At 40.5% G+C, this 72089-nt stretch overlaps 2 protein-coding genes and 2 long non-coding RNA genes across 5 annotated transcripts in view; 2 read left to right on the top strand and 2 right to left on the bottom strand.

Annotated features, from left to right (window-relative positions):
- Positions 1-9286: 9286 nt before the first annotated feature.
- Positions 9287-10058, top strand: LOC311303394. The gene is made up of 2 exons (XR_014629748.1): positions 9287-9528; positions 9725-10058. It is a non-coding gene; the product is annotated as an uncharacterized lncRNA (long non-coding RNA).
- Positions 10059-15163: 5105 nt separating this feature from the next.
- LOC311304328 lies at positions 15164-15936 on the top strand. Its single transcript, XR_014629908.1, has 2 exons — positions 15164-15406; positions 15603-15936. It is a non-coding gene; the product is annotated as an uncharacterized lncRNA (long non-coding RNA).
- Positions 15937-18772: 2836 nt separating this feature from the next.
- Positions 18773-63883, bottom strand: LOC311304264 (natterin-3-like). 2 transcript variants are annotated; one of them, XM_084431193.1, is made up of 3 exons: positions 63665-63883; positions 20000-20110; positions 18773-19846 (listed from the first exon to the last, which is right to left on the bottom strand). In XM_084431193.1, exons 2-3 carry the CDS (start codon positions 20091-20093, stop codon positions 18831-18833), a joined length of 1110 nt encoding a protein of 369 aa, XP_084287319.1. In that variant the 5' UTR covers positions 20094-20110; positions 63665-63883; the 3' UTR covers positions 18773-18830. The 2 variants fall into 2 exon arrangements, with proteins under 2 accessions (XP_084287319.1, XP_084287318.1); XM_084431192.1 differs by lacking the exon at positions 63665-63883 and adding an exon at positions 21565-21721.
- Positions 63884-71891: 8008 nt separating this feature from the next.
- LOC311304131 (zinc finger BED domain-containing protein 4-like) overlaps positions 71892-72089 on the bottom strand; it is a gene marked incomplete at both ends in the record, with an annotated part of 1832 nt that continues 1634 nt past the window's right edge. The window contains one exon of the mRNA XM_084430992.1: positions 71892-72089. This exon is cut by the window's right edge and continues 60 nt beyond it. Within this exon, the coding sequence (XP_084287118.1) occupies positions 71892-72089 (198 nt within the window).

Raw genomic sequence — 72089 nt, 5'->3', positions numbered from 1 at the left:
AATACGGGGACTGAGGTATCAACCCTTGTCAATACAGATAAACTAAGGAAAAACTGGTATTATGTGTCTTCACTAATAGATGTGGTTGGGTTCTTGATTGAAAACCAGTTGCCACTACGGGGGAAGATTGACGCTTTTGATGACATGTCGGAGGGGGGTTCTGGACTTTTCCTTTCCATGCTTTATTACACCATCCAAAAGGATCCTGAATTGGCTAATGTGGTGAAGACAATCCCTCGCAATGCCACTTACACCTGTCATGATATGCAAAATGACCTTATAAGAACACTCAGTAATGTGGCGACAGAGGCTATAGTCGAGGAAGTTGGTGACTCCTATTACACTTTGAAAGTCGATGGGAAGCGTGACCCCACAGGATGTGAAAATATATCGATTGTGCTTCGATTTGTGAATGAGTCTTACGAAGTGACAGAGCGTCTACTGTGCATCACTGCAGCTCAGAAAGGTGACGCACAGACACTAACTGACACCGTTCTGACTGAGCTTAACAAGGTTGGCCTGGATAGCTCAAAGATTCTGAGTCAGGTATATGACGGAGCTGCGCTTATGTCGGGGAAATGTGGTGGTGTTCAGAAAATTCTACAGGACAGACTTGGACGTGAGATACCATATGTGCACTGCCGCAACCATCAGCTGCATTTGGTTGTGGTTCATGCCATGTCTGCAGAGACCGCACTTTTGTAGTTTTTTGAGGTGTGCGATTCCCTCTACAAGTTCTGTAGAAAGCCAACGGTTGCTATGCATTATAAAGGTGCGCATCTTAAGCGTCTTCTGGAGCAGAGATGGACAGGGCATCTTGCCACTGTCTCAGTCATTCTTAAGTCATTTAATGACATAAAATCGATTCTGAACAAAGCTGACACTGTGCTGAACTATGGCGCAGAGACGAGAATGGAAGCTACAGGCCTGCTGCGCGAGAGCCAAGTTTCATGTTCCTTGCCGACAGCGCCGCCGCTCCCACCACGCGCATCACGCGCATCACGAAAATGTGCTGCAGCTAATTGTAATGCGCCTCGAACTTGCTGACGTTAATGTTAGCAAACTATGTTATTATAACTTATAACTTCGGTGCAAGCTAAATTGAGATTTTACTGTTAAAATGTCATTATGAATGATATAAAGCAAACAATACTGTTGAATTGTGTGCATTATTGCACCTCATTCTATTATGCTTTTATATTATATTAGATTAGATTTATCAAATAGTTGATACATAAGGAATAAAGGGGGAGAACTCCTTGGCTGCCATGCTTTCAGTTTTAAATGTTTATAATTTTTTCCGGTATGAGATTCTTTGTTTGAATATTTTGTCTAATAAATGTAATTTATTCAAAGTGGCATTGAATTTGGGAAAAAAATGTCTGGATTATTTGGATAATTTTTTTATTTTGCTATTCTGTTTACTGAAGAAAAACTTGCACTTTCAAATGTGTAGTGTGTGTTGGCTATTCTACATATGTTTACAAAGTCAGCAAAGCTGTGAAGATTTTACTTTCTCTTTTTAGTGTTCTTAAGTTTTATACTGTGATGCTGCTATTGTGTTATAAGTTTGGTAATAAAAAGTTAAACTGGCAAAAACAAACGTTTTTTTTCTCGGGGTCGGGGTCGGGGGCATCATAAAGGAATTATGCTTAGGGCACCAAAATGGCTAGCAGCGGCATTGCTTGCCAACTCAACCCACAGAGTCCTTTCTCTATTGGACCCACCGAACACCAGAGAGAGGACACTGGCTTGTTGACAGGTTTAAGTGTTGTGTTGTGTTGTGTTGTGTTGTGTTGTGTTGTGTTGTGTTGTGTTGTTGACAGCATGTGTTAAAAAACGCCGTTGTGATGAAGAGTTTAAGCAGATGCTGGATACTGCCACGCCCACCAGCGCGTCACTGAGACCGGGCCCAAACGGAGACGCATAGAGAGCACACGGATGGATGGTTTCATCGTTACAGGGCCTACAGGAGGACACAGATGTGATGATGAATTGGAAACTGAACTTCGGAGAGTGTACTACAGCACGATTGATTCGGTGGTTGGGGAACTGGAGCGTAGATTCAGCGAGCGCTATTCACAACTGGCAAGTGCACTTGCAGCACTAAATCCAGAGGCCGATAACTTCCTTGATGTGAAAGCTGTGAAGCATATTCTCGACCTGTCACAATCGATTATGACTGACGCTGAGATTGAAGTTGCTAAAGAGTTTTTAATGTCACAAAAGCAAGCAATGCAGGGAGACTGGACCATACAGCACATCATCTCAGCGTACCACAGCCATCTGATTGCCATGCCCAGTGTGCTGACTGCTTTCAAACATGCATTAACATTTGGCGCATCCACAGCAATGTGTGAGAATTCATTCTCCACTCTGAATTTTTTTTTTCCGGAACACAGACACACAATACCACACAAGAGAAAGGCCAGGTTGGTGCAGCTTGCATTCGAGAAAGACTTGACACGCAAATGCACAAGCGAATGGAAGGACACATTACAGTACGTCGCCTGCAACTCTTCTGAGGGTAAGTTGTTTCTTCATTTCACTTATTGAAGCCAGCCCTGGCTTCCATGATAAGGCCTACTAATCAAGTGAATTGTTGATGAATGTTTGCTGGGTCTATCTGCATTTGTGTTTATAATTTTATAGTGTTTCACTCTACATTATCCCGCTTATTACATGGCTACCTACCAAATAAATCAATAATTTGACACAAAATATTGGTGTGTTATCCTTAGCAGCGGTCTGTTATCAAGAAATATGAGAACCGCATTCTACATTAGAATTCAACTAAGCCGTGTAATAATTAATAATAATAATTTCAAAAACGTGTTTAATTTTTTCTAGCATTTCTGCTGTGTTGGACTATGATGTCGCCACTGCGTCAAAATATTTGTAAAACGGCAGTGCCGCCCCCGCCGATGACCCAATGCCCCTCCAGTAGATCTGCCCTGGCGCCGACTCTGAATATCCCACATCTGTAGTGACTGACAGCCACACTTCTCCTCAAACAGTAGATTCATCCGCGCTCACGTTAAAGGAGAACTCGGCAACTCTAGCGAATTCTAGTCACTTCTTCGCTGATTTTTCCTTTGTTGTTGCATGTTTTCCCCACGAGCTCCCCCTACAGCTGTGGTGGGGCGTATATTTCACAATACAGTCGTAAAAAACTCACTTGCGGCGGCCTCCTCCCCCTCTCTAACGCTGCTCATGTGCATTTGTTTTGATCGGAGCAAGCCAACTGTATCGTGTGGAGCTATGTCTACCAAGGTGGGTAATCTGGTAATACATCATACATGCGTGTGTGTTTATGTCGAATTGCCGTAAAGCAATTCGTGTTTCGCGCTCGTTCTCGTTCTCATTCTCGCTTCTCACGAGACTTACAATTTCTATCTTGCCGGGACGGTAGTCCCCAAGTTGCAAGGTTGGTTTCCGCCTGGGAACGCTGGGGGGAGCGGGGAAAGTCATCAATATCACCAGAACAGGTTGTTTAACCATCCAAATGATTTTTAGACAGTTTTATTAAGTTAAAAAAGTTACCAAGTTCACCTTTAAAGGAGCCGATGCACAACCCTCATAAAGATGATGATTCCACTAATAACTGCTATTGCGGGTTTCAAACAGAGATGGCGATAAAGAGGCTAAATTTACACACTGCCTGATTAAGATCAGGCGGGAAGGAAGTCGACCGGAAGTTGAAGCCGGCCGCGTGCCACCATCTTGTAGCAGAACTTCACCTGCTGTTAGCATCCCATTGACTCCCATTCATTTTGGCGTCACTTTGACAGCGAATAATTTTACATCTGAGGCGTTTAAAGACTCCATTTATCAATTATTTATTTCTAAAGAAACACGAAAATGTATAAAATGCTCCATTGCCTTGTAGCTTATGTTATGGCCCCGTAGAAGCAGTTTTTGTAAAAGTAGGCTAACGATTGCGTCATAACCACTCGACTCTCTGTCGCACAGTCGAGAGATTACCGTATGGACGGGAGGAGAAGCTCGCGGGCAAAATGACAAAATAATTAATCAGAATACCTAGCAAAAGTTGCTCCTGCTCCAAGCTCATGGACAGCTCCTCCTCACACTCTCCGTCTCTGCAAGATTCGGAAGGGAATGATTCAGATTTCTCTTGGCACAGCTACTAGAAGACAGACGGGTTGCTCACGTGGTCCGTGTAACGCTTTGCTCGGTTTGAGTCTGCGCGTCAGGAAAGGAAGTGCTAAGAAATCGCTGAAAATGGGCTTCACTTGTCTCAATTGAGTTCAATGGGGTCGCTGTGTCCATTTCTTTTACTGTCTATGATTAAAATGAGCCCCACCATTAGACCTAGCAACAACTTTAAACATGAACACATACTCACTAAATATAATCCAGTAATATAATCTGAAATGTGCCATTCTGCACTTTTACTCTTGATATTTTAAGTGCATTTTGATTTGTATTTTACTTAAAATGATAGTTTCCCCAGAAAATACATTTCTGTTATCATACTAATCTCATTCATAGCATTCTACACATGAATGATTTTCTTTCTTCTGTGGAACATAAAGGTTATTTTGAGACTCATTATTCAAGACTTTTCCCTATACAAAACACTATATCAGTTCATTCAAAGGTTTCCTGATTTGATTTATTTTTCAGTGACGTTTCACCAAATGCAGAACAATGCTCTAATAACCAAGCATGTTTAAAAATGAACATTATGTAACACTTTACAATAAGGTACATTAGTTAGCATGAGTTAATGTATTACCTAACATGAAATCAAGTCAAGTCACCTTCATTTATATAGCGTTTAACTTTTAAAGTTTAATTTACAGATGTAAGGATTATCCATTGGCCCAATGAAGGAATCCAACGGCCTGGCGAAGGTTTGAAGCGTGTATGTCTTTTCAGCGCTCCAGTGAAGTTCACTTAATTTATTGGAATTTAGTTTTAGTATTACTTTAGCTCTATGCGTAATCTGACTCCAATTTCAAATGATAATCAAATTTAGATCGTATTTCTGATTAGAAAATAATCATGAATATTGATTATAGCACCAGCCTCCTTAATATATTAAAATAATGATTTCAAAATGCTTCAGAATAAATCAAGATGTAATATTTATTTGTCAGAAGTAAATGATTAAAAGCCAATTCAGAAAATATATGACATCATTTACTCAAAGATGACTCTAAAAGTAAGCAATGTTCTCCTGACAAAGACACACAGTAATGTGTCAGGATTTTCCAACAGGAAAATACTGACATGCATTACTGTGTGGGGGACTCTCCTGGTAAAAGATTCCCAAAGACTTCTCTGTTCCCTCACCTTAAATACCCAGAGGAAAACAAATGGGGTTATACAAATGTTGTTTAGCGTTGTTTGGGCCAATCCATGTACCCCAGGGGGGGAGCACCTGATTTCTTGAGATATCGTAAAGAGATATCAGCCAGAGAGGAGATACAGGATTCTCATAAGCTCTCAATCTTTCTCATTAAACTAATGACTGCAATGAAATTAAAACTATTTTACCAATCGCACTGAGACACTTAAAATGACACCAAACATGAAAAGGAAAAAAACAACACATTCACAAGATACACCATATGCGATATATAGACATTCTTAATGAACTTTCAGTGACTTGAGGAGGGAGAAGAGGATGGAGAGGGGGGATGAGTTGAAGTCACTCAAGGGGACAAGGAGATACGTTTTGGCTGGACAAGGTTCTGTGCTCTGTCTTTGCTATCTGCTGTCCAGGGTGCATTTTATGGCTTTATTGCAGGGTGCGTTTTGTTTTAGCAGGAAAATCAGTTCTTACACAGAGAATGACATTGGTCCCCCAGACAGTGTCTAAAATGTGTCTCACGTTACCTCCAAACGTAGTAAACACAGCTCACGCAGCAGGAGTTTATCTACATCATCTGCATGTATTCAAGTGGAGGTGGAAAAGGTCACACTTATGGCACATGCTGCATTGAAAACCAAACATCCCATTGAAGCTCAAGAGGAGGAAATGAGACGGGAAAAAGAAAAATTGGAGTTGAATGCTCAAATAGCAGCTTCAACCACAAAGATCGCTGTTTGGCAAAGGTCTGATAATCAAAGCAAATGTTCACGCAGTTCAAATTCAAATTCAAAGCCCACAGAACAAAGGGTGATTAATAAAACTGATAACCAAAATGTTGATTCTTCTCAGTCAAAGGGTTTGAATCCCAGTGAAAATAAGTATGTACCAGTGAATGCAATGACAGTGAAAGCAGCTGGAGCAGTTTGTGTCTCTGCCTCACAACTCATAACAGAGAATCAGAGGACAGGATGGAAAGATCAGAGGAAAGGATGGAAAGATCAGAGGAAAGGATGGAAAGATCAGAGGACAGGATGGAAAGATGAGAGGAAAGGATGGAAAGATCAACTAATAATCCACACATCTGAACAATCTAATTTCCATAATTCTGCTCAAGGCAATATGGGAGTCCATCAAGTGCCACATTTTCTTTCTCCTCATGGTGATCCTCTGCTTGAAGTCTTGAATAAGCAAGATGAATTAACAATTTATATTTTTTAAATATAAATGAATAGACTGTTTTAACTCTTAAATGCATTCCCCAGGTTTATCGACACAGGACGTCAGTCATGTCACTACTTCCACCTGCATCCGCAACCTTGTAACCATCTTCGCTCCTACCCTCTCCTTTGTACCGCATGTCAACCACGTCACCAAAATTGCTTTCTTTCACCTTCGTAACATTGCACGGCTCCGTCCCTCTCTGTCTACCATTGCAGCTAAAACACTCATCCATGCCCTCATCACCTCCAGACTGGACTATTGCAACAGCATTCTTTACGTACTATCAAACAAAATCATCGATAAACTTCAATATGTACAGAACTATGAGAAATATGACTAAGACTAAAACCCATAATGCAAAATCCAACTACTATAAGGATAGCCTCAGTAAGGATTTTAAGAATACAAAAAATTAAAAATATTACCAATACTTCTGATAAACATGGTATTAATCAAATACGAGTTGCTAATACAATTCTACATGACTCTCTATCTATTGCTCAAGCATTCAATCACGATTTCTCTTTTGTTTGTTCTACCTTAATACCCGAATCTGATCCAGGTACTGTTTTTTTTTTTATAATACTTTGCCCAGTCACAGTTCCTTTTATTCTAGGAAAATTTAACCAGATGAAGTTCAGAATGTCATTAATGAATTAAAAGTGAACAGTGGTGCTGGACATGATGGTTTAGAAAATAAGTTTATCATCCCATATACTTATATATCCACTTACTGATCTATTTAATCTCTCTCTGTCTTCATGTGAGTTACCAGCCATTTGGAAATGCGCACGCATCACTCCGATACATAAAGGAGGAGATGTATTAGATCTTAACAATTATAGACCCATATCTATTATATGCTCTATTGCTAAAGTGTTTGAAAAAATAATTTATAACCAACTTTCAAATTTTTTTAGTGCAAACAATCTTATCACCATTTCAATCTGGCTTTAGGTCTAACCACTCTACATCTACTGCCCTTCTTAAAGGGGGGGTGAAATGCTATTTCATGCATACTGAGTTTTTTACACTGTTAAAGAGTTGGATTCCCATGCTAAACATGGACAAAGTTTCAAAAATTAAATTGTACGTTTGAAGGAGTATTTCTGTGCCAAAAATTGTCCTTCCGGTTTGTCACAAGTTTCGGAAAGTTTTTTCGAGTATGGGCATGTGTGACGTCAGATGTAGCGGAATTTCCTTATACGGGTCCTAAGGGCACTTCTCCGGTAAGATCGCGGGCGCGCGCGCACTCGTAGACCACAGCAAGAGAGTGAAAGCAGTTTGCCATCAAAGCGCTGTGCTCGGCTTTAGGGAAGTCAATGTCACCAAAGAAGTGTGTTTTTGGTTGCCAGGGCAAGACAACCCTGCACAGATTCCCAAAGAACCCAGTGTTAAGGGACCAGTGGATGGAGTTTGTTTTCCTGAGCATAAACGGAGTTGTGCAAGACTGTTTGTTCCCTGCATTTCGACGATGATTGTTTTATAAACAAAGCCCAGATCAACGGGTTTGCAGATCGTCTAATGCTTAAGGATCGAGCAGTCACAATGATAAAGGTTCGCGGTCGTACGTTGGAACCGGACGGTAAGAGTAAAACTGTTGAGAACAAATGTCTCTGTGTGTTGTTAGCTCGGCGCGTAAGCACAGCTTTAGCTCCGCCCACACGGCCCGCCCCCAGCCGCTGGTTTTTTTCCGGAAAGACTCGGTACAGCCTATCTTTCTTTTATAAATATAATAAAACTAAAGACTTTTTGGAGATATGAAGGATGCAATACTACTCTATAGGTACTCAAGATTAACAGGAGATTGAGTGAAAATGAGCATTTCACCCCCCCTTTAAACTCACCAATGATGTGTTCTCTGCTGCAGATAATGGTGAACTTACAGGTGCAATATTTATTGACCTGACTAAAGCTTTTGACCTTGTTGATCACTATTTACTTTTAGATAAACTCTATGCGATTGGCCTGTCTAAAAGTGCAGTTCTGTGGTTTAGTTCATATCTCCACAATAGAAAACAATGTGTTATCCTACATGGAAATAAATGTAATTTGCTGATTCAACAAAGAGGTGTGCCCCAGGGCTCAACTTTGGGACCACTCCTTTTTCTATCTGTGTTAATAACTTACCATCAATTTTTAATAACTGTTGTGCTCGACTTAATGCCGATGACACTGTCTTATATACATCTAAACCTGATCTTCCACAAATCCAAGCGTGTCTTCAGTATGATTTCAAAATTTTACAAGATTGGCTTTTTCATAACAAATTATTGCTTAACAAAACTAAATCATATCTTATGATTTTTGGTACCAGACAGAAACTCAAATACGATTCTTGTATAATAACTTGCTCTGACTGTACTCCTCTGCTTCAAGTTGAAAAATGTATATATTTTGGTGTATGGCTCGGTCTTTCAAACCACATATTGATCATGTTTTACTTAAATTCAACTATGGAATTAATATTCTTTATCGATCTCGTAATTGTTTTACTCAGAGTGTGTGCAAAAAACTTGCCTCTCAACTTATACTTCCGATTTTTGACTATTATGATGTTGTTTATCAAAACTCTGTAAAATCTGACCTTTACCGTCTTAAAACAGCATACAACAGACTGTGCAGATTTGTCCTTGGATGTCCCAATGTATAATGCCCTTAATTGGCCATCTCTAAATATAAGAAGATAAATTCATTGGCTTCAACTAATATTCAAATGTTGTTACGTCCCCAGAGTTCTGGGTTCGTTTTATAGTCATTTTGTTCTGGTATTGCTTGTGGTTTGTGTGTTTGTGTTTTTCTACCAGGTAAGATGGCTTCTGTGACTGTTCCGGCAGCTGATTGGTGGCTCATCGGCTGATTGGGACTTGGAACTCCGCCCACTCATCAGTGGCTGCAGCTGGCTGGGCTCTTTAAAAAGCTCAGTTTTGGATCAGTTCTCTCTCTCTGTTCCTGCTTTTGGTTTGGTTTGTACCCTGTGTGTGTTTGGTTTTCTGACATTTTTGCTTGAAATATTTGAGAATAGTTCAATTGTTTTTGTGTGTTAGTAAACCTAACTTGTGTTTCATCTTTTTTGGAACTTGTAGTAGCAGGACGGAGCACTTGTTTTTTTGTGAATTTTTATAATTTGTATTAATTATTTTTTTTCTCTGTTGTTTATAGGGAGTTGGGGAGTAGATTTAGAGCTACCCCGGGGTATACATACATCACCCATAGGTATACTTCTTTGTCTAGAAACACCAGCTAGACCTGGGCGGACCACCAGCTGTAATTTTGTTTAGGGCGCCTTGATCATGTGCCAGATAGAAATTGTAATTTTATTTATTTTATTTTATTTTTGGGGATTAGTATAGGTTAGGGGTGGGGTCCTTTTTGTTTATTTCTTTGTTTTGGTTCGTCCAGCCCTCCCCTTTTCCCAGGAAATTCTTATTGTTTATCATTGTTAATTATTTACAATATTACCGTGGTTAAATAAAAGCTTTGTTTTTATACGGTATTTGGTGTTTGTGTCCTTTTCTCGCGCCGCGACTCCATACCTCCTTTGCTGGTATCGGTGGGCCTGAGCAGTGGGTTGTCAGGCTCCCCTCCTTTTGGGGGAGCTAGAATGTAACAATTGGGGGCTCGTCCGGGATGCTTGGCGCCCTGCTGCTCAGACCACCCTGTGCTCGGTGATTGGGGTGTGGTGTTGGGGTGTGAGTAAGGACTAGTAGTGTTTGCATAGTAGTTGTTGTTCTGTCCTGTAGTTTGTTAGTATTTGTAGTTTGTGGTGTTCGTTGAGTACTGAATAGTGCAGGATTGTACTGGATGAGGTGTGAGCATGGCGGCTACTTCAGATGTGGCAGGCTTTATTGCGGAGCCCTCATTGGGTTCATTGGTTAACCTGCGTAAGGTTGATTTGTTAGCGTTAGCGGACTACTACAATATTACAGTTGATAGACAGGCTCGTAAAGCAAATTTAGTAATGGTGATCAAAAGCCATTTATTGAGTCTGTCAAGGGCAGGAGTTATGGCTGTGGAGGACGTGGAAACAGAGGATGAGGGGGAGGACGAGGGCGCCGTAGAGAATCTCTCGCCTGCACGGTCGAAGGGTGCTGTGGGAGGTGGGGAAGCTCCGGTGCCTCGAACTCTGCCAAAGTACGACCCGTTGTCTCCTGTGTCCCCCGAGTCTGTAGAGGTCGCTCGGTTGAAGCTGAAAACGGCCCGTCTGGAAGCAGACCTAAAAGATAGGGAAGACAAAAGGAGGTATGAGATAGAAATTAGAAAAATAGAGGCAGACAAGGAAGCTCGAATTCACATTCGGCGAATGGAGCTTGAGGCTGGGGGGTCTTCTCACCCAGTTGGCAAGTCAGGTCATTTTGATGTGGGGAGGAACATTGCGGTGGTTCCCCCATTCCGTGAGTCTGAGGTAGATTCATACTTTTCTGCTTTTGAGCGGGTAGCTACTGCCCTACAGTGGCCAAAAGAGGTCTGGCCTCTACTCCTCCAGTGTAAGCTAACTGGGAAGGCCCAGGAGGTTGTGGCCTCTCTCTCTATAGAGGACAGTTTACATTATGATGTGGTTAAAGCTACCGTGCTGCGTGCCTATGAGCTAGTGCCAGAGGCTTATAGACAACGATTTAGAAATTATAAGAAAAGCGGTAGTAGAACATTTGTTGAGTTTGCCAGGGACAAAGAGTCCTTGTTTGACCGCTGGTGTGCAGCCAATAAAACATCTACTTATGAGACTTTGAGAAATCAGATATTGTTGGAGGATTTTAAGAACAACCTACCCGAAAGAATCGTGTTGCATCTTAGTGAAAAGAAGGTGGTGACGTTGGGTCAGGCAGCGGTCCTAGCAGATGAATATGCCCTAACACATAAAACGGTGTTTACAGCATCCAGTCAGAGCAGGACTTCCGCTTCACCAGTGGCCGGTGTATCACGCTCTTCAGACCCTCCTACTGTTCCTAGGAAAGAGGAGAGGGAATGTTTTTATTGCCACCGGAAAGGCCATTTAATCTCAGATTGTTTCTTACTTAAGAACAAGCCTAAGTCACCTCCACCTGTCCGTAAGGGTGTTGGTTTAACTCAGTCTGTTTCTTACCAGGAAGCTAGAAGTGCTAGCGAGGTACTCACAAGGAAACCAGACCTGGTGTATGTTCCGTTTGTGTCTGTAGGGTGTGTTTCATGCACAGGGAAAACTGAAGACCAGAGGGCAATTAAAATCTTACGTGACACTGGTGCGGCTCAGTCAGTTATCCTTACAGATGTGTTGCCATGGTCTGATCAGACATACTGTGGTTCACATATACTTTTGTGTGGTATCGAAGCTAGCCCAATTTCTGTGTCTTTACACTGGGTTTACTTGCATTCTGATTTGGTTTCAGGTCGGTTCCGTGTTGGGGTGGTGCCTACGTTAGCAGTGGAAGGGGTAGCATTATTGCTAGGAAACGACATTGCTGGGGGTAAGGTGTCTCCAGTACTAGAAGTAACAGACAGACCACAATCTAATGTCTCTGACATTGCCCTGGTTCAGAAGTATCCTCAAGTGTTCCCTGCATGTGTTTTAACAAGGGCACAGGCTCACATGCAGGGGGATACAGTGAATTTGTCTGATACTATTTTTGAACGGGTTGAAACTGTAGATGTAGAGTCTAAACCAGAGGGGTTATCTTATGTGCAGCCTGAGAAAGGGGGATGCGGAGTCGTTCCCCAGTTAGGTGATGTGTTGTCATCCATCACATCAGAGAGGCTGATTGAGTGGCAAAAAGAGGATGTCAGCCTTAATAAATGCTTTGATTCTGTGGTCTCTCTTGAAAACGCAAAAGTACAGGAGACTGCTTACCTTGTGGACACTGGTGTTCTAATGCGTAAATGGACTGCGCATAAAACGGGTGAGGACTGGGATACAGTTTGGCAGGTAGTTGTTCCATCACCACTACGACAACAAGTATTGTCACTGGCTCATAACCCTGCATGGTCCGGACATTTAGGGGTAACTAAAACATACAACAGAGTTCTCCGACATTTCTTCTGGCCAGGATTAAAATCGGACATTGTGCAATATTGTAAAACCTGTCATGTATGCCAACTTGCAGGAAAAGTGAACCAACCTGTTCCTCGTGTGCCTCTTCACCCGATTCCTGTGATTGGAGAACCGTTTGAGCGGGTGATTATTGACTGTGTGGGTCCATTACCAAAAACCCGAACAGGTAACCAGTTTCTGCTTACCATTATGTGCAGCGCCACTCGGTACCCGGAGGCTATTCCTCTCCGGACAATTACAGCTAAGACAATTATTAAGAGTCTGATTAAGTTCTTTTCCACCTTTGGTCTTCCCAGAGTGATCCAGACGGATCAAGGAACTAATTTCATGTCCAAACTGTTTTCTTCTGCATTAAAAACATTGTCCATATCGCACCAGGTCTCCAGCCCTTACCACCCAGAGAGTCAAGGGGCTCTGGAACGCTGGCACCAGATGCTCAAGGCCATGCTGAAGAAGTATTGTATGGAGACAGGTGCTGATTGGGATGAGGGGGTGCCCTTTGTTTTGTTTGCTGTTAGGGAAACAGTGCAGGAATCGTTGGGGTTCAGCCCGGCTGACCTTGTGTTCGGACACACACCTAGGGGTCCGTTAAAAGTGTTAAAGGAGCGTGTTCTATCTGATGCGCCTAGTAGTACCCCTAAGAATGTGTTACACTTTGTAAGTCAGATGCGGGAGAGGCTGCATGTTGCCTGCATGCTAGCTCAGGAGTCTCTCTCTTCCTCTCAGTCACGTATGAAAAAACAGTATGATAAACAAGCAAAAGACCGTGCGTTTTTGCCCGGGGATCAAGTACTGGTTTTGTTACCAATCCCAGGTTCATCACTGTCTGCCAGTTTTTCTGGACCGTATGTTGTGGAGCGCAAAGTCAGTGATACTAATTACATTATCAAAACACCAGATCGCAGGCGCTCTTCTCGTTTGTGTCATGTCAACATGCTTAAAGCCTATCATGTGCGTAACACTTCCGACAACCCCTCTAGTGTTCCGGTTCAGTTTGCGGGATCCAGCATGGCGTTGGTGGTTCCTGTGCCTATTGTGGACCTAGAGGAGAACAATAATGATGGTTTGGAATTGCGTCACTCATTACAACAGTGTAAACGTCTTAGTAATTCAGAGATGTTACAAAACTTACCTTCATTAATGGAACATTTGGATGACAGTCAAAAAGATGATCTTGTGTCTCTAATACATTCTTTTCTTACTGTGTTCCAAGATGTACCTAAGAGCACGTCTGTTTTGGCGCACGACGTGGATGTAGGCAGTACATCTCCTATTCGCCAACATCCCTATCGGGTAAACACAAAAAAACGTGAGTTAATGAAAGGTGAGGTTGACTACCTGTTAAAACATGACATGGCAATACGTAGTCACAGTGCTTGGAGCTCCCCGTGTATTTTGGTTCCGAAACCAGACGGCACGTCCCGTTTATGCACGGACTACCGTCGAGTAAATGCAGTAACTGTGCCAGATTCCTATCCGCTGCCTAGGATAGAAGACTGTATTGACCGGATTGGTTCGGCTGTTTTTGTAAGTAAACTCGATTTGCTTAAAGGTTATTGGCAGGTGCCCCTAACCCCACGGGCTTCTGACATTTCGGCTTTTGTGACCCCCGATAACTTTGTACAGTATACAGTTATGCCATTTGGAATGTGCAATGCTCCTGCTACATTTCAGCGTTTAGTTAACATTGTGTTTGATGACGTTCCCAACTGTACAGCTTACCTTGATGATGTAGTAATATACTCACCCACATGGGCTGAACATCTCTCCACGTTGAGGTTGGTGTTCCAGCGTTTGGAAAACGCTTCGTTAACACTTAACTTGGCTAAATGTGAATTTGGTAAAGCTACTGTAACATATCTGGGGAAACAGGTGGGTCGTGGGCAAGTGCGTCCCATTGCTAGCAAAGTGGACGCTATTGTTAGCTATCCTGCTCCTAAAACACGCCATCAGTTACGTCGATTTCTTGGAATGGTGGGTTACTATCGGACTTTTTGTAAAAACTTTTCAACTGTAGTAGCACCCCTAACTACCTTGCTCAGTCCTAAAGTACCTTTTAAATGGTCCGCAGAGTGCAGCTCTGCTTTCGAGTCAGCAAAAGCACTGCTTTGTAGCGCTCCTGTGCTAACAGCTCCTAACTTTGATAAACCTTTCAAGCTGGAGGTAGACGCCAGTATGGTGGGGGCTGGGGCGGTCCTTTTACAGGAAGATGAGGAAGGAGTAGATCGGCCAATTAGTTTTTTTTCCAGGAAGTTCAATCCGTGCCAGTCACGGTACTCTACCATTGAACAAGAAACGCTTGCTTTATTGTTGGCCTTACAGTTCTTTGAGGTATATGTCGGTTCTAGTGTTGTGCCTGTAAGAGTATTCACAGATCATAATCCTCTTACATTCCTCAAAAGAATGTACAATCAGAACCGCCGCCTTATGCGGTGGGCTCTGATCCTACAGGGATACAATGTTTGTATCACTCATGTTAAAGGAACTTCCAACGTAGTTGCAGACGCGTTGTCCCGTGTTTACCAGGACTAATTGTGTGCAAAAGGTGGTTTGCACACCTTTTTGGGGGGGCGTGTTACGTCCCCAGAGTTCTGGGTTCGTTTTATAGTCATTTTGTTCTGGTATTGCTTGTGGTTTGTGTGTTTGTGTTTTTCTACCAGGTAAGATGGCTTCTGTGACTGTTCCGGCAGCTGATTGGTGGCTCATCGGCTGATTGGGACTTGGAACTCCGCCCACTCATCAGTGGCTGCAGCTGGCTGGGCTCTTTAAAAAGCTCAGTTTTGGATCAGTTCTCTCTCTCTGTTCCTGCTTTTGGTTTGGTTTGTACCCTGTGTGTGTTTGGTTTTCTGACATTTTTGCTTGAAATATTTGAGAATAGTTCAATTGTTTTTGTGTGTTAGTAAACCTAACTTGTGTTTCATCTTTTTTGGAACTTGTAGTAGCAGGACGGAGCACTTGTTTGTTTGTGAATTTTTATAATTTGTATTAATAATTTTTTTTCTCTGTTGTTTATAGGGAGTTGGGGAGTAGATTTAGAGCTACCCCGGGGTATACATACATCACCCATAGGTATACTTCTTTGTCTAGAAACACCAGCTAGACCTGGGCGGACCACCAGCTGTAATTTTGTTTAGGGCGCCTTGATCGTGTGCCAGATAGAAATTGTAATTTTATTTATTTTATTTTATTTTGGGGGATTAGTATAGGTTAGGGGTGGGGTCCTTTTTGTTTATTTCTTTGTTTTGGTTCGTCCAGCCCTCCCCTTTTCCCAGGAAATTCTTATTGTTTATCATTGTTAATTATTTACAATATTACCGTGGTTAAATAAAAGCTTTGTTTTTATACGGTATTTGGTGTTTGTGTCCTTTTCTCGCGCCGCGACTCCATACCTCCTTTGCTGGTATCGGTGGGCCTGAGCAGTGGGTTGTCAGGCTCCCCTCCTTTTGGGGGAGCTAGAATGTAACAAATGTATTCATTTCAATTACCCTTCTTATTTAAAAGAGTATTTTGTTCCAATTACTTCAAATGATCAATTGGGGCACTCTGTTCAGCTTTACTTTTCTGTCCCCTGTCCCAGAGCTAAGAAATCAGTTGGCAAAAGAGCTGTTATGTTTAAAGCTACTTTAGACTGGAATAACTTACAGTACCTTCTGATATTAGATCCATCACTTCATTTGGGATGTTTAAGCATACCCTGTCTTCTTACCTTGTGATTGCTCTTGTAATGTATGATGCTGACACATTGTGTATATGCTATACTTAAATTAATTGTATTATTTTGTGACCCACGTACATACAATATCAAATGTATTTCTGCCAGTTTGACCATCTGGTGGTTGTATGGTTGTATGTATATATGTATGTATGTGTGTATGTATATGTGTATATATATATATGTGTGTGTGTGTGTATATATATATGTGTGTGTATATATATATGTGTGTGTGTGTATATATATATATATATATATATATATATATATATATATATATATATATATATATATATATATATATATATGTTATTCTGTGTGTGTTTGTTTGTTGTTTGTCTGAATATTGACATGTATAATTGTATTTTTGTTTATTTGATTATTGTTTTTTTGTGATGTATTTTAGGACCCCCTTGAAAACGAGATGGTGCATCTCAAGGGGTTTATCCTAATAAATAAATTTGAATAACTCAGCGCCCGCCTTCTCACCTCCACCCGCCGCCGCGATCATATCACCCCTGTCCTCTACAACCTCCCCTGGCTCCCAGTCAAAAACAGGATCAACTCAACTCAAAATAGTCCACCTCACATACAAAGCACTTAAAGCCTTACTTTCCATTTAGACTAAAGTATCCTAGCTTGAAAGAAAGAACTTGATATCTTGATGTTTTGAGACAAGACTCATTAGAGCCTAGCCAAATCCAACCTTGGAAAAGATGTGTGTCAGTGTGTGTGTTAGTGTTCTTGCCTACAGGTTAAGGAACCACTGGCATTATTGGAGATTGACTGAGTTGTTGTTCAGGACATGCTGGCACCCAGCAACCCAAATCTGCGACCTGGAAGGTCACGACGTGTCTGACTTCAGGGTCCGAGTGTCTGATGCATAATCTATGGAGATATGCTTCAGTCTGTATATGTGTGGAAATTATCTATTTCTTAGCCAATGAAAATCATTCAACCTGTAAGCAATGACGTAGCTTAGACCTTGGAAATGGTATAACTGCTGTGATCTGTGTAACTGTAAGTGGGGCGGCCTACGAACTCCTGTGTGAGACTTGAAGCTGACTTCTGCTGATGAAGCTGCAAACATTACACAACGAATTGTTCTACAAGTCTATCGCACCACTAACTGTGAAAAGCATTGCTATTAATTTGCAATTTATAAAATAATTGACATATATATTATCACATAAGCCTCATGGGAATATTCTATAAATGATGCAATTAAGTAAGAACATATAAAAGCATATGCAAATTGATACAACCCTTAGTCTATATATAAAATAAAATAAAATAATATCAAATATAATCTAATATTAATAAAAAAATATTAAATATGAATTAATATGAATGAATGAAATGAAAAATAATAAGGCGCCCTGTACAGCTATGATCAGCTGTTCGGCCGAGCATTCAATGTTGTTACGCTGCGAGCTGATGGTTCGTTGCTGCCGCGCTCTATCACTCGCACACCATAAAGAGCAAATTGTTTTTTAATGTTTCAATTTCGTGATTTAAATGACATAATTTGGAAGCGGATAATTTCTTCACAAACAGCTCATTATGACTCAATGTTAGAATGCTGCACCTACACTCGATAGTGTGAATAAGATCAGCGTAACGCAGACCACTGCATTGACAGCGTAAAACATATGATCTACGGCCAGAGCTCAGCGGAAGACAGAGAATGCCGGTCCAGCGCTGATTAAAGAATTAAATTCAAAAATAAAAGACAGTTTGACATCTTTTTTCTCGCATCTGTGAATTTATTTTTTAATCATTTGCTCTGAGATGAAGCGAATATATTTGTGCGGGAATTTCTCGTAGCCTACTATAGAAGCTAAAATTGCAGGACTGGTTTAAATTATGCGCAATCCCCACATTCGCACCGAAATTCAATATATATATAGATAGATAGATATAATATAATGTCTAATAATATATTTAATATATAATAATATAACATAAAATATAATAATAATAATAATAATACCGCATTAACGGCATCAGCCAAACTCTCCCACTCATATTTTTTCCTTTTGTTATTAATTCTGGAGGACAAAGTTCCAAATAAAATATTTTTTCTCATTTCTACTTCTGATAGTAGCTCCTCCAATTCACTTCTGTAAAGTTTCATTTCTTGCCGCTTGCTTTAGCCATTTTCTTACTGCTTTCTTTTGCCAAAGTGGACTCATTACCATATTTAGATACCAATTTTACGTTAATTGGGATGTACAAAGAGAATATGCGTGGGATCCTTCGTACGCAGAGATTCATACATCTGGGTTTTTTGTGCATACGCACATTTACAGCTTTGTCCGTATGCAATGTTTTAGTATGAATTCAACGCAAGTCTTTGTTCATGAGGCCCCTGGTCTTTATAAACCCAGGACGTCAATCTCAACCCTCCCCCTCATTCTTTTTTTCTTCTTTTTTTCTTTAAAAACAACAAAAACAAAACAAAACACTGTTAGCATGTCAAAATTCAATTTAATAAATTCTTAATTTGAAAGCAAGCTGTTTTTTTACATTTATTTTTTTACATATTGTGTACGACAACATTTCGTCCCATCTGTCACGGGTGTGCAGGGATTCATAGATGTCAGGAGTTCTGCTACTTCCTCTTGATTATAGACGCCAGTAACCGAGGTTGTGCGATCTCCACCGTTCTTGTACTGTCGGGAGAGCAGACCAGAGCACTGGGCTTCAACCGTAGAGGTTTTTCTTTTAATCTCAATAGTGCAAGAATGGTTGGGTGGAATCTCTATCTCCATACTCACTGAGTGCAGGACCTTATCAAGATTGGATGTTGTTTCAGAATTCAAGTGACCATAGTCATATTTCCCAGAAACTTTTCCACCTATTTCTACTGAACCAAACTTAACAGAGGCCGATGCCTCCACCGCTCCTCCAACCGTATGCGTACGGCTCTTTAGGAAAGCTCTTGATATGTCGCTGCCTTGATCAAACTTCACCACATGTTTGGCTGGCTTGCAGTTCTTGTTTTCAGCTGTGAACCATTTTATCACTTCTATCTTGTCTGCCTTTACCTTTTTTTTGTCTTCACAATTATCAATTTGAAAATCCTGACCTTTTATGTCATAGTTTACAGTGAGAACTTTAGAACTTTTTATTAAACTGCCTATGGTCATCAAACTGATACCATTGTTATCTTTAGTAATGTAGTGACCTTCAAAAATGATTATTGGGTGAAATGGAATCTGGCCACTCTTTACATCTGCCCACTTTTTCCACTCTAAAATTTCAAAGTTGTCTTTATTCACTAGAAATGTACGTTCCTCCTCATTAGTACTTTGGTTCATTTCTGAACTTTTAAGTGCTTTTACCGTAACATTATCATATATCCTAATTTGAAGAATGTAATAATCATCGTTGTTATGAGTAACTTGAACTGCATCTTCAGGTGGATCTTTTGATACAACCAACTCCAAGTAATGGTTGAAAACGCGAGGTTCCTCCTCTTTCTCAGCTGATCCACGGTTGAAAAGTTGACGAGGATGACGGTGATGAGGATGGTTAGAAGAGTCTGCAAGACAAATCCAACAGAAATACACTAACCAAAGACTCATGACTTATGTTATTTACAATATTTTTAAATAAGTAAATCTTCACACATGGATTATAGTTTAGTTTAGGAGTTCTGCATAATGTATAACACAAGAACTGAAGGTGAACACACCAGTGATGTTAGAAAGATCCTCTGAGTTCCCCCCATCACACAGTGTGCAGATCTGTAGCAGAGCAAAGATGAAGACCACGCTGAAACCCATCATCAGCTTCAGCTCAGGATCTGTGGAATATCACCAAACATCACAAGAAGAGGAGACTGGTGGACATTACATTGATATTAATTCTTTCTCTTTCTTTTTTTTTTTTTAATTTACCAGCCACAGCCAGCATTTTTGAGTTTCACGGCCCCCATATTTTGTTCTATGAATATCTGAACATGCAATATATCAAAAGAAGGAAGAGAGCACTTTAGTGTGGCAAGTGGTTTGTGGTTTCTCACCCTAAACTATGACATAAAATTCAGGATTTAGGTAAAGGTCAGGACAAAACATTGGGTTATTTGTTTAACCCAACCGTTGGGTTACACATATTGGGTCAATATGTTGGGTTATTTTCCAAAATTATTGGGTCATTTTTAAAATCATTGGGTAATTTCTAGAAATAACCCGACTGTTGGGTTAAATAACCTACGGTTTCCGCAGCGACAGTTCAAATTTTAACAGTCCAGTGACAGACAGTCAACACAGAAGCTGCTGCTGCATCCTGATTATGAATGGTAAGTCATATCGTTTTTATATAACATTAACCCTTATGTGCTGTTGGGGATGTTTTCATCCACTATGGGGTATTTTTGAGTCTTAATTTGGCCATAACTTTCTCTGTGTTTCAGCAAATGGAATGATTTTTGGTGACAAATCTTATTTTGACACATATTTTTACATACAATCAAGAATTTAGATGGACCATGGATGTGACGTTTTCAATCATAACTCCATGAAACATGCATAAATTGTGAAAAATCGAATCTTTATTTACAGCAGATTCTCAGGATTAGAAAGAGCCAACATAATCCATTGTGTTCGTTGATCACATGATATTGCTCATGGCGGAACAATAAAAAAAAAAAGTCCATTAGGGAGTGTCAAGGACTGAACAAAAAAGCTATCTTGGTTATATTTATATATATATATATATATATATATATATATATATATATATATATATATATATATAGTCTTTTATCAGCAGTTTGAAACGTGTTCTATCAAACAATACTAATTTTTTGACTCTTGCTATAGTTTTGGAGTTATGAGTCTTTACTTTTATGTGTGTCACTCAGAAAGAAAAAAAAATGCTTTCAGGGCTTAAGGGGTTAATTATCTAATTAGGAAAAGTTAACTAGTTAGAAATACAGATAAGAACTTGAAGCAAGATAAAGAGATCAAGTAGACAGGAGAATAAACAAGTAGTCAAAAAAATATTCAAATCAGCAACGGTGGAAATACAGAATATACGGTGATGTTTGACGTTTAAGAAAATCCAGCTGAAGTCCTAAAAGTTCATCTAATAAACCCTGAGAGTGTGGGCAGAGCAGATATATCAGGGCAGACTTCAGTACTCTCACTGAGATCATGAAACAAACAATCGCAAACTGAGGTTTTGTTGCTTTTCTATCATTCATGTTATACATTAAATGTTATTAATGGTGAATAAATCTATGAACAATGTACTTACGTGTCTACTGTATCAGAGAAGTAATCAGTCAGACGCCAGCAGCCTGAGAACAGCAACCACTTCTTAACAACTCACAAGCACAAGTTTGTGTCTCGATGTCCTCTGGATATCTCTGAGAGTTGGAGGATGTCTGTGCTGTGCAAAACTTTGTTGGGATGTTTTATAGAGCTAGATCTAATACGGGAACCACAACTATTCAGGGGTGTGTTTACCGAAAGTATCGTGAGCCAAATATGGTTTGTATGACGTGGACTCAAAAAATCTGTATCTTGAGCCAAACGTTATGTTGTTGAACGGGAAACACATCCGTCTGAGTGAGTTTCCTGTAAAATCAGTAACTCACTGCGGTAAACTGCGGTAAACTAAAAACACTCCACAAAAAATGAATGATCTGTTTTTATAAGGGATGTCCCATAAAGTCTACAAAACTCATATTAAACCATTTTACTGCAGCTTTTTGAAAAAAAAAAAAAGGTCACATTATTCTAATTGAGAGGCCCATAAAGACCTCATTTCTAATAAGTAGAAAAAAATAAATGGCCAGCTCTTATAAGGGATGTCCCATACAGCATACACACCTCATCTGAAACAAATTTACTGCAGCATTTTGCAGATATATGCCATTTATCGACCTAGGCCTAAAAAGTCCTTATTTTCTAATAAGTAGAAAAAACTTCTGGTCAGATTTATTTGGCGATGCCCCATACAGTATTGTAACGGACAAAACATTACTTTTTGTAATTCTGTACTTTTTGTATTTTTGTTCTTTAATAAATTCAATAGCTTTTTTAAAGGTACTGCTGGAGATAAATGTCTCTAGCAATGTGGAAGAGACTTTGACTGTAGTGTACGATGCTACTGCAGTAGCCACTAGAGGGCCACTAGAAGCACTGCTCCAGATATTGCGCCCACAGATGCGCCAGCTCCGAACACCTGAACGATGTTGCTGCCCTCACAGGTGCGCAGATGGCACTGGGGACGGGGGGGACATGACCCCCCCAGATTTTTAGTGACCCGATCCGTCCCCCGCCCTCACTATCACTACGAAAGGCGACAAAAATCGGTAAAACAGAGGATTAACCAGTGTTTTCGCTATGTACATTAGCCGCGGGTCGGGGCAGACGCGGGCTGACACACAATAATAATCTACACCGGTCACCATTACTTTGTACGGTCCACGTTCTCACTACACGCTGTTCTGTTGTCAATAAACACACGATGTCACCGATGTTTACACTCTCTCTCTCTCTCTGTGTGTGTGCTACGACCCCTGAGTGACGCCGGGGTCCTATGAGGAGCTGGTAGCTGCCTCAATCGTGCCTGTAGGAGCGGTAACGGGTAACCGGTAACCATAGTGATCATATACAATCTATGACTGAGCTGAGTCAGTGATTTTCTGAACTGAAATCGACTATAAATGCTACATAAAGGAAAATGAAGAGACAAAAAACAATCACCTCGTTTTTTCAAAAACCAAACAATGTAAGTATCCATAATGGCAAGAAGGCTTTTGCACTTAGCAAACACAGTAAAATGTGGAGATCATAATTATGCATTTAGGTGTTATTGTACAGAGCAACGGAGGATATAGATTCTTAAATTATGGGCTATGAAAAACATTTCTTAATATGTCATACATCATTTGAAAGATATTTCTAATCTATAAATTGCAACAAACTTGTAATTAACACTTAAATTTAAAATTTTGAGTTATTCTTGGACATTTGAAGTAGTTTAAGCCATTCATTCTCAGGAATATGTGTTGTATTTCACATTGTTGTGAAATTCTATAGAGGTATAGAGGGTTAACTGAAATTATAAGATTTTAAATGTTGTCCTCCTGGCCTGCAGGCAATTTCTAATGACAGTAAGGCAGGTCCTAGTCAGACAAGTGAGGATCTGCAGGAGGGCAGCCACAGTGGAAAAAGACAGCATGAGGAAGGAGAGAGAGTAGAATTACAGACAGAAGAAGCAGGGACAGAACAACAAGGAGGGACAGGAGGCAACATAGAGGGAGAGGATGTTGACATGATAATGACATATACAAAGCCAAATCAATCTGACCCTAAAGTTTTGCAAAAACAAGTGATGAAAGACCGGACACTGACATTCCAAAAATCATGGTATGAGAAGTATCCTTGGCTGCATGTTAGTATGGGTACAGATGGTGTTCTGTGTTTTCATTGCTCTAAGTACTTCAAGACAGGAAAACCAGCACAAGCCAAGAGTATAGACCCAGCTTTTGTCAGTACTGGATTTAAAAACTGGAAAAAAGCACTTGAAAAATTTTCCATGCATGAGAAATCAGAGGGTCACAACATTGCTGTTACAACTGCTGCCTATGAAAACAGGCCAGTTACTGCACAGTTGAGCAGTGGAGTCAGTACACAGCAGGCAGAAAACAGAGCTAGCCTGTTAAAAATAATAGGGGGTGAGATGTTTCTGGCGAGGCAGGGATTGGCCTTTAGGGGGCATGAACATCATCAAGGTAACCTAAGGGGGTGGTGTGGCGCAATGGATAAGACACTTGCCTTTGGTGTGAGAGACCCGGGTTCGAATCCACTGTGAGACACCAATGTGTCCCTGAGCAAAACACTTAACCCCTAGTTGCTCCAGAGGCGTGCGACCTCTGACATATATATATAGCAATTGTAAGTCGCTTTGGATAAAAGCGTCAGCTAAATGAATAAATGTAAAATGTAAATGATCAATCATTCACTAGGTGGTTATCTGCAAAGAGGGAGGTGCACACATCTTGGGATTGTCAAAATGAGCGTATAAATTTGATGAGTTCATCAATTATCAGGACAATTGCAGATGAGATCCGGTCCCTTCCAGTGTTGCAGTATTCGATAATTATGGATGGGACAAGGGATATCTCTGGTGTTGAGCAGGAGGCGCTGTGCCTACGTTATGTTGACACTGATTTGCTGGTGCACGAATACTTTATGGGTCATTCTACAGAAACGTCCACATTTGGTATGGCAAGATCTCTTAAAATTGATTTCTTTTTCTAACATTTAAACTTAGACCACATTATTAGATTACCCTTTGACTTTATGAGAACACATAAATTACAGCTTAATGATTTTTTATTTTTTGTGTGCATGTATTTAAAGACCGCATACACCATTTTTTTGTCACTTGTGTTACCTTACTTTAGCGATATTAAAGGTGTTTATGAAATATTTATTTTTATTTTTTCAGCACATGCAGTCAAAGGTACAGAAAATTAATTATAATCTAACTAATACGGTGATTATGTTTTATTTATTTTAATCAGGTTTGTTAAAAGTTTGACTGAATGATGTTAGTTCAATTGCACAACCATGTATTTGCTATAACAATGAAAATATTTGAAAAAAAGGTTTTAAACAAGCAATGATACAATCCTTTAAAGCTTTACTCTTAAATGCAGCAGAATTCAATGAATTTAAAATGATCATTATGCCACATATGACAGATTTTATTTAATGTGAAAGAAAAAAACACTGTAACACCAGTGACATAACAAATCACCAGTGACATACATAACATATACAAATGACTCATTTCATAAGAAGTGAAATCAGAGTTAGAAAAATATCATAGACAACATTCTAAATTAACATTTTAACTTCATTAGAAAACAACTAAAATGTACAACAAAGTACATTACCTAGTAAGTACAATACCATGACATAAAAAATAGTCACAATTGGACAAATGCAGTTTAGACAATGACTAAGAGGGGAAAACTTTGAACTGTCCCCATTTTCCATTTCATGGTGCCTTTTTGCTTTTTTTTTACTTGCCCAGCTGCCCCATAACGAACTCCCAGAACCGCTGATCAATCTGAACTGAACGCTTATTTAGTGCCATGGGCTCTGGAATCAGGCATATGATCTGGTCATCACCGTACCAGTTAACATCATCTCTGGGGCTTGGCCAGAAAAACTTGTTCACTCCGTTGCGGTGCATGCATTTGACTTGCACATTGTTTTCCTCCACCTGCAGGATGATGCCAGGGTAGGGATCATCATCATATCCCACGACACACCACTGCCCAGTGTGATGCTGTTCTATGACATTGGGTCTAAAATCTTTGCCTGTTTGGTTGATTGCATCCATAGCTACAAGAGTGACCTCCTCTAGGCTGTGGCATGGACACTCAAACACCCCCTCAGCAGCCCCACAGAAACAGCTTATGTCCCTGTATTTGAGAATGCCAGGAGAAACGCTAAGGACCTCATGCATTTTCATGGTGCTTTTAATGGTGAATAGGGGCACTTGCTTTAAACCTTCATCCTTCTTCTCAACTTCTTTCTCACTCACATAGTAGAGTTTCACCTTGCTTGTGTCATTCAGCAGCTGGAAAAAGCTCTGTGCATCAGGAATATCTTTACCTTGACGAACTAATGCGTCAGCTGTTCTCTTCAGTGCAGCCCCCACTCCATCTGGTGAACCCTTCCCGTGACTTGCCTCAAAGAAGTTCCATGTCACAGTCGAGAAACCCCTCTGGTGTGGCTCCGTGGATATAATGTAAAAGTTTAAGCGGTTTTTGTATTGGGTGGCAGGGCCATCACTAAAAAAATGAAGGTTTTGGACATCAGTGTGGTCCTTTTTCAGGAAATTAAGAATAGGATCCAAATGAGCCCATATAGCTGGTGGGTCATGCCTTCTACTGGAGGAGATGGTGCAGAAGGGCAAGGGGGCCTGGTTTGCCAGATAAAGCACTCCAGTGTGGAGGGTCGCCTGCTGATGTGACCCCCCAAAGTGGACTGACTGGATTTCATTGGAGTATTTACAAGAATAGTTCTCGCTGAAATCAATGTGGATAAGGCAGTCTTTGGCAGTAAGGCTCTCTCTGAGATTCCTGTACTGGCTGTACTGCCAGCGAATATTAAAAATGTGTCTCCTGAATTTAAAGAGTCGGTCCTGGAATTGTGCCACAAGCTCGTCCTCCTGTATTGGGGTATCTTTTTTGACCGTGATTGTACTCACTCTTGTCTCTCCACTTTGCAGTGAGATGTTCACCTTCTCCTGGCACCATTGGCTCAGAGTCACCACCCTACTTGAAGACCTGTTTAAGGGATAGGTTGACAATTTGCAGTCCAAACAATCACCATACGCACATGTCTTGGAGCTACTGCAGACAGTGCTGTCGGACATTTCCTCTAAGTTTCTGGAGTCTGAAATGCCAAGCTTGTATAATTTGTCAGCCATGAACTGCAAGTTTTCATGTGTCTTACATTGGCATGTCTCTCTCATTTGGTGGAACCACCCAAAATGGTCTCTGACGGCAGAAGAAAGCATAAGAAATTTGTTGGTGCTCAGATACATATTTCTTGTGGAGGTTGAGCAAGGAATCAGACAGTAGCCTCCTCTGTCTCTTAATCTTCTTGAGAGTAAGTGTGTTCTTCCTCCCTGTAGTCAGTCTGCTGACGTCATCCCTGAGAAAAAATTGTCTGACAGATTTTACAGTCTCCTTCCGTATGCCAGTTTCTTGAACTTGCTTTGTTTTTCTGATGATTCGAGAATCACAACCGATGACCTTCTTGCAATATGTCTTGCATTTATATTTTTTGATCACCTTCTCTGATACCAGCTGTGCAAGACTTTGTTTTGACTTTGTGTCTCTAAAACTTTTGTATTTGTGTTTCAGTGCTCCCAAAACAGCAAAGTGATATTTCAGGGTTTTTCTGACATGGGTGTTGACTCGCTGACCTTGAAGAACTGTTTGTGTTTTAACTTCTGGGCTGTCAAGATTTGCACGCTGCAGTCGTATGTTACGTTTCTTCACCTTTTCATATCTTCTTTTCCAACCGATGATCTCGTCTTTCAGTTTCTCTATTTCCCGTTGTTTCCTTTGTGCATCTCTCCTACGTTGTCTCCTCCCTTGTTGTAGTTGTCTGTAAAGCAAAATATTTTCTTGAAAAAAAGTTCTCACTCATTTAACCCTAGCTTGAGTGTGTGTGTGTGAGAGATAGAGAGAGTGAGAGTGTGTGTGTGTGTGAGTGAGAGAGAGAGTGTGTGTGTGTGTGTGTGTGTGTGTGAGAGAGTGTGTATGTGTGTGAGAGTGAGAGAGAGAGAGTGAGTGTGTGTGTGTGTGTGTGTGAGTGTGAGAGAGAGAGAGAGTGTGTGTGTGTGTGAGTGAGAGAGAGTATGAGTGTGTGTGAGAGTGTGTGAGAGAGAGAGTTTGTGAGTGAGTGAGTGTGAGTGTGTATGTGGAGGTACTGTATGCTATGCACTTTTATAACTGTTTCACCATTTATTTCTGTATTTGTAACAGTTCAGTTTGTACCTTGAAACGTTGGGTGATCTATCTGGTGATGATGGGGGGGTCAATGCTCCTGCTCTGACTCTTTGCCTGCATCTTTGCTGACGGACCCTCCATGCCTTTCGCTCATATCTCTTCTCCCTTTCACTCAAATCACTTATTCTCTTTCTTTTTTGTGTGTCAATGTCACGGACATAGCTCTGTTTCCTTTTCTGCAAATACTCTGCTCTGCGTTCAGGATCAGCATCCCTACGCTTTCTGTATAGTCGCTGTTTCTCAGCTGTGCTCAGTTTAGCCATACCCTCAATTTAGAAATACCTGACCAAAAGAAGGATTAACAATGACAAAGAAAAGTTAGAATCACAATTTTAGTGCTATTTTATGCAAAATAACTAAATGAATAGCTTTGAACAAAGTTTATCTATAAAAGGGAGTCACTGGTGTTACTGATCTTCACTGGTGTTACCCATAAGGAAGGTGACACCAGTGACAGTTTTCATGAAAACTGCATTTTACAAAATGGCTGCTGCAAGGTATCAAACCCATAGACAGTAAAAGAAATGGACACAGCGACCCCATTGGAACTCAATTGAGACAAGTGAAGCCCATTTTTAGCGATTTCTTAGCACTTCCTTTCCTGACGCGCAGACTCAAACCGAGCAAAGCGTTACACGGACCACGTGAGCAACCCGTCTGTCTTCTAGTAGCTGTGCCGAGAGAAATCTGAATCATTCCCTTCCGAATCTTGCAGAGACAGAGAGTGTGAGTAGGAGCTGTCCATGAGCTAGGAGCAGGAGCAACTTTTGCTATGTATTCTGATTAATTATATTGTCATTTTGCCTCGACGTCCCCCCGATTGCCAGCGAGCTTCTCCTCCTGTCCATACGGTAATCTCTCTAATGTGCGACAAAGAGTCGCTTGGTTATGACGCAATCGTTAGCCTACTTTTACAAAAACTGCTTCTACGGGGCCATAACATAAGCTACAAGGTAATGGAGCATTTTATACATTGTCGTGTTTCTTTAGAAAATAAAAAATGGACAAATGGAGTCTTCAAACGCTTCAGATGTAAAGTTATTCGCTGTCAAAGTGACGCCAAAATGAATGGAAGTCAATGGGATTGCTAACGCAAGTGAAGTTCTGCTCAAGATGGCGGCACCCGGCCGACTTCAACTTCCGGTCGACTTCCTTCCCGCTTGATCAAACCACATGTTGTCAATCATGGTATACTCACTAAATTAAGTAGTTTAATCCATTTGTATTCTAGTTTTTTACAATGCCCAAACAATAAAAGAGGTCATACCAGTGACTTCAACTAAAAGCTTCATATGAAATCATGAGATAAATGAGAAAATTTCTGATAATTGAAAAGAGACAGTGGACTTACCATGTTCTTCTCTTCATAGATCTCCAGGAAATTGGAAGAAGGAAGTCGAGGGATGTCATCAGTGTGATTGTTATTTCAAAATAAGAGCTTTTTTGTTAAACGGAAACACCAGTGACACACCTCCAGGGGACCACTACTTTCATTATATATTTTATAATATTTATTTAGCATTTTGTTTTTTAATGTAATTTACATCATATATTTGATAGTTATGGACACATTGTTGTATTTTAAATGGAAGAAAACACTGTTTTTGACCTCAAAATAAAGCATTTCTCCTCTGTACATGACTGTGGGGACGGGCACTTCTGTGGTGCTTGGAATTCTAATTAATAAAAATCAAATATTGCCACATTGATGGCTCAAGAAGGTGTAATTGTTCAAATAGCATATTTTTTCATTTTAAAATATAAAAAGATTGTAAACCTAAAGTGTTTTTCAAGTGTAATATTTCTGTAAAGGCTAGGGACAGAAAAATGGACATTTCCGTAGAATGACCCTTATAGGGTTGTATGAAACAACTTCTACAACAGGTGAAAACCTTGCCAGAATCATTTTGGACGTTCTGTTGAGACTGAATTTGCCAATATCTGGCCTCAGAGGTCAAGCATATGATGGGGCTTCAAATATATCTGGAAAGTACTCAGGTGCCCAGGCTGTTATTCAGCGAGCACAGCCACTAGCGCCATATATACATTGTGGAGCACACTGTGTTAATTTAATTACACAACAGGCTTGCTCAGCCTCCAGTGTCGTGCGAAATGCACTTGACTGGATACATTAACTTGGCACATTTTTTGGGCAGTCTGGTAAGCTGAAAGACAAGTTTAAAGCCATTGTTGCAGCTGAAGGGGAAGGGCCAGCCCTGTCCATCAGGCCTTTATGTCCCACTAGGTGGACTGTACGCTCACCTGCTATCCGTGCTGTTCTCAGCCAATATGGGATGGTACTAAATGCACTGGATGAGATGGCTGCAAGTAATTCTGGATCTGCAAGCCGGGCAGAGGGCTTACGTGTTCGACTGCAACAGGGTAATGTTGTACTGGGACTTCTGCTTGCTTTAGATGTGATCAGTGAACTAGAGGTTCTAAATGCATCTCTCCAGAAAAACACTCAGACAGTGGAGGGCATGCTCTCTGCAGTCTCTCTTGTCCAAGAAAGCTTGAAATCCAAAAGAAACACTGAACACTTTGAGGCAGTCTTTAAGGAGGCAGGAGACATTTGTGACAATCTGTCTCTAGAGACCATTGTTCCACCACGCACACATAGGCCCCCTAAGAGATATTCTGGGCAGGCTCCTGCGTACACACCTGGATCAGCTGTGGATTTTTACAGAGTAGAGTTCTACCATGTCCTTGACACAGTAGATGCACAAACTACTGAGAAGTTCCTGCAACCAGGCATTCAAACTTTAAAAGAACTGGAAAACTCACTCCTGACTCCCATTACAAATAATGCAGCAGTTTGGAAATTATATCCTGAACTGAACGAGGAAGACTTGAAAGTCCAATTAGCCATGTTTAAAAACAAGTACAAGGTCAGCACAACTGCAGATGCTGTGCATGTTTTGAGAGAAATGCCCCCTGAAGTCAGGGGCCTATTTGATCAGGTAGAGACATTAGTAAGATTGTTGATGGTGGTGCCCATATCATCTGCTGAGGCAGAGCGCAGTTTTAGTGGGTTACGCAGGTTGAAAACTTGGTTGCGATCAACCATGACTCAAAAAAGACTCAATGGCATTGCTGTGTGCCATATTCACCAAGAGAGGCTTGACAGACTGGACAGACAAGAAATTGCCCAGCAGTATGTTCAGGGTAATGAAAGGAGGAGAGATGTTTTTGGGTCCTTCATTGAGTAAATTTGTTTGGCTGCAATAGACTGAATTTCTCATACTCCGCATACTTACTTATTTTTATTTATGTAAATATGTTATTTTATTTTATTATTATTTTTTGCACATAGGTTCTTTGCTTTTTTGTTCATAATGATAGACTTTGTATGCTGACATAAGCAAATGTTTAAATAAAACATACTTTGCTGAAGACATGAAGTTTTGGTGGGTGATTGGCATATAGTCAAATAACAGTCTGATCATGCATTGCTAGTGGTGATCAGGTAGGCCTTTGGCTTTGTTTACCTTTGTTCATTGTTGTTTATCCATGATTTCATGATTTCAAATAAGAATCCCCCAATGGCTTTTTAATGCAAATCATTAGCCCAAATTACGCAAAGTAACTACTTGAACACTAGTTAAAGCCCAAATTACACAAAATAACGAATTGAGTTTAAATCATTTGCTGACAGCTTGGTCCCCCCCCCCCAGTTAAAAAATCCTATCTGCGCCCCTGCACGTAGCAGCTAATGCTGTTCATTTTGTTTAAATTATTTACTCCCTTTTTTCTCATTGGGCTACAAAATATTATCTATGCCAGGGCGAGTCAAATGGCGGCACCCAGATATTTTTTATCTGGCCCTCCAACTGGTTTTTGATGTTTAAAACCCCTCGCAATCTGATATCAAAGTCCCCGCAAAGGTTTAGCGCGTTCAGCGGTGAGTTTAACAACGCACGTGATCATTCAGCGGTGAGTTTAACAATGCAGCGGTGAATTTAACAACACTCAACTGCAGGTAAACGGCATTCAGAGGTGAGTTTGCCCAAATCAACCCTCAACTGCAGGCAAAACGACATTAAAAGGTGAGTTTAACAACGCTCTAAGACGCTTGCAAGTAATTGCAGTTTTAGCGTTTTCTTGGTAGGACACTGCTTTAAGAAGCTGGATAACGTATTTTTATCGGAGGTTTGATTAAAAACTGTTGAGTCAGGACAATAAGTTGTGTTTAGAAACTTTAGATTTGTAAGGTGGCCATTTCTTATGACGATAAATGATAGAAGAAATTATAAAAATATAGATTTCTGCACATTTGGTGCAGAAAGCTATTTTATAATTTCTTCTATCATTTATCGAGAAGATGTGTATTTATTCACATCATATGTATTTTTATGTATAATGTTATTATTTCGGTCTTATTGCCAGGGAAGCTGGATTGCTTTGCTGTTTATTGATATTTTTAAAATTATATTTTATCAGTAGGAAATCGCGCTGAAGAAGTCTCGTTCCGAACACATCGCGATATTTGGCATCAGTTCACGTGTGTCAGATGTTGGTAAGTAAATACCTAAATACGCTGTCCTAATAATGTGTGATATAATGTATTTTCTGTTTGTCGATATTAATCTGCCATTATATCTGCCATCTCCACGGAGACTTTGTGTTTCATTGCTTTCTAATTCAAAACAGGGTGATTAAACACTGCCTGTCACGTGACGTGCAATAGGCCTAGATATTCATATCAGATTAAAAATACTACAATTAGTTCCAAAGTTGTATTTGTAGTAGAAGCACAGTAAAAACAACACTTACCATGCTTTTACCACAGTAACATTAGTTTTACTGTGATAAGTGTAGTAAAAAGACAGTAATCACAAAACTTGCCATGCTTTTACCACACTATTTGTAGTTTTAATGTGGTACTTATTGTAAATGCACAGTAACCACGACACTTACCATGCTTTTACCACAGTAACCATAGTTTTACTGTGATTGGTTTAGTAAAGGTCAGTTATCACAAAACTTACCATGCTTTTACCTCAGTATTGATTGATAGTTTTAAAGTGATATTTGTTGTAAATGCATATTAACCACAACACTTGCCATGCTTGTAAGGCTTTATAATGTAACATCCAATATTTGTAAGGTATATCAGTACTTTTTCCTTTAAATAATCCTATATATTATACATAATGCTATTTTCTTTTCTCTTTTTCCAGCTGAAAAGACCAAAAGGGCCTTTCGGACTCAGTCAGCCCATTATTGTTGGAGGAGAAGTAAACGGAGGAGACGGACAGCTGCAAAGGCAAATATTCACAATGGTATGTATGTGTTGGTTTTAACCCTAAATCAAACATTTGTTGTTTCTTAAAACTTTTCTCACAAAACCCATAGCCCAATCAGTACAAACATAGACTGAAAGTCTTAATAATTCACAGGATTTAACAAGTTGTCAAATTCGTATGATACTCGTACATATGTGTATACTCGTACACAATCCTGCAGCTTTTACTCCTAGTGCTGTCATTGGCTACTGCCTCAATTCCTATACATATTTATCGCGATATTTGTAAATCAGTTGCGCCCCTTCTTGGAAAGTAGTCGGATGTCACACACACGTTCCTTCTGGAGTGCCTTATCCATCCCTGGCAGTCCTCTGGACTCGTGTCCTCACATCCGGCACGCATGGCTTCCAAAAGAGACCTTTGGTCATGTGGGTGGTGACCAAACACTTTCCACCTCCACCCATACAGAAAAAAAATAATTTGAAATATATTTTACAGTAAAGTGTAAAAAATATATGTGGCATATATTCCAAATACATTGAAATATATTTGCATTGTTGGTCACTTATATTTATCATTTGAAATATATTATGAAATATAACAAAAATATATGATGTTACAGTAAGTGTGAAATATATTTACATATATTTACATATATTTAACTAAAATATATTTACTGTATTAGGCCAATTTCGAATATTTGCATATATTCCAAAAATATATTTCAAATATATTATTTTGTGTATGGGAGCCTTTCAGCTGAAACTGCAATCAGCAGTGTTTGAAAGGCACAAGGCTGAACTCTATTCTGTTTTGAATGTGTGGTTCACAGTTTTGACAGCAGTGTGTTAGCATTTGAACAAAGTGCTGTAAATCCACAGTGTTGTGCAGGTTGTGGTTAAAGTCATGTGATAAGTGTGTAGAGTTTTGAAAACTGTGTTCAAGCAATGAAAAACGAACTAGAGTTTGGTCCACATGAACTGCTGCTGTGCAGACTGGAGTTAGAGTTTTGCACATGTGACTCCAGTTGCGCCCACTGTCGTTTAGCAATCGAAAAAAACTGTATTTTATGTCAGGTCTGCCCTTATACAACACACAGTATACTGTATTGATCATAGATTGTGTTTTGCACTGCAGTGTCTTTTGAAGCCTCTCTACATGTTTGTTGGGTTTAGGTCTTTTGCTGCAGAAATTCAATAAACAAAGACCCGTCTCAGAATGTACGGTTAACCTTTTGCAAATAAAGTCTTTATTGCAGCAATTCTGTCTCTGTCTTTGTTTTTGTAATGAAAAAATGAAGACAGAGACAGGATTGCTGCAATAAAGACTTTATTTGCAAAAGGACATTACTGCAAGATAACAAAAATGTGCAATATAGCTGCAATATAGCAATATTTACAGTATTATGTGAAAATACAAAATATACGAACAGAAAAAGCACCAGAAGAATAAAAAAGAAAAAAAAGAGTCATCTTCTAATTATCTATTTGCATAATTCAATCAGCTGTTTCTCAGTAAGAATAGACTAAAATACAGGTGATATATTTGTGTTTCAGTTCACTATATAAGCAGCGGTTTACCTTGACTTTACTGTAAGGTTAGGTTCAGAACATGGTGTTATCTGTTCATACAGTGTTAAAGCATTGGTAAATTTGGCAGTAAAAATCCATTGTTTTGTTCTTGTTTGAGCTTGTGTGTAAAAGAAGTTCAAGCATTTTAAATTTGTGTTAATTGTATGCATTTTGTGTTAAAGCAACAAGAATTGTGTTAATAGTATAGCTTACACAGACGGATGTAGTGCTAACTGTGTTAAGAGTTTTGGAAAATCTGTCATAGCAATCGTAAAAACTGTAAGTAAACATGTCATTTATTCTGTTATGATTAATGCCTCATATGTATAGGCTTATAATAGGGTATTAAGTATAATTGTAACTTTGTATAAGAAACCTTATTGTTAAGAAAAACACTGTAAAGAGTTTTTATAAGAAACCCTTGAATCTGGTTCATTAGAAAAGACACTGAGACTTGTTTTTATAAACACGTTTATTAAGAAATTGTCATTAAGAAAGACACTGAAACTGTTATTTTAAAGTTCTTTATTACGAATATGGTTTATTAAGAAAAGACACCACAACTGTTGTTTGTAAAAACATTTATTGAGAAAGTGGTTTATAAAGAAGAGACACTGCAGTTGGTGATGTATAAAGGTCATTTATTGAGAAAATGGTTTATATAGAAAAATATACCACACTGAATGTTGTAAGCATTTATTTATTACAGCAGAGTAGAGAGGAATTGAACATGTATTAGAAAGAGCTTTGCTAAAGAAAGGAGAGAAATGCAGTCATTACCGTCTATGTGTTGCGGACGAGATCCAGGAGATCCAGCGATGAAGAAAAGGTCCAGAAGGAGGAGGACGAAGAGGCGAAGAGCTTTATAAGGTCCAGAAGGAGGAGGACGAAGAGGCGAAGAGCTTTATATGCGGAAGACCTGAGGGGCTTTCCAGAAATAAGGACAGTTCAAGACTTTGGGCTTGACCGATTGGCTGGACAAGACTGAATGTTTGCAGAGGGAGTTTCCAGGAGGAGAGACTTCTGAACATGTGAAACAGTTAAAGGACTTTAAAAGGACTAGAATGACACGTGCCTCTCCGGTGTTAGATGCCTTGCCATTGCGCCTCCTGCAGTTAAAGCTTGTAAATTATTTGGTTTTGATTTACTTTTATTTTATATATTAGTACCTTTGATGTACAGTAAACTAGTTAACCTGTATTTAATAAAAAAAAATATATATATAATTGAAATTAAGAAGCTCGTCTGCCATAAGTCTCTGTTGTACAAAAGACTGAGCTGAACTGATCACGGAGAAGTCTTCTGTGATCTAAATATTGTAAGCATGGAAATTCAAATGCTTATTATTATTTTATTTTTTTTTAATTTTATTTACAATTTTTTACATGTTATACAAATTAAAGAATACCAGAAAAACAAACAATACACCAATAAGAAAAAAAAAAAAAAAAAAAAAAAGATAAATAAATAAATAAGGGGGTTAGATAAACAAAACCAAGGAGACTTACTCATAGATGTATCATTACAGTGAGAACAATAATTATACACTATTCAGACTTGAGGAAATTCACGAAGGGCTGCCATACAGTTTGAAAATGGCGATGAGATTTGGACTCCAGGGAACGTATCCTCTCTAGTTGTATGACGTGAAACAATTCGCTTATCCAAGCTTTAAATGATGGAGAGTCTGAAGATTTCCAGTTTACAAGTATTATTTTTTTTTGCAAGAGTCATGCCCAACAATAAAGGTTGTTGCTGAGATTTTGGAAGAGTATTCAATGTCTCAGAGGATCCAAGAATTGCGAGACCATGGTCTGGTTTAACCTCCTTTTGAAAAACTTTTGAAAAAAAATCAAATATAGCAGTCCAAAAATTAAACAGTTTGTGACAAAACCAAAACATGTGAGACAATGAGCCCTCCTCTGTTTTACATCTGTCGCACACTGGAGAAATGGAATTGTAGATTCTACTCAATCTCGTTTTAGAATAATGCAATCTATGGATTACTTTAAACTGAATCAATCTGTGTCTTACATTTATTGAGCAATCATGGATCCTACTAAGGCTGTCATTCCAGGTATCATCCGATACTTCCTCATCAAAATCCCTACTCCAGGCTTCTTTGATATGCTTGGTGTTCACAGGTAGTTGGAAAGAATTAACATATCGTGAAACCAGATGCCTAGAGCTTGGATTAAACCAAAAAGTTCGCTCAAATGTACTAATCTCTGGTTTGTCGATAAATTGTGGAATAATTGTTTGAACATAATGTCTTACTTGTAAATATCGAAAGAAGTCAGACCTTGGAAGATTAAATACAGATTGCAATTGGTTAAAAGAAGCAAATTTACCATCTATATAAAGATCACCAATAGACATCAGACCTTTTCTTTTCCATTCAACAAAACCACTATCTAGCTGAGAGGGTTTAAACATATGATTGTTAGCGATGGGTGTAAAAACGGAGACGTCAGGTAATTTAAGATGTTTCCTTATCTGGTTTAAAATACGAATTGAATTTTTAATTATTAAATTGGTACCAATTAGTTTTGATGAGGGAGAAACTTTTGAAAAAAGTAAAACTGGGAGACACGATATTGTAAAAGAAAATGTCTCTATCCTAAGCCATAAAGGATCAGCCGCAGAGAAAGTTTCATTAGGGATACCCTTCTGCCAGTAAGATAGAGCCCTGGCATTTGCTGCCCAATAGTAATATTTAAACACTGGGAGCCCTAGGCCTCCCATCTGCGTGGGTTTCTGTAAGTGCGCTTTTGCTATTCGAGGAGTTTTGTAAGCCCAAACAAACGGTATGATAACTGAATCTAAAAGCTTGAAAAAAGATATAGGTATATAAGTAGGGACGTTTTGAAAAAGGTAGAGGAACTGTGGTAAAGTGACCATTTTAATTGCATTAATTTTGCCAATCATAGAAAGCGGAAGGAGCCTCCATCTCTCAATATTATCTTTTAACTTGTCAATCTTAGCCAAAAAGTTTAATTTAAATATTTGTTTGGGATTCTTTGGTACCACTATGCCAAGATATGTAAAGTGGTCTTCGACTGTTTTGAAAGGCAAAGAGTCAACCTGGCTGGAACTAGTGTTTTTAGCAAGTGACATGAACTCACTTTTGGACCAGTTGATAGTATACCCAGAGATTTTACCAAACGCATTAATATAATCAAGCAAATAGGGAACTGATTTGGCTGGATCAGAGAGATATATTAATAGGTCATCAGCATACAAACTAACCAGAGCTTCAACCTTTCCCATCTTTATTCCATTAATATGTGGGTGACTTCTAATCCCCACTGCTAGCGGTTCCAACGCAATATCAAAAAGAAGAGGAGAAAGGGGATCTCCTTGTCGGACTCCTCGATGCAACTCAAAAGAGTTAGATTTGTTAGAGTTTGTCAGAATGGATGAACGAGGACATAAATATAGAATTTTTACCCACTTGATAAAACGACTCCCAGACCCAAAACGCTCAAGTGCTTTTAGCATGAATGGCCACTCTATTTGATCAAACGCCTTTTGGGCGTCTAGTGAGATGATTGCTCCTGAGGCTTCCTTACCACGTTCCTTATAAAGAATATTAAGGAGGAGGCGAACGTTGCAAAAAGAGAAACGACCTGGTATAAACCCAGTTTGATCTGGGTGTATAATTGTTGAGATATGCTTTCCAAGTCTGTTAGCTAACACTTTTGTTATCACCTTCTGATCAAAGTTAAGTAACGATATAGGTCTATAATTGGCCGGATCTGTGTCGTCTTTTCCTTTCTTTAGTAGAACACAAATATTGGCCTCATACAGTGAATTGAGGAGTTTGCCATTTTCATATGAGTCATTGATCATTCTTAAAAAGTAAGGGGCTAGTTTTAAAGAAAAGGTTTTATAAAATTCACATCCAAAGCCATCTGGACCTGGCGCTTTACCCGATGGGAAAGACTTGATGGCTTCTAAAATGTCCGCTTCAGAAAATGCACGATCTAGATCTTCTTTTGCGGTTTTATCTAACTGGGGAAGGTTGAGATTATCAAAAAAAGAATCATAATCTTCCTTACTGACGTTGCAATTTGAGGTATAAAGATCAGAGTAAAAATCCCTAAAGGATTCATTAATTTCTTCTGGACTGGTTACAATCTCAGCTGTGTTTGACTTAATTTGATGGATTGCTTGCTTTGCTTGCTCACTCCTTAACTGTCTCGCTAATAAAGTTTCTGGCTTATCGCCTAATTCAAAATGCTTTTGTTTCAGTTTAAGTAAGAGACTCTCAATTCTTTTGCTCAAGATCGAATTATATTCATATTTCAAATTCAATATTTTATTATAATCTTCTTGTGATCCAGAGGTTCTATATGCTTGTTCTAAAGTCGTGAGTAAATTTTCAATTCTCAAAAGCCTGCTATTGTTATTTCTCTTGCTAGCCGTTTCAAAAGCAATAATATGGCCCCTTATGACTGCCTTAAAGGTATCCCATAGAATTGAATCAGAGACTTGGCCATTGTCATTATTCATAAAGAAATCATTCAGTTTAGCATTAATGTAGCTTTCAAAAGCTGGGTCTTTAAGTAGGTAAGGGTTAAATCTCCAATGATAACTTTGTTGTGGCAAGGCTTTATTAATCTGAAGAGAGATGGGGCTATGGTCTGATATCAACATATTATGGTACCTTGTACTAGTTATTCTGTTTACCAGTTCAGAAGTAACCAAAAAACGATCAATTCTAGTATAAGACTTATGAACGTGCGAGTAAAATGAGTACTCCCGTTCTGTTGGGTGTTGTAACCTCCAAATATCTACCATATTCCTTTCTTCAATTAATCTATTTAGGATCTGTACTGAGGTTATACTGGGAGGTGGCTTTAAGGATGAACGGTCTAAAAGTGGATCTAAATAGCAATTAAAGTCACCGCCAATAATTAAATTTTTACACCCAGATGGTATTAAATCAAAAACCTTTTTAAAAAATTAAGGGTCATCAATATTCGGACCATATATATTTAACATTGTGATTTGCAAAGAACTAAGTTGTCCTGAAATCATGACATATCTGCCATGAGTATCAGTAGTCATTGAATCAAGCTGAAATGAAATACCTTTGCGAAATAAAATTGCTACCCCCCTGGCCTTACTGTTGAAAGTAGCCTGATACACCTGTGATATCCAATTTGCCCTAAGCTTATGTTCTTGTCCCACGGCTATATGCGTTTCCTGTAAAAATAAGATGTCCGCTTTTAAGGACTTGAGATGGGTAAACACTTTGCCTCTTTTAATGGGGTGCCCAAGCCCTTTAACATTCCAAGATGTCAAAGTTAAAGTAGGATTTCCTCTATTCGTTGTATCGTTCCCTTTCATTTAAATGTAAAACAACAGTAACAATCCCCCTCCAAGAAAAAAAAAAACACCAGCAAAAAACAAGAAAAAAAAACAACAACAACAACAACAACAACAAAAACAAAAAAACAACAACTTGAGCCTCGAACTTTTGGCCCACCCAACCCAGCCCACCCCAATGCCTCAAATGACTTCCCCAAACGAAGCATTATGGCTCCCCCTAGTGACTAGAACACGCTATACTTGTAACAAAGTATTACAATTATACTAATACGCACACCCAAGCTAAGTGAAACGATCGTAAAAAGAAAGAAATGTAGGACCAAAAAAATAAATAAATACAACTGCTCCACAGCCAAAACTTATCTAAAAAAAATAAAGAATTGTGCACTTACAGTCTCTATCTACACTCCATAGCACTACACATCAAAATTTATTCATGATCCGTCCCAGCGACTTGCCTCAGTTCTTTGTCTATGTATAGCTTTGCGTCCGTGGGAGATGTAAACAATTCAGTATTTCCATTGTAGGTGATGCAAAGCTTAGCGGGGAAGCGCAGAGTATGACGCACATTAAGCTCCCTTAACCTTTGCATTGCCTCGCTGAAGCTCCGACGTTGTTCCATTACCTCAGCCGTGTAATCCTGAAAAAACAACACTTTACGACCTTGGTATTCAAGCTGACGACCCTGACGAAGGCGCAGGATGCGCTCTTTGTCCTGGAAATAGTGAATTCGTGCGATTATTGCACGCGATTTGGCTCCTTCCGGAGGCTTTGGCTGAGGTACTCGGTGAGCACGGTCAATGATTGGAGGATCGGAAAAGTCTTCAAAGAGTTGCTTGATCAGCTCCGCCACAAACTCAGTTGGTCTTCCCTTTTCAGCTCCTTCTGGGATACCAACAATTCTGATATTGTTACGGCGCGATCGGCCCTCGAGATCGTTAAGCTTAGACTTAAGCATCTTGTTCTCCTTACTTAAGTTACCCAGAGAGGCTTCCAGAGAGACGATACGAGCTTCATGATCACTGGCCTGCTCTTTTACCATCTCGACTCTCTCACTTAACTCTCGTTGTGCCGTCTGTATGGTTTGAAGAGTAGCCTCTAGTTTATCGAATCTCTCATCAAAGGCACTGATGATCTTTTCCGAAATCTTCTCCATCATCCGCAACATGTCTTTTTCTTCCAGCGCGAGGCCTGCCGTTTGGTCAGCCGTCGCCATTTTTTCAGAAACATCAGGCTGCGTCCGAGAAGGTTTAATGCCCTGGGGCTGCTTTTTTGACGGCATCGACCAAGTTTAAGATTAAGCTGTAGTGCTATGATTATCAAGTTAAGCTTTTAACCCATTTAAATGTAGACTAGAGACGTTTAGATCACGATTTTATCGACTTGGCTGTGGAGGAGATGGCAAACACGTCTACCTCCTACGATGCTCCATAGCGCCCCCCAAATGCTTATTATTTAGGACATATTTGACTTACTTTACCTAACCTGAGAATAATTAAAATAAGGTTAAAGGTGTTTAAAATTACGCACCATAAAACAATATATATATAGGCTATATTAGTATATAGGATCTATATTACTCTGACCATTCAAATATTGTTATAATTGGGAAAATTATTTGTAGACGGTAAGGAAAGACAACTTAAACTTTTAAATTACAATGAACTTTTTCTGCTCATGATGAAGGCATTTTGATTATACATTGTTTGCTTGCTTTTAGTAGATAGTAGTTTTAGTAGATACACCTACTTATGTTAAGCAACATATAACAATGATGTCAAGAGGAAAACCCTGAACCCCCCATACAGTATCTTTTGTCACATGGCCGTCTGATATACATAGGTATCTAAATGTAAAAGTAACGATAGCCTAGTAAAACATCTGGGCCCGTATTCATAAAAAAAAATCTTAATGCAAAGAGTAGCTCCTAATGACAAAATTCTAAGAAAATTCTTAGAAATGTGGGCGTTTACTCTTAAAATTAAATAAAAAATCTTAGTAAAGAAAAAAGTAATTCAGAAAGCATCTTAACCCTTAAAAGAGGTCTTGAGGACAAAATGGTTAGGAGTACGGACGAGGACTTTTAAGAGGCGTAAGAGTTTCTTTAGCAGAGGAGAAAATGGCAGAAAGACGAAGAGGGAGAAGAAATGTGTTGCAGACAATGGATAAAAGTGAGTTAATAAGACGCTATAGATTAGATCATGCAGAGATCATGTTTGAGACTGATCTTATTAGAGACGCGCTAACATCTCCAACACAGCGCAGGAACGCCATAGTGCAAGAAATAAGTAATCACTACATTAAGATATTTGGCGACTGGGAAAATGCAACAATACAGCTGTGATGATCTGGTATTTCTCGTCCCTCTTGTTTTTGATTCCATGTTTGCTACATTAAAACCAACATTCAAACCATCACTTAAATAGACACGCCAGCAATCAGCCAATCAAATACCTTATAGGAAATTAACAGCATGGTAAATAAAATAAAAAGGATTTATATACATATATATAATGTGTGTGTGTGTGTGTGTGTGTGTGTGTGTAACGGTAAAATAGGAAAAATTATGCATGTAATTAAAAAAAAAAGTGAAGGCTTAGAATAATCTTAGACTTAGAATTTTTTTCTTTCTTGGCCAACCAACCAATCACAGTCTTCAAACGGATTGTGTCATACATAGCAACGGGGTCAGCCCCGCCTCCTCACTAAGATGAAAGTTTTTGTCTTTTCCTTGCTCAGAGTTGCTCTCAGATCGGTCCTGAATCGCTCTGAAGATAAGACTCCTACATAAAAGTTTTTAAGCTAAATTAGGAGTTTTCTGAGAGGATTCTTAGAAGCTTTAAGAATTAGAATTAAGAATATGGGGCTGAATTTGAACAATGTTGAACGCCACAGCCAATCACGTCAATGCGCTATAACATTTGCAGCCAATCAGAGAGCACCATTCTTGACATTTTCTTATCATTTTCGACATTTGACCAATCAGAGAACAAGGAAATGTCGATGGCACGTTTATGCTTATCACCACTAGGTGAAGTCAGGAAGCTAGCCAAGTGTCAATCAAGTTGCCGAACTGAGCCGAAGGTGTACGAAGTAAAGACATAATCCTCAGGGGCGTCAAAAACGTTCAGCAGACGTCGAGCATCACTGTCACAGAGGAGACAGCATCATTTTAACAGAGGACTGCGAAACATATTTTTCAGTAACTTTAACGGTATTTTCGGACAACAGGTAAGAACGCATAATGCAATTGTATATTTGAATATGTCATGTGTGCTTTTTTAATCCCATAAAGCCATGTCGGACGCTGACTGGATTTCAAGGCTAAAAAAGTTCGCCATAAGTCAACGGGGCCCGGTGGTGTCCTGATGCAGGTCCGGGAAGAGAGGTACTGGAGGCGAGCGCTGGTAGTGCGGCAGGGACCAATCGTCCAGCGCTCCGGGGAGGGCGGGCCACTCTAACCAATGCTCTCAGCTGCCCGGGGAAGCATGGCCGTCAGCTCTGGATCTGACTCGACTAACGCTGGCGCTCCCGAGGGAGGCAACGTTTTACATACTTCATTTGTAGTAGTCTGAGGAAGACGATAGGTGTGTTCGACATCAGCTGGATGTTGTGTATTCGCTCATCCACCGAACTGACCGAAGTGAATATCCCACATCTGCAGTGACTGACAGCCACACTACTCCTCAAACAGGAGATTCATCCGCGCTCGCCTTAAAGGAGCCGATGCACAACCCTCGTAAAGATGATGATTCCACTAATAACTGCAATTGCAGGTTTCAAACAGAGATGGCGACAAAGAGGCTAAATTAGACCTAGCTATATTAGACCTAGCAACAACTCTAAACATGAACACATAGGCTACTCACTAAATATAATCCAGTAATATAATCTGAAATGTGCCATTCTGCACTTCTTGATATGTTGAGTGCATTTTGATTTGTATTTTACTTAAAAGGATAGTTCCCCCAGAAAATACATTTCTGTTATCATACTAATCTCATTCATAGCATTCCACACATATATGATTTTCTTTCTTCTGTGGAACATAAAGGTTATTTAGAGACTTATTATTCAAGACTTTTCCATGTCCCTCAACGATATGATTTTTGGTTTCCTTATCATAAACACAATCATTTCACTGATTTACTTACAGTTTTTTTCAGTCGCTAACAAGCGTTTGTCCAGCCAGTGTTCACATTTTCAAAACTCTAAACACAATTAGCACAGCATCGGTCTTTTGTGGCCATACCATTCACACATTTCTTGTCGTTTTCACACAATATGCAGTCAGTGAACACATTTCCACAATGCTTACATTTTCTTAACAGACAAGCTATACCACCCAACAAAATGATGGATTGTTTTTGTAGTATTTACAAATGTTAACACACAACATCCCACAATAGCAAAAACAATATTCCAAACCTTAGATACAGTATGGACTGCATTTATTTATTTACCATTTACATGAAACTTTTACCATTTTTGTAAATTTCATGATTTTAGCAAAATGTGATTTTGATTGCTAGCAAAATGTGTTGCTTTTGAACGATTTCATGAAGAAACAAGCTTTTCTTCCTGGAGTAATGATGCTGAAAAATTCAGCTTTTCATCACAGGAATAAATTACATTTTACACAATTTATTACATGACATACATATTTTTAAACAGAAATCAGTTATTTCAAATTGTACTACTGTAATATTTCACAATATGAAAGTTTATAAAAACCTCTGCTTCTGCAATGATATCAGTTCAAAAACAATATATCAGTGAGAGAGTCAAGGAGCTACAGCGACAATATGTCCAGGTATAGTGTATATTCAATTCAATGTCCAGTTCTATAAGCTTTGCACTTTGCAAGTAGGTAACCTACACAGCAATAGGTTACAGTACAGTATGGTATACAGTAAATGACATGATTTACATAAACTTTGTTTGAGAGTTATGGAATTGGAGGCCAGCCAGGCCCCTCATGAGTTCATATACATAGATGAGGCAGGATTCAACCTGGACAAAATGTAATGTGGAGGTGGAAGGTTTATGACCATCAGTCACATGAGCAGATGTCCCTCCTTGAAGCCATGGATGCTGGCTCCAAGGGTGGATCCGACATACCAAGCAGTTTTATCCCAGGTGCATCGCCTTGGATAATATCAGATGTGATCTTGATGAAAACATGTGGCCTAACCCTGAAGATCGCAGAGATTAGATACAGTAATTTTATGGTTTTTTTTTTGCTGTTGTTTTTTTGTTCACAATGCTCTTGTGTGTTTCATGGATATTTTGTTCACTGTAAGCAATACTGTAAAACTTTTTCTGTTCTATCAAACCGTGTTTCTACTGTACCTCCTGTAGTAAACAGTAAAGGAATAAAAACTGATTTGCTTTTTACTGGAATGCTTATGAATGTGAAAGTACTGTACATGTGGACATACAGTTCCCAACCAAGAATTTAGTGTAAAATGGTGGATTGCACGTTTTGCATGCAAATACCTGTAAAACTGAAACATAAAAGTCTATGCAGTTTTAGTAATGTCAACAATAGCCAGTATTTTGAAACATGGTGTACTTTGATTGAGTGCATGAACCTTGTGAAGTGAAAACAAGTGTTCCCTTTCGTGGTCACTCCGAGTTACGTCGGATGACGACGATTGGGGTTTCGCTTAGAAGCCTATCACCTTCGAGTATATAAAACGAGCCAATGGCAATGAAATGCCATGGGTCTGCGGAATTTGCATAGCGTATCTCCGCCCACCGCAGGGGGTATATAAGGAAGTACGCTGCAAACATGCAGATATGTTTTCGCTTCGGAGCCGAGAACTTCTCCACTCCTTGTAAGCCAAAATTCTGAGTTATTTCTTCTCATTCCTTCGAGACGAGCGAGCTCTCCGGTGTTGGTGTGACGGCGATTTCAGCGAGTGCACACTTCCCTGCTGATCTGGTCAGTGATCTGACAGTTAGTGTGATTTCTCCCTGTTCGCTTCAACATCCGCGGAGTTTTCCTCTCACAAAAAGAGCATTGCATGTGGCACGTCTTTTTAAAGATGTCTCGCCCGTGCACTTCTGGTTGTGGTCGCGATGTATTTTCTCCCGATGGGCACAATCTCTGCTTAGCGTGTTTGGGCGTTGATCACGCTAAAGCAGCGTTTGTGGATGACTCATGTTCTCACTGCGGGAACATGACCATCTCCATGCTGCGGTCGAGACTCAATGAGCTCATTAGAGCGAGAGTCCCCTCATCCACACCCCGATCTACAGTCTCCCCGAGAGGCTGTACTTCGGCTGGTGGCCAGGGTGACCTGAGGGTAACTGTGTGGGACAAACCGCCGACACGTCCACGGTCCACACACCCCTCTTCAGCATCGGTACCCGCGAGCGTCCAAACCGAAGCCGCTGGTCCCTCTACGGAGGCCCCGCGCGTTTCGTTTGGCGCTCCACAGGAGGATGCAATGTCGATCACTGCATCACAAGGTGGGCATGAGTCCTCGGGAAGTGAGGATTCGGCTGTGTTGCCGCCCTCGGGCGTGCCAGCATTGCCCGAGTCTGATCCCGAGCTGACTGCCATGCTTTCCCGGGCAGCCGCGGCCATTGGGCTCGAGTGGTCCCCGCCGCCCGATCCAGTGCGCTCGCGGCTGGATGATTGGTTTCTGGGAGCGGCCGCTGACACTTGTCGCCGCCCAAACCCAATACCATTCTTCCCGGAAGTGCATGAGGAAGTCACGCGGTCCTGGAAGGCTCCCATGTCTTCCCGCGATCGTTCGTCGGCTTTCTCCACCTTTCCTCCCCTCGATAGAGCTGATGCTTGTGGGTACACTGGGATTCCCACGGTTGAACGTTCTGTCGCGATGCAGCTGTGTCCGGCAGGCGCTTCATCACGTGGTGATCCTAAGCACCCATCCAAAGCCTGTAGATTCTCGTCTACCCTGGTGGCGAAGTCTTACAGTGCGGCGGGACAGGCAGCTGCCTCTTTGCATGCCATGGCCATCTTGCAGGTCTACCAGGCCCAGATGCTTCGTGACATGCACGAGGGCAGGACAGACCCAGGGCTCGTTGATGAGCTGCGCGCCGCCACCGACCTCGCTCTCCGAGCGACGAAGGTGACCGCGCGCTCCCTGGGTTTGGTGATGTCCACAGCTGTGGTCCAGGAGAGACATCTCTGGCTGAACCTGGCTGATATGTGTGAGCCCGAGCGGACTCGTCTGCTCGACGCCCCCATATCCCAGGCCGGCCTTTTCGGCGGTGCAGTCGAGGACTTTGCCCAACAGTTCTCGACCGCCCAGAAGCAGACTGAGGCTATCAAGCACATTCTGCCCCGACGCTCCGCTGCTCAGCCGTCGGCACAGAATCCTCAGCCTGCTCGCCGCCCCTCCCGCACGGCCCCAGCAGCAACCTTCACCCGGGCCGCGTCGTGGAGGAAGCCGCAGGCAGGCGCCACAGCCCTCTCCAGCCCCGCCGCCCGCTAAACGCCAGGCCAAGCGGCGCTCCTGAGACGGGCTGTCCCAGAGGTGCGGGATGACAGCACTCGCCGCCCACGGGCCACGCTCCTCTCATCCCCCTCTGTCGCCAGACCCCTGCCAGAGCATGCCCCCGTGGGACGCGCGCCCTCCCCTGGCCTCCTCTGGCAGGATGCGGTTAATGACCGTGCCCCCGCACAGGGCCGCTATGCCACCCTCGCCGGTGCCGGTCATTCCGCCTCGCTGCCCCACCGACGGTACGTCTGTGGTTCGTATGACCCCGCTGGTGCACTTTCTGGAGGCCTGGCTAGAGCTTCCCAGACTGTCCCGCTGGGTCGCGAGAACCATCAGGCTCGGCTACGCGATTCAGTTTGCGCGATTTCCTCCCCGCTTCAGGGGAGTCCGCTTCACTATGGTCGGTGGCAATGCCCCTGTCATGAGAGCGGAGGTCGCCACCCTACTGGCGAAGGGTGCGATCGAGATTGTCCCTCCAGCCGAGATGAAGTCCGGCTTCTACAGCCCTTACTTCATTGTACCCAAGAAGTCCGGTGGGTTACGGCCAATCCTCGACCTGCGCGTCTTGAACCGCTCCCTTCACAGGCTGCCGTTCAAGATGCTAACGGCCAAACACATCCTCCAGTGTGTGCGGCCGCAGGATTGGTTTGCAGCGATCGACCTGAAGGACGCCTACTTCCATGTCTCCATTTTACCTCGACACAGACCGTTTCTACGGTTTGCTTTCGAGGGGAAGGCATACCAGTACGCGGTTCTCCCTTTCGGGCTAGCCCTGTCTCCTCGCGTCTTCACGAAGGTCGTCGAGGCAGCCCTCCGGGAACACGGGGTTCGCATCCTGAACTATCTCGACGACTGGCTGATCCTAGCTCACTCTCGAGACCAGGTTTGCGAACACAGGGACTTAGTGCTCCGGCACCTAGTTCGTCTGGGCCTTCGGGTCAACTGGGAGAAGAGCAAACTCTGCCCCGTGCAGAGGATCTCTTTTCTCGGTATGGAGATCGACTCGGTCGCCATGTGCGCGCAGCTTACGAGCGAGCGCGCGCAGTCACTGCTGACTTGTCTTCGTCAGTTCGAGGGCAAGAGTGCGGTTCCACTGAAACTATTTCAGAGGCTCCTGGGGCATATGGCATCCGCAGCCGCAGTAACGCCGCTGGGATTGCTTCATATGAGACCGCTTCAGCTTTGGCTTCGCGATCGAGTCCCGAGGTGGGCATGGCAACACGGCACGCTTCGAGTCCCAGTGACTCCAGCCTGCCGTCAGACCTTCACCCCGTGGTCGAACCTCAAATTTCTATGGGCCGGAGTGCCCTTAGAACGAGTTTCCCGGCATGTTGTTGTATCAACAGATGCCTCCACCACGGGCTGGGGCGCCATGTGCAATGGTCATGCTGCCGCGGGCTCCTGGACAGGACCCCAGCGCCTTTGGCATGTCAATTGCCTCGAGTTGCTGGCTGTACGTCTCGCCCTGCACTGCTTCCATGCACTGCTCAGGGGTCAGCACGTACTAGTCCGATCAGACAATACCGCGACAGTAGCGTACATCAACCATCAGGGTGGTCTACGCTCCCGCCGTATGTCGCAACTCGCTCGCCACCTCCTCATATGGAGTCAGAAGCATCTGAGGTCGCTTCGAGCCATTTATATCCCGGGACACCTGAACCAGGCGGCCGACGAGCTGTCTCGAGTTCGGCCTCTCGCTGGAGAATGGCGACTCCATCCCCAGACGGTCCAGCTGATTTGGGATCAGTTCGGCGACGCACAGGTAGATCTGTTTGCCTCCCACGACTCGTCCCATTGCGACCTGTTTTATTCCCTGACCGAGGGCACGCTCGGCACGGATGCACTGACGCACAGCTGGCCGCGGGGCCTACGCAAGTATGCGTTTCCCCCAGTGAGCCTTCTTGCGCAGACCTTGCGCAAGATCAGGGAGGACGAGGAGCAGGTCATTTTGGTTGCCCCGTACTGGCCCAACCGGACCTGGTTCTCCGAACTAGTACTCCTCGCGACAGCACCTCCCTGGCCAATTCCTCTGAGGAAGGACCTCCTTTCTCAGGGACGGGGCACCCTTTGGCACCCTCGTCCCGATCTTTGGAACCTCCACGTGTGGCTCTTGGACGGGACGAGGCAGGTTTGAGTACCCTACCACCTGCGGTGGTGGCTACCATCACTTCCGCTAGAGCATCGTCCACGAGACATGTCTATGCGTTGAAGTGGAACCTCTTCGTCAACTGGTGTTCTTCTAAACATCAAGAACCCACGAAATGCCCAATCAGTGTCGTGCTTTCCTTCCTGCAAGAAGGGGTGGAGCGAAGGCTGTCTCCCTCCACCCTGAAAGTGTATGTTGCCGCCATTGCCGCACATCACGAAGCAGTTGATGGTAAGTCTCTGGGGAAGCACGACCTGATTGTCAGGTTCCTGAGGTGAGCGAGAAGACTGAATCCTCCTCGCCCTCTCCTCGTACCCTCTTGGGACCTCTCAGTGGTTCTAACTGCCCTGCAGAGTGCTCCATTTGAGCCTTTGCAATCAGTGGAGCTTAAGTTCCTGTCAATGAAGACAGCGCTCCTGGTTGCATTGGCCTCCATCAAGAGGGTAGGGGACCTGCAGGCATTTTCAGTTGACGAAGCGTGCCTGGAATTCGGGCCGGCTAACTCTCACGTGATCCTGAGACCCCGGCTTGGATACGTGCCCAAGGTTCCTACCACACCCTTTCGAGACCAGGTAGTGAACCTGCAAGCGCTGCCCTTGGAGGAGGCAGACCCAGCCTTGGCACTGCTCTGTCCAGTACGCGCCCTTCGTGCTTACGTAGACAGAACGCGGTGTTTCAGGACCTCAGACCAGCTCTTTGTCTGTTATGGTGGGAAGCTGAAGGGAAAGGCTCTCTCAAAGCAAAGGTTATCACACTGGATAGTGGATACCATTGCTTTGGCATACCAGCAGCAAGGCCGTCAATGCCCCCTTGGTGTGAAAGCCCACTCCACTCGTAGTGTGGCTTCCTCTTGGGCTCTAGCGCATGGCGCCTCGCTAACAGACATTTGTAGAGCTGCAGGCTGGGCGACACCCAACACATTCGCGAGATTCTATAATCTCCGAGTAGAGCCAGTTTCTTCTCATGTACTCGCTTCAACCAGCCGGTGCTAGATTCTGCTCAGGTGTCTTCGCTTGCTCGCCATTCCTCTCCACGGACGGGATACGTGCGATTATCTTCTCAGGTGAGTCTGATAAGCCCTGAGTTCCTCCAGCACTGGTTACGTCAACGCCTGACTTATGCCATTCTGCCATAACGCAGCTTTTGCGCTTGACTAGGTGCCTCCATGTGCATGGTCCCCCCTATGGGCGACCCCCACATGTGTATTTCACTGTAAGTCTCCTTGTGAGCGTGTGTCTTTCCCTTGGCAAGCCACCCTGCCACCCCTGGGGTTTAAAAATTCCACCTGCGGCTGGTCACCCCAGTGATATTCCATATGCATCCCTCTGGGTCATATGTGTATTCTAAGTCCCCCCCATCAATGGCTGGGCATAATTGCATATTTCTCTCTGGAGATATGCTTCCCAGTGTACCTTGGTATCCCTGTGTTAAGTAGGACTCCTTCGTTCGTGCTAGTCTCACAACAGGGAGCTCAGACTTACTCAGGGCACTGGAAGACAGACGAGGTGGCGTGATTAGACTGGAGCCCCAATCGTCGTCATCCGACGTAACTCGGAGTGACCACGAAAGGGAACGTCTCGGTTACGGATGTAACCCTCGTTCCCTGAGTGGGAACGGAGACGTTCCCTTTCGTGGTCACTCCGAGTTACGTCGGATGACGACGATTGGGGCTCCAGTCTAATCACGCCACCTCGTCTGTCTTCCAGTGCCCTGAGTAAGTCTGAGCTCCCTGTTGTGAGACTAGTTACGTCTTCCTGCCACTTCCGCTGTACCACTGAAAAACGCCTGGGTCTAGTCTCGACTCCTCAGCGAAGACATATCTGCATGTTTGCAGCGTACTTCCTTATATACCCCCTGCGGTGGGCGGAGATACGCTATGCAAATTCCGCAGACCCATGGCATTTCATTGCCATTGGCTCGTTTTATATACTCGAAGGTGATAGGCTTCTAAGCGAAACCCCAATCGTCGTCATCCGACGTAATGTCTCCGTTCCCACTCAGGGAACGAGGGTTACATCCGTAACCGAGACGTTATTCTTTGAAAGAATAATTTCATTTTGAGTCAGATTTCCAGTGTTTTGGTAAAGTTAGTGTGTGCGCAGAGAAACATGTGTTCTGTTTTGAAATTAAGAGTTAGTATATATTTAACAAAATGTGTTTTTGAGAAGACAATTAACCATTTGGCCAATTGTGTTTTGTAGGTGTGAGTCTGTGTTAAGAGTTTAGAAAAAGTATCTGAAGTATGGGTAAGCGCTTTTTAGCGATTGAAAAAAACTGTAATAAATGCTTAACACACAGTATACATTTCAGTCATTTCAAGTCAAGTCAAGTCAAGTCATCTTCATTTATATAGCGCTTTTAACAATGTAGATTGTCTCAAAGCAGCTTTACAGAGATAAGCGTATAATTTAAGGTAACAGAGATTGTTTCGGCTTTACAGCAGAGTTAAGTTATTTCCATCTAAAGTTAGTTTTGATTGATTTGCTTCCGTCGCAATGATCATTTGTTACTAAATTAGGGGCCGCTAAGACGACACCATTCTCTCTACACAGACTTTAAACGCGAACCTGTGAGAAACGCTGATGGCGTTCACATGAGCATTTAGAATGGGTTCTATAGTTATGTGCATTTGAAAATATGCAGGTATGGAATTCCCTACAAGCCAAGCCTAAACAAAATACTTGTCTTTCCTTATAAATTTTGATAAAGAATTTTATTTTATTTGTTGCTTTGGGGTAGGAACACGAGACGAATTTTCACGACAACGCCTTATCTGTAGAGTGGTAGTGGGTTCCTCCATAGGGAGAGACTAGTTGGCACTTCAGCACTGCGTTGTCATCGGTCCAGGCGAAGGTCCTTCGTCAGATCTGGATACGGCCTGGATCCGGCAGGCTGCAGGAAAACCTCGGAATAAACACAGACACTAAAATTAGCGTAGATGCCATTCTTCTCATGATGTAACGAGTACATCAGGATTTTTGGGAAGTGTTCCCGGTTCCGGCTGACCTACTATATGCAGCCTAACATTAAATTATAGAAGTCTATAATGTATTATGTGAAAGCTAGGTCAAAGAGATGTGTCTTTAATCTGGCTTTGAACTGACAGAGTGTGTCTGCTTCCCGGACAATGGTAGGAAGACTGTTCCAGAGTTTTGGTGCTAAATAGGAAAAGGATCTACCGCCAGCAGTCGATTTTGATATTCTAGGTATTATCAACTGGCCGGAATTTTGAGATCGCAATAGACGTGACGGACTATAATGCGTTAAGAGCTCGCTCAAGTACTGCGGAGCTAAACCATTCAGTGCTTTGTAAGTAATCAGCAATATTTTAAAATTGATGCGATGTTTAATAGGGAGCCAATGCAGTTTTGACAGAACTGGGCTAATATGGTCATACTTCCTGGTTCTGGTAAGAACTCGAGCTGCTGCGTTTTGAACCAGCTGTAGTTTGTTTATTAAGCGTGCAGGGCAACCACCCAGTAGAGCATTACAATAATCTAACCTTGAGGTCATGAACGCATGAACTAATTGTTCCGCATTTGTCAATGAGAGCATATGGCGTAATTTAGATATATTCTTAAGATGGAAAAATGCAGTTTTACAGATACTAGACACGTGACTTTCAAATGAAAGATTGGTATCAAAGAGCACACCCAGGATCCTAACCGACGACGAAGACTTAACAAAGCAGCCATCAAGTGTTAGACAGTATTCTAGGTTATTACGTGAGGAAGTTTTTTGTCCAATAATTAGAAACTCTGTTTTTTCAGAATTTAGAAGTAGGAAATTACAAGTCATCCAATTTTTTATATCCGCTATGCATTCCGTTAATTTTGTGAATTGATAAGTTTCGTTAGGTTTTGAAGAAATATAGAGCTGAGTATCGTCGGCATAACAGTGAAAGCTAATGCCATGTTTCCTAATGATATCTCCTAAGGGTAGCATGTACAGAGTGAACAGCAGCGGTCCTAGTACTGAGCCTTGTGGTACGCCATACTGAACTTGTGATCGATGAGACATCTCATCATTTACTGCTACAAACTGGTAACGGTCAGATAAGTATGATTTAAACCATGCTAGTGCATTTCCCATAATGCCAACATAATGTTCTCATCTATTTAAAAGAACGTTGTGGTCGATGGTGTCAAATGCAGCACTAAGATCGAGTAACACTAATAGAGAGATACAACCACGATCGGATGATAAGAGCAAATCATTTGTGACTCTAACAAGAGCTGTCTCGGTACTATGGTATGGTCTAAATCCTGACTGGAAATCCTCGCAGATATCATTTCTTTCAAGAAAGGAACACAGTTGTGAGGATACTGCCTTTTCTAATATCTTTGACAAAAAAGGTAGACTTTTATTAATATTGCGAACAGCAGCTACGCTAATGATTTCCCATATGCTTTTCTGTTGTTATCTCGGGACGCTAGTCCCGAGGTAAATACAGATCGTCAGCTCCAGTTTGTATCCAGCCTCTCATGGAAACTACAGATTCTCCAACACCCGTGCAGAGACGACTCGGCGCCTGTGAAGAGACGACTCGACGCTGGCGATATGTTTATGCCCTAAATCAATACATGATTAACTAACTGTATTTCTCTATGTATATTTCTGAAATGCACTTTCTGTAAAGCTGCTTTGAAACAATATGTATTGTGAAAAGCGCTATACAAATAAATTTGAATTGAATTGAAAATTGAATTGAATAGATTCGAGATCGGCCTGTAATTGACTAATTCTGAAGGATCAAGTTGCGTTTTTTTAACAAGCGGTTTAATCATAGCCAGCTTAAAGTTTTTTGGTACGTATCCTAGAGACAAAGACGAATTAATGATATTAAGAAGAGGATCTATGACCTCTGGAAGTATTTCTTTCAGTAGCTTAGTCGGTATAGGGTCTAACACAGGGGTTTTCAAACTTTTCGTGTGTGTGGACCACTATTTGTAATCAAGAATTTTCGCGGACCACCTCATAATACACATAATAAAATATGTCTACACACAGAGTCCTACCTGAATTAATCTGCACCTCTAAATAGGCTTACTAGCTCTAAAACTATCATTGGTCATCACATCAGTACAACAGACTTGTTAAAAGAAAGTTTACTGCACACAACGGCTGCCACATATTTAATTTATTTATTTACTCAAGCGCCCGAGGGCATAATCAGGTTCATTTGAACAACAGGCTTATTTCCAAAGCAATGGAGTATGAAATCTATACAGTAATAAGAACACTGGAATATAGTCAACATTTCAAAACCTTTGGCCATTTTAGGGGATTATTAATCTTCAGTTTTACAAGTCCTCAAAAAGTGAGTTTGTCCACTTAACAGCACATCCGCAAAACATTTCAGAAACGCGAGATCAAGAAACTAACTGGAAATTAAAATAATAACAGGCCTTATTCATTCCATTTATAAACATTTCGTTTCATATAAACTGCCTATGCCTAACTGTGCGTTCACACCGGACGCGAGCGCGTCAAATTCAAAAAGGGATTATGTGAAATTCGCGCCTGCCGCGTCTAGTGATACGCTTGACCACTTTGTATCAATTCCCGCGTCAAAACAAAAGTTTGAAGCGAAATTTCGTCCGGTGTGAACGCACCATTAAAGCCTATGCGTGTGATGTGATAATGAGAACATATTTGCCTCTGCCCTTTTCTCTTCAGAGAACCTGTTGCTATCCACCGAACCAATGTTGTGGTTCTAACGGCACGAACTTGAATGTCACGGCCGAACACCACTAGGCTTTTTTAGTAATCACACAATAACTTGACAATTTAATTAAAATGTTATACCAATATAGGCCTACATATTCTTTTTACTTTTTTTTTTTTTTTATGGGAATTTCCTGGTAAAATGAAGGTTAAAAAAAAATATTACTTTATATTTTATTTTGCCTTTCCACGGACCACCTGCAGTACCCTCACGGACCACTAGTGGTCCGCGGAACACAGTTTGGGAATGGCTGGTCTAACATACATGTTGTAGATTTAGATGATTTAATGAGTTTAGTAAATTCTTCCTCTCCTATAGCAACGAATGAATCAAATTTTTCCTCAGGGAGACTACAATGCACTGCCTGATGCGATACTGTAGTAGACGGTTGCATAGTTATAATTTTGTCCCTGATATTATCAATCTTATAAGTGAAGAAGTTCATAAAGTAATTACTGCTGTGTTGCTTGGAAACTTCGGTGCTTGAAGCTTTATTTTTCGTTAGTTTAGCCACCGTTTCAAATAAATACCTAGGATTATGTTTATTTTCTTCTAATAGGGTTGAAAAATAAGCAGATCTAGCAGCTTTTAAAGCCTCTCTGTAAGTAATTGAGCTCTCTTTCCATGAAATGCGAAATACCTCTAGTTTTGTTTTCTTCCAGTTGCGCTCCATTTTTCTGGCTGCTCTCTTAAGGGCCCGAGTGTGCTCATTGTACCACGGCGTTGGACTATTTTCTTGAATCTTCTTTAAGCGCAACGGAGCAACTGTGTCTAAAGTGCTGGAAAAGAGAGAGTTAAACGTTTCTGTTGTAATATCTAGTTCTTCTAAGCTATCTGAGATGCTGAGATGATGAAACTGATTAGGAAGATTATTAATAAAGCAATCTTTAGTAGCAGAAGTGATAGGTCTCACATATTTGTAACGCGGAGTCGGCTTTGCAGCCTTGGCTAAATGCAAATTACACGAGACTAGGTAATGATCTGAGATGTCATCGCTCTGCTGCAGAATTTCAACGGCATCAACATCTATTCCGTGTGATAATATTAGATCTAGAGATGATTACGACGATGAGTAGGTCCTGACACGTGTTGTCTAACTCCAATTGAATTTACAATGTCTTTAAATGCCAATCCCAATGCATCTTTTTCATTATCGATGTGTATATTAAAATCACCAACAATTAGTACTTTATCTGCTTAATATTGACTAAACATTTAGTCAATATTAATTCTGATAGAAAGTCTGCAAATTCTTTGATAAAGTCTGTATGGTGCCCTGGTGGCCTGTATACAGTAGCCAGCACAAATCTCAAACGTGATTTATCGTTTACACTATATATTTTTACATTAAGCACCAATGCTTCAAAAGAATTGTATTTAAAACTTGATTTCTTAGTGGTTTTGAAACTATTACTATAAATTACAGCAACACCACCCCCTTTGCGTTTCAGACGAGGCTCATGTTTATAACAGTAATCTTGCGGGGTTGATTCATTTAAAGTAATGTAATCGTTTGGTTTTAGCCAGGTTTCTGTCAAACACAGCACATCTAGGTTATTATCTGAAATCATATCGTTAACAACGAGTGCTTTTGAAGTAAGCGATCGAATATTCAGCAACCCAAGCTTTAGCATTTGCTCATCTGTATTATAGCTGTTTTTTTATTTGTTGAACATCAATTCAATTTTTAACCTTAGATGGGTTTAAACGTTTTTTGGATTTCCAAATTCGGGGAACAGACACAGTCTCTATATGATGATAGCTAGGTGAAAGAGGCTCTATGTGATAGGATTTATCTGACCTTGGTGACGCGAGGCCGCTAGCAGACGGTCGGTTTAGCCAGTCTATCTGCTTCCTGACCTGAGCCCCAGATTGTCATGTTTGAGCTCTAAGACTATGAGCCATATTACTAGAGAGAAGAGCTGCACCATCCCAGGAGGGATGAATACCATCTCTTTTCAACAGGTCAGGTTTGCCCCAAAAACTTTTCCAATTGTCTATGAATTCTATATTATGTTGCGGACACCACCGAGACAGCCAACCGTTAAGCGAACACAATCTACTAACTATCTCATCACTCCTGCGAACAGGAAGGGGGCCAGAGCAAATTACAGTCCTTGACATCGTACGTGCAAGTTCACACACCTCTTTAATATTAATTTTGGTGATCTCCGACTGGCGGAGTCGAACATCATTAGTGCCGACATGAATAATGATCTTAGAGAATTTACGATTAGCATTAGCCAGCACTTTTAAATTGGCTTTGATGTCAGGCGCTCTGGCTCCCGGCAAACATGTGACTATGGTGGTTGGTGTCTCTATTTTCACGTTCCGTGTAATAGAATCGCCAATAACTAGGGCACAATCATTCTCAGTGGGTGTTTCACTGAGCGGGGCAAATCGATTTGTTATGGTAATCGGAACGGAAGAGTGGTTTTTAGATCCGCGACTAGAGCGATCCCTCACTGTCACCCATTTGCCCGGCTGCACGGGCTCTACTTCAGCCGGAACCACGCCATGTAAAGTGTTCACTATTCTATGCGCATCCAAAACATCTAAAGCTCTAGCACTCTTACTATCCTCAATTAAAGTTTGGATGCGTGTTTCTAATTCTGAAATCTTCTCTGTCAACCTAACTGTCTCCTTACATTTATCACATATAAATCCTATATTGTCGACAGAGAAGGCTATGCTAAACATGTGACATGAAGTGCAAGTGACAATAACAGGACAAGACATTACTCACCGTGTTTGTTGACTGATTCTTACTCACCTGAGCTTTTATGAACTCAAAGGCGCGGACACGCGAGAGAAAAATAAATAAATAAAAATAGCTAAGCGCACGGGTGGCGCGTTAACAGGCTAGCGAATTACTAGCGTTTTGTGCTAGTAGTACTAATAACAAAAGCTAGCGATGTCAGGTTAATCTGAGATGTTGGGTAAAATGTAGTAGTATAAACAACTAGAAATGGTAGTAAAATGATGGTTCAAAACAAAGAAATATAAGGCTAAGACGGAGCTTACCGCACCGAAGCACACAAACACACTCACAGCAGGCAGCGAGGCAGACAGGAGCAATCGATCAGCGATTTCAGTATTGTATTACTTCAATAAATGATTTTTCTACAAATGGTTTACATTGTCTTTTTTTCTTTAACCAATCATATTGATCAATAAAACAATTTTATAAAACATGTCTCAGTGTCTTTTCTATAAACCAATAAACCAATTTCAAATAAAAACATGTCTCAGTGTCTTTTCTATACGCTCCGGACGTTTGACTAATGGATGTCATCGCCTAGAGTTTTTTCTTCAAAATGATGTGAAAATCATCCTGCCTAATCATTCACATAAAACGATACATTGATTTTAGTTTTGTGAAACACTTTTAGTTTGGAAAGCCAATATGCGGGCATAAACGATCATGCATATTTAGTGGTTCACACCTGATGAGACAATGCCCCTGCATACTTAATGAGCCATTCATTCAGGTGAGTCACCTATAGCTAACTTAAATATACAAGCTTCATAAAAATGATCATTCTAGAAGAAAATTTCGGATGGCATTTAGAGGCTTTTGCATCTGAACTCTTCAAATATACACACACACACACACACACATATATATATGCATACACACACACACTCACACATAGACACACACACACACACATACATATATATATATATATATATATATATATATATATATATATATATAAATATATACACACATACACTACCAAATTGGTTCACAGTTGGAAGCATCGAAAAAAAAAATTATTTTTCCACAAATTGTGCTTGCAAATTGTATAATATCCAAGGTAAACATGTCTAGTAATTGTGCAGTTAATTCTCATACTGTATTTTCAGTTTTGGAATATTTATCCTCTCCCCAAATTTGTCACTAATAAAATAAAATTATTTAAAGAAAAAAAAATATTTACCTTTTAATAGTTTGTTTACATCTACCTTTTAAATATATTTTTTTATTAAAAAGGTTACAATTACAACAACAATTCAAGTGTAATCTTACAGTATATTTGTATCAGTATATATATGTCTTTCATATTTCGCCTGACTGTAACGTTTTTATGAAATATTAGGGCATATAAATGTTAATTTGCAGTTTAATACGTTGCTTATACAAATAGCCTACATTTTATTTCAACATATTTCAGTCGATTTTTACTCATCTCAGTATAGCAATACAGTTTGCTAAAACATCATCATTCATTCACAAACGCGATTTAAATTTAAACTGTCTTTTTGCCAGCTGTGGTAAACAGCGCGCATCTCTGCCGCTGCCGTTCATTCATTCATAAAGAAACCCGATTCACGTGAACTTACATTCCTCAGTTCGCTCCTCGATATACCCGCACTTCTGAGATACATTCCATTATTATTATTCCTCACAGCGCTGCGAAACAGTGTAAACATGTAATGATCTGATAAACTTGTGTTTTCTCGAGCTGATATGGGGGCGTTCACAGGTTTGCGCCGTGGATTACCTCAGCCATTTGCGTTTGAATAGCGCACGCTCTCCGGGGCGGGTCACAATACATTTGAATGAGCTCTAATGAGCTTGACTGGAATCACTCTCTTTAAATACAGATTTCACAAGATGAGAATATTTGTTTTTTAAATAAATTACTTAATTTAAAAGAAGATAATTCAAGCTTCATTCCTGTGTGTCTGTATGCCTGTTTGACTGAGTATTCGCTGAGTTGCAGTTCATTTTCGGACGCGTTTCAGAATGGACTACACGGACAGAGAGAAGGCAGAACTCGCTTCGTGTTTATTTTTCTTTATTTGGCGAAAAGCACAACACTTTGTTTTTATTGTGAGTATACACAAAAATACACATTTAACAGAATCGATTGATGTATGAAACTCCTATGGAAAAGCAAAGTCAACAGAGTATTTATGAGTTTTTTTTACACTGATAAAAAAAAAGCGAGCTGGTATCGCCGGCAATACCGTCGACCTCAGGGGGTTAAGCAAAAACTCCCTTACAATTTTTTAATTAGGAAACAAGACAGAATTTCTTATAACATTTTACTCATCTAGTAAATTCACTTCACAGACATTCACTTCCTGCTCAGCTACTGTTCGGATGCTCTTGCTTACTGCTCCGCGCTTTGCTCTATCGCTTTTATATTTTATCTTCTATATTTTTATATTTTATCTCCTTTTATCACCTAATTTTAACTTCAGCAAATCAGCACAGTGCTCATACGACAAAGTTTGGATTACTACAAAAACGCAGAATTCTTTTACCCGACCAGCTTACATTTCGGGAAAGGAAAACACAACTGTCTACATTCATAAGGATAAGAGAGAAAATGCTTGCAGTGGCAAAATTCGGCACGGTTGCTAGGGTTCCATACTTATCATGGTACGAGCATGGAGCATTAGTTCAACGTCAAGCTGATAAAAGTAGCCTATTATTGTAACGTTGCAGTGTCGAGTTTACCTGAGTTTCCAGCATGTTGTGGGATGCTTTCTCCAGGGTGTTGCGTCTCAAGGCCTCATTATACTTCTGCGTCGGTTGGTTTTAATTTATACTTCTGCGTCGTTGTCCGCGTTGACGCGCACCTAGGGAGCATGTGAAACCCCGAGGGAGGGGTTCTGGCAGACCAATCACAGCGCTTGCGTCCGTGTAGAATTGTCCGTTGTTACATTTTTGGAGAGGTGCACATCAGGGTACGCCATAGGGTACGCGCGCTACACACAGTCTACGACGTAGCTACGGCGTCAGTTCGACGCAGAAGTATAAATAGGCCTTCAGTCTGAAGGTACACACAGTGCTCGCTCATAAATTCGAGCACACGCAAGAGCACGCGCTTGTAAACTTATTGGTTGCAATCTGAAACATCAACGCTAGAGGTCGCTAAAAACGACATACAGCTCTTTTAATTTTGTCACTTTTTTTAAATTGCTATAACGAGTAATGTTGTATTTCATACTGTAATTGAACTCTTTTAAATACAGTATAGCACTATACTGTAGTGCAGAAGTCTGTCTGTAATAGTTGTGATTTGCTGTTTTCTTCAGCATCAGCATTTACAGGGTTAATGAGGAGAGTTCAGGAAGTGTGTATGAGAAAATATAAGAGCTGTGTTGGCTAATTTTCCTGATGTTACTGTTGTTCTGCGTTGTGCATTAAAATTTTCAACGAAAAGCTCCTTTGTTTGTCCGTATTAAGACATTACATTAGAAGAGAGTGGGGGACGATTTCTGAGTTTCTCTCTTTATTGGAAAGCCAAACTTTTATATGTATATTTCTGAAATACATGCATGTGTAGACACATTTTCTGTAAAGCTGCTTTGAAACAATGGCGTATGATGACATATATTTATTCAAATGGCAAATTATATCATCTAATGATTACAGTAATGCATGCCTGATGTTATTTAATTCTACAGGTTGTAGATTTTGCTCTGAGCCACACAGACACAAAATCATTCACGATTCGCAAAATGCTCTACAACCAGAGTACTGTCCTCAGACAATTAGCAAAGTCTATTAATATAAGGAAATTAACCCCTTTAACATGAAGTGTACTGCCAGTGGGAAAAAAATTACTTAGCAGCCACTTAATGGAATAACACAAACTAGGTTTATCATTTTAAAGCTTAGAAACGAATCAGTTTGATCAACACAAAATAGGTGTCATTTGAAAGCTTAGAGTCTGACCTTTACAATGAATGTAGTAATTTCATTAACTCCTAAGTAGTGCTGAGTTATTTGCTGTTAAATTGAAAATAAATAATTTATGAAATACTTTTTTGTACTATATGTACTGCAGTATGTCAAATACATCATACAGCTCAGATAGTCATGTGTCACTGGAACGGTCTCATAGAGTATAATACAAGCATAATTGTTTTTGCTTTTTACTAAACTTGAGCGAGTTTTTGTATGTGAAGCCCTGCAAGACCCAATAATAAACAGATGCGTAATTTATTTCACGTTTTCACTCGCAACATGCTCTGATAGTGGAAAATGGCAGATCATCATTATTTACTGCAAATTCCCACAATTAAAAAGAGCCCAAACTCAGCATAATCCATTTCTCAGATCTAAAGATATCCCTCGTGGAGTTGTGCAGGCGCACATAGAGCCTTGTATACATTTCTTTGCATAAATTGTGGAAAATGGCACATCACTATTTACAGCAGATTGTTACAATTACAAAGAGCCCAAAACTCTCCATCACTCAGATTTAAAGATATTCCATATGGACTTCTAATAGAGGAATCCTCACATACACATGCAATCAAGAATATAGATGGACCATGGATGTGACGTTTTCAATCATAACTCCATAAAACATGCATAAATTGTGAAAAATCGAACATCTTTATTTACAGCAGATTCTCAGGATTAGAAAGAGCCAACATAATCCATTGCGTTGATCACATGATAATGCTCATGGCGGAACAATTGAAAAAAGTCCATTAGGGAGCATCAAGGACTGAACAAAAAAGCTATCTTGGTTCCAAATGCTGTAACTTTGATTACCTTATGCTATCACCAGCGGCACTGCTAGCAGTCTTAGGCCCTATGAAAGAATATGAGGTTGGGGACCCTACCGCACACATTCCTTTAATAAAATCGATCTCTGGGGGCCCCAAACGTGCGTGGGCCCTTAGAATTGCAATCTCCACAATTTGCAGAGGGAACGTCACCAAAAAAATTATTTCCCTCTTACCGTATTTCCTACCTGCATGTTAAATAAGTAATATATGCAAAATCATAATACAATTATATACATATATATATATATTGTCTTTCATCAGCAGTTTGAAACGTGTTCTATCAAACGATACTAACTTTTTGACTCTTGCTATAGTTTTGGAGTTATGAGTCTTTACTTTTGTGTGAGTCACTCAGAAAAAAAAAAACAACTTTAAAAATGCCTTCAGGGCTTAAGGGGTTAATTATCTAATTAGGAAAAGTTAACTAGTTAGAAATACAGATAAGAACTTGAAGCTAGATAAAGAGATAAAGTAGACGGGAGAATAAACGAGTAGTCAAAACAACTATTCAAATCAGCAATAGTGGATATAAAGAATATACTGTGATGTTTGACAAGAAAATCCAGCTGAAGTCCTGAAAGTTCATCTAATAAACCCTGAGAGTGTCGGCAGAGCAGATATATCAGGGCAGACTTCAGTACTTTCACTGAGATCATGAAACAAACAATCACAAACTGAGGTTTTGTTGCTTTTCTTTCATTCATGTTATACATTAAATGTTATTAATAGTGAATAAATCTATGAACAATGTACTCACGTGTCTACTGTATCAGAGAAGTAATCAGTCTTCTAACACCAGCAGTCTGAGAACACGAACCTTCACTCGATTTGACTGAATTACAGCAAACACTCCTTAACAACTTACAAGCTCAAGTGTGTGTCTCGATGTCCTCTGGATATCTCTGAGAGTTGGAGGATGTCTGTGCTGGGCAAAACTTTGTTGGGACGTTTTATAGAGCTAGATCTAATACGGGAGCCAAAGCTATTCAGGGGTTTGTTTCCCGAAAGTATCGTTAGCCAAATATGGTTTGCATGATGTGGACTCAAAAAATCTTTATCTTGAGCCAAATGTTACGTTATTGAACAGGAAACACATCCTTGTATGAGTTAACTCACAGGGTGATTTTCCCTTAAAATCTGTAACCCACTGTGGTCAAGCCAGCCGCCAGAAAAAACACTTGCACCTATTACTATCAGTATCTGTCTGTCTGTCTATCTGTCTGTCTATCTGTCTGTCTGTCTGTCTATGAGATGCTGTATATTTCTTTCTTTCTTTCTTTTTTATGTCACATATTACTACTTCAGAGGCCTATAAAGACCTCATTTCTAATAAGTAGAAAAACACTCTATGGCCAGCTCTTACAGTTTTTCTCAGTGCGTTTTTCACATCATCCCTAACATGTGCAAAATGATAAGTGCATTTCTCAGAACAATTTGTACAAATTGCAAAAAAATGATAAAGAAACACAGGAAACACCCCTAAGGCACAACTTTGCCCGCAGCACTGCTCTACTGCTGTCTCTACACATCCAGACGTTCCCTTCTGTCGGCCCACATATTCCACATCACACCGGATATTTTCCCTTCCAATGCAACATGGAAAGAATCTTTTGGGATGCCTTATCCATCCTCTGCAGGCATCTACTGTGATGTCCTCACACATGCTGCATCCACTGCAGTCAGCAGGGTCATCTGTGTGTGTGTGTGACGATCGGACACCTTCCACATGCTGAAAAGAACTCCTCAATTGGGTTAAGGAATGATGAATAAGGTAGGAGGAATTCTATGAGCATCCTCGGGTGGGTCACACTATTGCCTTATTATGTTTGATCGATGGAAACTCACATTATCACAAATGACCTTTGATACTTTGGCAAATCCGCTCTAAACAGACCCTTCTCGTCATCAGGGATGAAGGCCCTGTAAAGAGTCTCTAAAACGTTGAGTAGATGCTGGGTGTTGTATGGCCCTATAAGGGGGATATGGGTAAGGACACCATGCTCTGAAATAACAGCACACATGGTGATATTTCCACCAAATCCACAGTAGCTCTGTGACCGATGATATTCCGACCCCGTCTTCTGCATTTGGTCAGGTTGAAGCCAGCCTCATCTATCTATATAAAGTTGTGAGAGGGTTCACTTGATTCCAACTCCATTATACGCTATATCCCAGAACACACAGTTGAATTTGTTTTGGTAAGGAAGAGTGACATAAAAAGTACATATATTGCATATTCCTTCCACAGCAATGGAAATGTGTGCTATTTATGCTTACTGTACTATGTATCACTATAAAATGTTGCTGCAAAGTATTTACATAGATACATGTTTTACCTGTACATACTCGTACCGTAGCTCCTTAAAGTGTAAATTGCAGGTTAATTTTTTCATGAAGATAATGCAGTGTTTATTAAACATAAAGATAAGAACCGCCCACCATTGTTTTTTTATACCAAAATGCTGAATATAATATGAAAAGTTGGCACTTTTAACAGTGGTTTTAACCGCTCCCGCTCCCTTCCACTAGATGGTGCCTGTGCAGTGTGTGAGTGTGTGCATCTCTACAGCTCTGATTTGGACTGACACCATGTAAGTAAATAATGTCTTCAGTCATTGTCCCTCCTTGCTATTCTACATGACGGCAAGATCTTGAAAAGACTGGCTTGTTCCCTTATATTATCCAGGTTAAGTTTGCACCAGGCTAGCCTAGACTAGCTCTAACGTAGCTACTCACCAGGACTCCTGGCCAACCCTCCACTCATTCTCCTCACACACCAAGCATTAATAACTCGTTGAGTGCCATGGTTCCCCTCTCTCACGCCTGACCGGTTAAAAATTGTAGGGCCGTGGTCCATAAAGAATTTGATGGTTTCCCACATCCTCAGTCGTTCTCCAGATAGCCGTAATACAGTGGGAATCTAGCAGAGTATGGGTTGCGAGTGCCTCTTATGACGTCATCACCAGTTACTGAAAAAACACGCTACCTTTGAAGAAACCACAATAAATGTTATTTTAACGCATTTTAAGACAGAAATAATTAAATATATACATATAGAGCACTTTAATTTACACATTAATTGGCTGTGGTGGTTAACCTGCAATTTACACTTTAACTCTGTCCTCATTCCTTGGGGAATGGTACACGGTACAGCTGTTTCATACTCGTCTGGTTTCTATGCAGCACCCTGTCGATGGTTGAGATGCTAACCGTATGGATGTTTTCAAAGACATCATTGTCTTCTATAATGGTCCTTTGTATTTCCCTGAGTCTCATGGCATTGTTTGCTCGGACCATGGGGCAAATAGCCTCCTCCTGCAGTCCTATGTGGGGAAAAATGCAGTGATGCATCACACACTTTCACACACATGCGAACACACATTTTACTGTAAAACACACAGGTGGGTGCATGTAAGGTGCAGTATGTCTCTGTATAGAGTATATTTCTGTATGCTGTGAAATACAAGTGGACTACTGTAATATGAAGCATTGTAGGAAGTATACAGCTTATATACAGTAACAGTGCTCTGTACATTGGTGGACATACCTGTTCTCTCTTCGAAACGTTTGAACTATTGAGGACACGATTGATCTCCCAATATTCGGCTGCACCCTTCGACCCGCCTCAGCCATTGTAAGGCCATGATTAACCACATGGTCTACAGTGGCCCTTATGTCATCAGATATGTGCCTATGTCCTCTTCTGCCTCTTCCTCTGTTTGGCCTTTCACCACGCATCCTTGCTCCTCTTCTTCCTCCTCTTGGCTGTTGACCCTGTTCGTTTCCTGGTCCATCCATTATTGGTGTTGTGGTCTGTCTATATATGCTTGCCAATTGATTGTGCATGAGATGCACCTTTGAGCAATTTAGACAACTGGTTGATTGTTGGTTGAACTAACACTTTACATTCCTTCATGAGTGAGGGTCAATTTCGCCTGCACGAGTCATCAATTCACGTTTTTGTACAAAAGGTCTAATAGAAATGTGTAAAACTATGCTTGACAGTTTATGACAAATAGTTTAACAATTTTGCATGTAATGGCTTATGCAAGGAACTAATGCCTAGATGTTTTGAGGGGTAAGACTATTCAACAGAGAACCATCTACTATTTTTTGATCAACATGACATGAGCAATTGAAAATGTGGAAAAAAGCTGACACTTGTACATTATCAATTGCAATATGTACAAAAGCAATTGCAATTTGTTCAAAAGAAATTGCTTTAATGACGTGCACAAGTGACTAGATGATTTGGAATTTGTACAAGTAGTATCAAGAATTGCACTTTTGATCTAAGAAATGCACCAAAGCGACTGAGAAAAACTGTATATAGAGTATACACACAGTATACACACCTCATTTGAAACAAATTTACTGCTGCATTTTGGAGATATATGCCATTTATCGACTTCACAGGCCTAAAAAGGTCTTATTTTCTAGAAGAGGCTTTACAGCACACTGTTAAATGTCGCTGTAGATTTAGCAGCACAGTACTGTAATAACCTACAGTACAATACTGCATTTCTATATTACAGTAAAGTACCGTAATTTGCATTGTATTGTGGGTAATTTTGTTTGAGCGGGAACATTTTACAGTACATTTTGTACTTACAGCTGTAACCTAGCTGTAAGCTGGCTGTAATATGCCTGGCAATAATACAGGGTTGCTGTAAACAGAGAGCGCGCGCGCCGGCCGACTGACGTCAGACTCAGAGCACAACTGCAGGCAGATCGCAGCAGATCACTCGCTGGATGAATGGATCTCACTCTGCGGATATCAGGAAATTTGGTAAGTTATTTTGAATTTTATAATAAGGTTTTAGGATTTTACACTATAGTGTACAAATGACAGTGGAAGTTTAGCCAGCGACGGTTGCAAAAACACCGTTAGTTAGATCTGCTCTTTCACCCCGCTGTCTCTACATTTTCAAATCTAACTCGAGATTTATACATTGAATTAACATTACCTCATGGTTTATTTCGACCAAAACAGACTTGGTGATTGTTGGAACGGACAAATCGAGGTGATTAATTAACTTTAAATGTGTTATACAATCGTCTGCGAGATAAAATTACTGCATTTGACATGTTAACGTTACGTTTGAAGGATCGATTCTTATGACAACAAAAATGTCTAACGTTAACTGTTAACTGTTATCTGTAGCCTAAGGATCCTTTCCATAACATCCGAGCTAGTCAGTGGTAAAAACAAGCACTTATAATAGACATAACGTACGTTATTTAGCTCAAAATGCTATATTTGCAGTCCGTTTCTCGGATGGCGAACTTGAAGGTTTTATGATTTTACGAACTTTTATGATAAATACTGGACCAAATTTATTAAGTCGTTTAGACACAAAAACACGCGAAAACACGGGTTAAAAATACTGCACTTTCCTTTGCAACGCAAAATGGGTGATTTGGTCTAAGATAGATTGGCTATTGGTACCAGTTTAGCCTTTTATTTCATTTCTATTTAGGCAGGAGACCCAGTTCTCTAGCATTGTGATTTGTAATGACAAATAATGATTAACGTTACTATAATAATAAAAAATATAAATAAAGGTGTAAATTGATCAATAAAAAAAACGATCAGAGTTAATAATGATCTATTAGGCAACAAAGACAAGTAAAATGCATGCCAAAAAAGCAAGTTAGAATATTTAGAGAGGTCAAGTGAAGCTTAAAGTGAAGCTTATTTTTGTTAACCTAGATGTATTGTAAGCAGATTTATGAAATATATCCTTAACAAGAAACATAACAGTTAACTGAATAATATGTATTTTGATTTCTTACAGCTGTACTTGTGGGACAATTTTATTTGCAGCCTGGGAAGGAGTTTTCTGTAAGTATTAGCCATGTTAATACAATTTTTTAAACTTAAAGTTTTAAAATCTAAAGGTTACATTTTTATAAATTTTTTTAATTGGCTGTTTTTTTAAATTTTTGTTATTTCTACAAAATTTTATTTCACAATTGATCTCTTACACTGTCTGCTCATCTTTATTGGTGCTGTGGATAACAGGATTTGTCATACGTGTTTTTGTGTGTCATGTCTTTTTCAGTTTTGGTCACCGCCAGGTTCCAGTACCACCTCAAAGTCCCAACCAAATTTTAAAGAAAGTCCAGCTACAGCTGCAAGTCATGCAGTTTCTCAACCTCTCACGCCGACTTTTTGGGACTTCAGCTTATTCACCGTATTCCCCAGAGTTAGATAAGTCCATACATACCCTTTTCATCTCCGTGCGTGCCGTAACTCTGTCTGACGTACCCACTGCTAGCCTAGCTTAGCACAAAGACTGGAGGTAAACGGCTCCAGCTAGCATACTGCTCCCAATAAGTGACAAAATAACGGCAACATTTTCCTATTTACATGTTGTGATTTGTAAAGTCACAGCGTGTACAAATAACAAGGTCACATGAGACACAACCATCTTCTAACCGTACACACACTGGGAACTATATTCTCGTGGGCGAATGACTACTACTTGGGCGGAGTGATTAGCGCAACACTCTGAGCGAACTCTCTGCTCCTCACAACAGGTGCTGCGAGTAAATCACTCCGCAGAAGTAGCAGTGCTTCGCCTTCTGAGAATATAGTTCCCAGTATGTGTACAGTTGGAAGATGGTTGTGTCTCATGTGTCCTTGTTATTTGTACACGCTGTGACTTTACAAATCACAACATGTAAATAGGAAAATGTTGGCGTTATTTTGTCACTTATTGCAAGCAGTATGCTAGCTGGAGCCGTTTACTACCGTGGCCGAGAAGGGTCACAACACATTCAAACGCCACAACAACTACATATTCAGAAAACACCTCCAAATTCAGAAAACACATACAAACGCCACAACACAATGTTTACGCCTATTCATTCTTTCTCTTACGTGTATAGGGTAAAAATTTTAACCTTTATATATCACCATAAAAATTACTGAGTTAATTACTTATATTAAGACAAACAAAAAATATATTACAAGTTTTCTTAAATTGTTTATTAACAGGGACAAACGGTGCATAATCTAATTATGTATGTGCTAATTTGCATAAATACCACAACAGATCTAAACATTGGGTATAGCCAGGGGAAAATGTCTTGTTGAATCTTGTTGACACATAACAGTAAAATACTTGATGTTAAGGTCTGAATGAACCCATTTAGGCTACCCATGAGCATTAATACATAGAGGCAGGAAGAAGTACTTTAAACCAGCCTTTATTAATTATTATGGCAGAGATTGGGTTTGGGGCTGGGTCCGTGGGACTGTTTCTGGGGTTCACTTTTTATTTTACCTACCTTTTGTCTTCTGCATTCTCCTTACCATTGTCTCCTGTTCTTCCCTCAGACTCGTCCCCCAGAAACAGGGCCACAGACCCAAACCCAATCTCTTAAACATTAATAAAGGCTGTTTCTAAAGTACTTCTTCCTGCCTCTCTGTATTAATGCTCATGGGTAGCCTAAATGGGTTCCATTCAGACCTTAACATTAAGTATTTTACTGTTATATGTCAACAAGATTCAACAAGACATGTTCACCTGGCTATACCCAATGCTGAGATCTGTTGTGGTATTTATGCAAATTAGCACATAAGTAATAAGCTTATTTATCCATGTTAACAAACAATTTAAAAAAACTTGTAATATATTTTGTGTTTGTCTTGATATAAGTAATCAAATTTTTATGGTGATATAAAGGTTAAAAATTTTACCCTATTCACTTAAGAGAAAGAATGAATAGGGGTATGAATAGGCTATATTTGGGTCTTTTTCTAAACTTTCCCCTAATGGGATTCTCCGGGACTTTTTTTTCCCTTACTCAGGACATATTGAGGATAAAAAATCAGTTGAGTTTGATTCTGTTGCAATTTGTGCAAGGTTGACCCCCATTTTGGCTTAAAATGACTGGACTAATGTCCTTTCTTCCCATTTTTCAAAACCGCCAAGGCATGTGGAGGAGGTTTTTTTCACTTATATTGAGTCATTCAGGAGTGATCACATTTGCATGTGTTTCAAGTTCTACCCCCCACGTCAGATCACTGCCCAGCGGCCAAAGTACACAGGACCATCTGGGCGATCTTTCTCTCTGTCTCGCTCTCGTTCTTTCTATCTTTCCGGAGGTCACTCTTTCCATCCGGTTCCCTCGCTCTCTCACTGTTTCCTGGCTTCAAATGTTTAGTGACCGGGTAATGTGGATGTGAACGCACATATTTGCTGGGGTGTGATGTGAACTGTGGTTGATCTGACTGTAAAAGCTGCATCAAAGGTACATTTGGTCAATCTGAAATTGGTCAAGTTATATTTTTACTTGGATTTATTTCAACACTCTCTGTCAGAATTAAAGTGGTAGTTCGCCCAAAAATGAAAATGTTGTGATTATTTATAGGGATGCACCGATATGAAAATTTTGGCCGATATCGATATCCGATATTAATTTTTCTGTTATGGCCGATGACCGATATTTACCGATATCGATATGTGTTTTTAAAAAATGTTTCTGAGATGATAAAAGTTTGTACATACTGAATTTCTTCCTTTATTTTCAGAATGCATTTTATTTCCAAATAACAAGGTTACAGGTCTACCATAAAACATAAGTAACCAACTTTTACCACTTATCAAGCATGCCAGTATTCATGGCAACATGTTTTCAGCTCTGTGCACTCCAGTTAAACTCAAATTTGAGAAAAAGGCTAAATCAAAATATCCAACACATATCCTGACTGTTCGTGCACATTTTTATGTAAATGTAAATGTCCAAACCCTGAAACAAGGTTTCTACCAAGCAAACATAAAAAAAACAAGTCAATTTTAAGACCCATCTATAAAAATGTTCAAACAAAAATGAGAACTGTGACATAACCGTAATTCAAAAGACATGGTGGTCTTTGTACATTCTCCAACTTAAAGCAGCAACAATTTACTCAAAAGTAAATGTCCCAAACAAACAGGGTTTCCACCTAACACTGTGCAGTAAGTTGTCCAGGCCTACTTCATCACCAAAGGCAGGTTTTTTTTTACAAAGAGAAGCATTTCTGCTTTCTCACACTGGATCCTGTTTCTCTTTTCATCAATAATATGTGATGCAGCAGAGAAGAGACGTTCGCTGTCCACACTTGTACATGGAGCTGAAAGGTACTTGCGCGCTGCTTTAGCCAGGGCAGGAAAGCGAGACATGTTGTTTTT

This window comes from Rutilus rutilus (assembly GCF_951802725.1).
Source record: "Rutilus rutilus genome assembly, chromosome: 14".
NCBI classification, from domain to species: Eukaryota; Metazoa; Chordata; class Actinopteri; order Cypriniformes; family Leuciscidae; genus Rutilus; species Rutilus rutilus.
Note: the sequence above shows the minus strand (reverse complement) of the source record. Positions and strands in the feature narration are given on the sequence as shown.

Coding starts and splice junctions, on each gene's coding strand:
- LOC311304264 (XM_084431193.1), bottom strand. CDS start 20,093: ATGATGGGTTTCAGCGTGGTCTTCATCTTTGCTCTGCTACAGATCTGC. Junction 19,847..19,999: donor GGATCTTTCTAACATCACTG/GTGTGTTCACCT, acceptor TTTGTCTTGCAG/ACTCTTCTAACCATCCTCAT.